Raw genomic sequence first — 72,089 nt, 5'->3', positions numbered from 1 at the left:
ACTTTTCCCAACTACCTTGGAATTCAATAGCATAACATCTGAGCATATCTTCTCATATCTGAATTACTCTCTCGGATTTTCTATCAGTCTGTGGATGAAAAGCGGTACTAAAATTCAGTTTTGTACCCAAAGCTTCTTGTAACTTCTGCCAAAACTACAAAGTGAACCTCGGATCTCTATCCAAAATAAAAGATAAAGGTACTCCATGAAGTCTCACAATCTCAGAAATATACAATGCGGCTAACTTATCAAGTGAATAATCAATGCATACCGGTATAAAATGAGTCGATTTAGTCAATCTATCAACCACAACCCATACGGCGTCTTTCTTTCTTGGTGTCAACGACAAGCCTGTTACAAAGTCCATGGTAATTAGGTCCCATTTCCATACAGAAACTAAAATAGGCTGAAGTAAACTTGAAGGTACCTGGTGTTCGGCCTTTACTTGCTAAAAAATCAAGCACCTCGAGACAAACTCGGATATATCTCTTTTCATACCATTCACCAATACATTTTCTTTAAATCATTGTATATTTTCATGCTACCCGGGTGAACTGACATACCTTCGTTATGAGTCTCATGCAAAATATTCCGAATCAACTTAGCATTCTTTGGGACACAAATACTTCTACGAAACCTCAAACAACCATCAGAATCTCTCTGAAAATCCGATTCACTGCTCGACTCACACTGAGCTTTCTTAGCTTGCAACTCTTTATCAGCTTTCTGAGCATCACAAGTCTATTGAAGAAAAGTCGGTCTAGCTCTTAACTCTACTAGAATTACACCATCATGAGATAGGGTTAGTCGTGCATTCATTGCTCTCAAAGCAAATAAAGACTTTCTACTTAGGGCGTCGGTGACCACATTTGCCTTACCGGGGTGATAATCAATCACTAGCTCATAGTCTTTTAACAATTCAAGCCATCTTCGTTACCTAAAATTCAAGTCCTTTTGGGTCATCAGAAACTTAAGACTTTTATGGCTTGTATAGACATGGCATTTCTCCCCGAATAGGTAATGTCGCCAAATCTTCAAAGCAAATACAATGGCGGCTAATTCTAGATCATACGTAGGATAGTTTTTCTCATGGGGCTTCAGTTGCCTCAAAGCATAAGCTACTACCTTGCCTTCTTGCATAAGCACACAACTTAGTCCAGTCAAGAACGCATCACCATAAATCACAAATTCTTTCCCTGATTCTGGTTGTACTAACACTGGTGCTTTGGTCAATAATACTTTCAACTTCTCGAAGCTCTACTGACATTTTTCTGACCATTCGAACTTGACATCTATTTGAAGTAGTCTCATTATAGGAGTGGCTATCATAGAGAACCCTTTCACAAACCATCTGTAATAATCAACTAAACCCAAAAAGCTCCTAACTTTAGTTACATTCCTTGGTGGTTTCCATTTGACAATAGCAGAAATCTTACTAGGATCAACTCGTATACCATCTCCTAAAACAATATGGCCTAAGACCCCGACCTCTCGAAGCCAAAACTCGTTTTTACTAAACTTAGCATACAACTATTGGCCCCTCAAAATCTGTAAAATAGTTCTCAAGTGTTCGGCATGCTCTGCCTCATCTCTAGAATAAATCAGAATATCATCGATAAACACCACAACAAACTTATCCAAAAATGGCCGAAAAATTTGGTTTATTAAATCCATAAACCTGGTAGGAGCATTCGTTAATCCAAATGGCATAACAACAAACTCGTAGTGGCCATACCTCGTTCTAAAGGCAGTCTTAGGCACATCAGACTCTTTAACTCGTAACTGGTAATATCCGAACCTCAAGTCTATCTTAGAAAACCATGTCGCTCCTTTCAGCCGGTCAAACAAGTCATCAATCATTGGAAGAGGGTACTTATTTTTTATTGTCACCTTATTGAGTTGCCGATAGTTAATGCATAATCTCATGGAACTGTCTTTTTTTTTCATGAATAATACAGGAGCACCTCACGGCGAAAAGCTTGGTCTCGCAAAACCGTTGTCAATCAACTCTTGCAACTATAACTTCAATTCTTTCAGCTCAGTTAGGGCCATCCTATACGGAGCAATGGAGATAGGTGCTGGCCCTGGTATTAGCTCAATATTGAATTCAACTTCTCTATTTGGAGGCAAACCTGGCAATTCCTCCAGGAATACATTCGCATATTCACATACAACCAGGATTGATTCGATTTTCAACTCAGATTCCTTTGTATTCAATTTGTATGCCAAATAAGCTTCATACCCTTTCCTCATACATCTCTGAGCAGTCATTGAAGAAATTACCATTGGCGGCTTATTAGCATCATCTGATTCAACCCGAAGAATCTCACCGTTTTCACATTTCAATTCCATAACTTTCTATCTACAATTCACCATAGCATCATGGAGTGTCAACCAATTCATACCCAATATGACATCAAATTCATCAAAAGGCAACAACATCAAGTTGGCTGAAAAACAATGACCTTTAACCATCAAAGGGCATTTCTTACATACTTTATCAACTATCACATGCTTTCCTAACGGGTTTGACACCTTAATCATAAATTCTATAGAAGCGACAGGTATATTCATACTAGATGCCAATTTCATACACATATACGAATGAGTAAATCCAGGGTCTATCAAAGCAATAACATTAGTATCATAGAGAGAGAAATTACCAGTGATCACATCAGGAGAAGTTGCGTCTTCGTGTGCGCGTATGGAATAGGCCTTGGCCGGAGCCTTAGCTTCAGATCTCACTACTATATCTTGTGTTACATTCTTACTATTGGACCCATTCCTGGCATTTCTCGAGGGTCTTCCCCTAGAAGCTGTGCCACTCGGCCTCTAGTTCTGAAATCTTTCTTTCTCTACCATTTTGGGGCAATCCTTAATATAATGGTCTTGAGAACCACACTTGAAACAAGATCCCTCACTCACCCTATAGGTGCCAAAATGACATATACCACATTGTTGGCGCTCGGGCTTGAAAGGTTTAGCGTTACCCACACTTACCACAGATGTAGCCTGAGATCTAAAACCCAAATTCTACTTTCTACGGTTCCCGTATGAATGTCTAGCTGATATATGTGAACGAGAGTACATCTTTCTAAATTTCTTATACTGAGATGGCAATGACTTACTCATATATCTCTTTCTTGTATCTTTTGCCTCAGACATAGCTTTCCTCTTTTCTTTGATCAACTCCTCGGCTTTACAAGCCCGTTCAACGAGTACCACAAATTCTTTAAGCTCAAGAATACCCACTAATGTCTTAATATCCTCATTAAGTCCATCTTCAAATCTTCTGCACATCTTAGCTTCAGAGGATAAACACTCCCGAGCATATTTGTTAAGTCTGATGAATTCTCTCTCATACTCACTAACTGTCATACGACCCTGTTTCAAACCAAAAATTCCTTATGCTTCTGATCGATGAACCTTTCACTAATGTATTTCTTTTGAAATTCCTTTTGAAATAATTCCCAAGTAACCCTCTTCGGTGGTACCATAGATATCAGCGTTCTCCACTAGTGATACGCCATATCTCTCAATAAAGATATGGCACATTTTAGGCACTCATCGGATGTACAGAATAATTCATCAAATACCTGTATCGAGTTCTCTAACCAGAACTCTGCTTTCTCAGGGTCATCATTGGCATTTGCCTTAAATTCCTCAACACATATGGGTAGGCCGTGTCTCTCACACGGCCAAGACACACGCCTGTGTCTTAGCCCGTGTGTTTACTACTGAGCATACTGACTTGTAAAAGTAGGGTGCAGGGGACACACATCCATTCAACACGCCCGTGGGGCAGACCGTGTGTCACACACGGTCTAGACACATGCCCATGTGTCTACCCGTGTGAATCATTTAAAAGCTATTTTCCAACCCAATTATCACCCTCAATCAGTCATACCTTCAAACATATTTCATAGCATGCAACATGACATATTTAGACACTCTAATATTCAACACCATGGCACTCTCACATCTTCATAATGTCATCTTATTGCACATTCATTTTGTTATACCATTTAGAAGCATTCCACACCAATTTCATGCATTATTATGCTTGTCACCATAATTTCAAATTATGCATTCATAACTATAGTCATTTTAAGCCATTAAGTCATCCTTTATCTTTTAGCATCTAATCCATACTTTATCATTCATTCACCAAGAAATAACATATCACATCATCAAGGCACTAACACATGCATGCATGGGTAATTAGATTACAACCCAATGATAAAATATAAGCCAAATCACATGGCCATTACAAAATGAATCATCAAAATCATAGGCCATCATAATTTGGCCAAATAGCATGATATGTATCATAAAATAACCAAGTCCCCTATACATGCCAAACTTAAAATAACAATTTCACTATACCCAATATTACTTTGATAGGGTGATCGAATACCCTGACAGTTTTCGATCCTCGAGCTAGCTTGGCGAAACTACAAAGGATGGAAAGGGAAGGGGGTAAGCATTAAAGCTTAGTAAGTCCACATGCAAATAATATGCAATGATAGTAAGCAATCAACATGCAAAGACATAGTAACATATACATAAAGATTATTCATCACTTAAACCTTCTGACATACTTATCATATGTACACATATACTTTCTCATCACAAATCATTATTTACCAAGGCATTATTCATAGGTTTAACATACATACTTATACTCATCGTAGTATATCATATAACCATACCTCTTTAACATGCCCTCCTCGAGACTTTCATCACATCCATTGCATTACTCGTTAAACACTCAAAATACTATTGGATAAGTGAAAAGCTTGCACATAAGTGCCACATATACATACGTAGCCAAAGCTACCTCATAACATGCAATGCTCGCAATGGAGCTACTCACAAGCTGGCTCATAAAAGCTATTGATCAAGGTGTAGCTACATGGGCTGCTCACACAAGCTGTTAGGTATCTGACCAACTCAAGGATTACCTAGCCACCGGCAAGACACACAAGACCATGCCTGAAAGCCAATTACATGTATCGCATCCATAATGAACTAGGACCAACTCAACGAGCTTGGATGCTCGCATCCATAATGAACTTGGACCAACTCAACAAGCTCGGATGCCTCATACATATCACGAACCCAGACCAACTCAATGAGTTCAGATTTCTAAATTCCTAGTGACATGTCACTTGTATCCTAGACTATTCCTAAGGTTCAAACAGGATTTGCCTCACTTGCACAAGGCATACTTTGTCGTACTTACTCGTGATGTCGTATGTAACGGCCAATTATCATTTATGCTTTTATAACAACCAATATCAAAACATTAAGAACATCCTACAACACCACATTATTTGCATATGCACTTACCTCGGTACAAAATGATGCTAATCAAGCCTAATCATCGTATACTTTATTCCTTCCTCGATCAAGACCCGGTTCACATTTTTCTTGATCTATAATGCGAAATTTGACTTGTTTATCAATCACATTATTCAAATCAATCCATAACTCATGCTTTGGTAAATAACCTTTTTACCCCTAATTTTTCACTTATTTACGATTAGTCCCTAGGCTCGTAAAATGAAATGCTTGCATTTTCTTTGTTACCCAAGCCTAGCCGAATTTTCCTTGTACTCATAACAGCCCATATTTTCATCAAAAATCAAATTTTATCACTTATTTTACATCTTTTACAAAATGGTCCCTTTAAGGTATTTTCATGCAAAATCACCTAGTAAAAGATGTTGAACACTTATCAAACTATCATATTCTTCCATGAAACATCAAAACACAAACTTCTCATGCATGGGTCAAAATTCCAACATGAAACCTAGCTTAAAATATGGTTAGAAATGGGTACATCATGTTACGAGGATTTCAAAAATGTAAAGAACATTAAAAATGGGGCTAGAACAGACTTACTTCCAAGCTTGAAAAGTTTGAAAACCCTAGCTATGGTTCTCCACAAATTTCGGCAGCTAAGGAGGAAGATGGACAACATTTTCACTTGATTTTCCCTTTTTATTTCTTTTAATTACCAAATGACCAAAATGCCCTTAGGGTTTTTCTTTCAAAGTTTTCCTATGCATGTCCATTTTTTTCCAAAATTATAGAAATTGGTCAAATTGCTAATTAAGACCCTCTAATTCATAATCTAAAGAAATTTCAGGCTTAAAGCTTCTAGAATGCAAGTTTTCCATTTTATTCAATTTGGTCCTTAAAATTCAATTAGACATTTTATGCATAGAATTTCTTCATGAAACTTTCACATAAGCATGCATTCATATTATAGACCTCATAGAAATCATAAAATAATTATTTCTATCTCAGATTTGTGGTCTCAAAACCACTATTCTGACTAGGCCCTAATTTGGGATGTCACAAGTTCCCATACTGAGTTGGATTTCATGGAATCCATCTTAGCTTTCAAAGCTATTTCCCAATGCTTGGAATCAAAACTCTACATTTCTTTATCAAATATGATTGGGTCATCATTTTCCTATTCGTCTGGCTCAATATTTAAAGCAATTCTTCAAGACTCGAAGAACTCAGGGTAACAAGAGGCCCTCCCACTATGACGAAGCTCCTTAGGAAACTAATTTTTTATAGATCTACTATTAGGAGTTGGTTCTAGAATCATTATCATGGGGTTTTGTGTATCCTATTACTTCAAGGTTTAAAATAACTCATATAACTCTCCTTAAGGAAGGTAGCATGAGTCAACACTATAATTGTTTGCTCTTTCGGGTTATGAAACAAACCAATTCATTCCTTTAGTATATCCCTCAAACATGTATAATTTTGTCTGTAAATCCAACTTCCTCACATCTTTGTCCAATACGTGGGTTGGGTATCCCCAAATTCTAAAATGCTTTAGGCTTGGCTTCTTGTCGTGTCAAAACTTGTATAGAGTTTTAGGTGCAACCTTAGTTGGTACATCATTCAAAATATAACAAGTCATTTGTAAAGTGTATCCCCAAAAGGAAATTGGCAATTGCGAATAACTTAACATCGATTGAACCATGTCTAAAAAAGTTTAAATCCTTCTCTCTACCATGCCATTCAATTGTTGAGTGTCTAACATGGTTGGAATCCTATGAACTTATATAATAATATCCAATACCTTTGCCCTTATTGGTACATAATCCTTCCACTCTTTGAAGTTGTCCTTGATGTGCCTTTTCCTATTGCAGAAGAAACACTTAGAATTAGATAAGTCTTTAGGCTTCTTAGTTATCTTCCCTTCCACTTTAGGTGGCTTAAAGGACTTAGTCGTACTCCTATTAGCATGTTTTCCCTTCCCTTTACAGGAAAAAACAGCCATTAAGTTTGCTTCTACTTTTTGGATTAGTTGACCGCCATTGAACATCAACTCATAAGGTTGTAGCTCTTTCTTGAGTTGTGTAAGTATCAGTTTCTTATTTCCATGGTTATATGCGGCTCTAAAGCTTGAAAAGTCCTTGGACAAGCTTTTGAACACCATTTTAAGTTTTTTGTTCTGATCCAAATTTGCCTCATTATTTGCAACCTCGGCAAAGTATCCCATAAAATTAATCATATGGTCTTTTATCAGAGTATTAGGTTTTTGTTGGGCCTTCATCAAACTAGTTATAGTTGACTGTCGAACCAAGGTAGCTTGGCCTCTAAACATGTATTCTAGTTTGTCCAATATCACTTTGACAGAATCACAACTCTCTAGTTGTTTATAAAGAGTATTGGTTACGTTTTCCAACATATAACAATGAGTTATCTCATCAAATTCTTTCTAGAGATTTCTAGGCTCAAGTTCGTTTGCTGGAGGGCATTCATTATTAAGAACTGTCTTGAGTTTCTCACATCTTAAGATAATCATGAGGTTTTTTTCATACCATTACGAAAGCTATTTAATCAATGCTTGTCCAATGACCTTATCATAAATGTGTTACCATCATAGATACCTTCAATATCCTTGGGGTAAATTTATCCTCCCAAAATGATCCTATTTTATCTCATGGTAACCATTATATCTTTCTCCATAAAAAAGTTAATTACTATCAAATAGTAATCAAGTTCTTTACTACAAAGACAAACAACACATGACCACGTTTACTTTTCATCTACCATGTAATATCGATGAGAGGATATCATTTACCCATTAGTTAGGCTATGAGTTCCACTATTTTGAATGATGCTACATACTACAAAAGTCGTATACACAACGCACCAACTTTTGATTCCTTATCTATTTGAAATCAGTCTTTTACTTAGATCAAAGTATACGAGTCACATATTCATAGTCCATCATCCACTTGGGATTTACATATGTCACACTACAAATGTCACAAATGAAAAAATCCATAAATGAATCCAGAATCTATTTTACTTAGGTTATGTTCGATGCATTGTCAATCCAATTAGTCACATCTATGTCTCTATCTTCTGGGAGTCATCCACTCTGATATTCAAGACAAAGCATCTCCCCAATTGGACTTGATATATGTCATATTTTCTTTCAATCAACTTGTTCATTTCATATTAAACTAAGGACATGTTTAGATTATCTAATAATTAAAGTTTTTTTCCGTATTACGATTCGACCATGTAATATCGCTTAGCATTAATTAAATGTTAGTTAACCAGTAAGCCAATATTTGTTTCTATTTACTTTGCATGCAAAAATTAGTAAAGACATTATACAAAGAAGTTTAATGTTAACATGGATTATTAACCAATTTTTTTAAAAAATACAAGTATCCAAAATAAATATACAACACTTAGGGCACAAATCCAACAATTACATATCTAGTTGCCATCATTTTTGCAATTTCCTTCCAAAGAATGCACCAAAGTATATTCAACTGATAGTAAATCACTTCAACTTCTTCCATAATGGGCAAATGACATGTAGAATTTATAACCCCACTTATACACTCCACAAGGTTGGTTGTTATATGCTTGTAGCATCAAACTTTATTGTACGATTGTAGCCATTGTTATGACCGAAGGCTTTTAAAAAAAACTCATCCTTTTTCATCCATTACTTTAATAAAGTTCACATTTTCATAAAATCTAGGATGAAGTAACTTATACCATCCTAAACATAATGCATTTACAATCCCATAATAACGAAAAATATCACTCAACAAATTATAATTTATGAAACGAGTGGACATACTTGCATTTACATATTGTAGCTACAATTTTTTAATCTTGGTCTCCTTATAGAAATTTTGGGTAATATGTTAAATACAGAAGACATATAAACCCATGGTTTAGTCCAATCTTCGCGCCGCAACCACAATTCACAAGGCATGGTTAGATATCAAACATAATCTATCAATGTCTCGAGTCACATATATTGCAAACACTATAGAAAAAATGCTCATGCCTCTTTTGGCTTTTCCTCTACTATAGTGAAAGTAAGTGGAACAAATTTTAGTTTCTCATCCTAAGAAATAGTTACAAAAAGTTTCTCCTTATACTTCGCATACAAGAATGTGCTATCTATCTAGGCACTAGATTTGTAGTGCATGAACCCTTCAATAAGTGGCTTAAATGTCTAGAATAAAGTTTCTCCTTATACTTCATATACAAGAATGTGCTATCTATCTAGGCACTAGATTTGTAGTGCAAGAACCCTTCAATAAGTGGCTTAAATGTCTAGAATAGATGATGGAACAAGTGCCTCCTCTAAATTAAATTATTACCGATATATGTGAGAATTGTTTCCATTTTGAGAATCATATTGGGAGTGTGTTCTTGAGCCATAACTCACTAACTATGTAGTTGATTGTACGATTACTCATAATATTTATATAATCACTTTATTACATTTTGTTTTACCTACAATGCTTTCTTTTATGACAAATAATGATATTCGTTTCGAATCTCCCCATCAAAATTGAAAGTATGGTCGAATTTGTTTTTACCAATGTAATGATAAAAACACAGATTAAACCAAAGTCCAACTTTGGATGATCCTGTGATACCCTTGCCAAAATGCATATATGTAGGTTGTTATGTAACAATCTATTTTTAGTGGTGTCAAAAATAGTGGTTTCAAGACCACGACTCTAACAAGTGAGTTAATATTTTATTTTTAATTTAATGTTTTTATAGTTAAATTGAGGTAGTATTAAATTTGCGTTAAAAAATTTTGAAGTTTCAATGGTTAATTAGGTAGAAAGGACTAAATTGTAAAAGTTACAAAAGTAGGTTTCTATTAGTAAAAAGGGTTAAATGGCTATGGAAAGGTAAACTAATGGACATAATTGGAAATTATACCATGTTATAGGTTAATGGATGTGCATGGATAGGTTTTGTTGTAATTATGTGTTTTTAAAAGGGGTAAAATAGTAAAATAATAATTAAAACTAAATTGAACTAAGAAAATGGTGGTCATCTTCTTTATTTGGTCACCCAAAATCGATTAGCCATTAGAAAAAGAGGGAGAAGCTTTCGGTCATGGTATTTATCTTGCATGGTATGTATTCAAGTCTCGTTTTTATTTATTTTTATGTTTTTGAGTTTGTATTAGCCTAATCTAGCTAGCCCAGAATTAATTTGAAAATTTTTTAAAGTTTAAGGGACTTTTCATGGTTCAGTTTGAATATATTTTGATGTTAGTTGATATTTTATTAATCTTAGTTGTTAAACAAACTTGTTTTGTTAAGTGGTTTTTGATGAATTTTGAGATTAGGGATTAAATTGTTGAAAGCGTAAATCCATGGGTTTTAATGTGAAATGTTGGTAATTATGGGCTATTCCATGGTCCTTTGTAGAATTGGTTAACATGGATTTAGGTTTAAATGGTTAAAATTCAAGTTATGAGCTTAAGGACTAAATTGTGAAAGGTTAAAATAGGAGGGTAAATTCATAATTTTATGATAATGTGAATTATGGATTGAACTTAATGCATTAAATTAATTGAAGTACTTAATTGAATGTAATTATCTATTTAGATCAAGATAAACCACAATCGAATTTTAATCGAGGAAAGACAAAAGCTTTAGATTAGTCTTCCATTCTACTTCTACGACTATAATTATTGAGGTAAGTCTGTATGGATTATAATCGTATTTATGATAGGTAAATTGATTATTTTCTATATCGTATTTGTTACAAATGGACTTGAATATACATGTATCGATGCTTTAACCAATTGATGGATAAATAGTCCCATTTGAACCTTAAGAATTCTTAGGATACGAATGACATGTCATTAGGGATTTCATGTTTTAGGTGCTTGTCTTGAATCTCCTACCGATGGGTAAGGTCTTGCATTTGTTATAGATTCTCCATAGCTCATGTAAGCAGCATCATGTAGCTAACATTCCGACCTATAGCTTATGTGAGCAAACCCATTTCACAGCTCGTGTGAGCACTATTGAAAAGGAAAGGTTACAATTATATGGAAAGGCACACTATGTGTAAGTATTCCTGAGTACCCAATGTAATTTTAGATGGTTCAAAGGGTAAGCAAATGTTAATGGCAAGTTATGTATACATTTAGATATTGATTCATGATCTTATGAAAAGGTTAATGTGATAAGTGATGTGTACATGAAAATGTACTTATGGTATGGTTATTATATATGTATAGTTTATGAACTTACTAACTTGTGAGTTTGATGGTGCTTATTTAAGGTTTTACTAAGCATATGGTCTTGGTAATGATGTTATGTTTGTTATATAACTTGTGCTGAAGAAATGGTAAGTTATGTTTGAGTTTATACGAACTTACTAAGCATTAGTTGCTTACGTAGTTATTTCTTTTGTTTTGTAGATTATCAGAAGCTCGACCAATTGGAAGATTGTCAGAGATTTATCACACTATCCAGCAAACCTTTCAGTAGTTTTTGTGTTATTTAGGCTAAGGTTATAAATGTCATGTGTAGGATCTTTAATAATGATAATTCTTGAATATGTTAAAGGTTAATTTGGTATGTATATGCTTGTAACATCCCGAATTTGGGCTTAATTGGAACAATGGTTTCGAGACCACAAATCTGAAGTAGAAATAATTATTTTATGATTCTTATGGGGTCAATGATATGATTGCATGCTTGTGTGAAAATTTCATGAAGAAATTCTATTGATAAAGTGTTCAATTTGACATTTAGGACTAAATTGCAAAAGTTGAAAAATGTGAATTCTAGAAGCTTTAAGCATTAAATTGTGATGGATTATTAATTAGAGGTCCTTAAATAGCAATTTACCCAATTTTTATAATTATGGACAAAAATGGACTTGAATAGGAAAAATTTGAAAGGACGTCCTTAAGGGCATTTTTGCCATTTGGTTAATAAAAGAATAAAAAGGGAAAAATAAAGCAAATTTTGCTCATCTTCTTCAAGCTAGGGCCAAAACTTTGAAGCTCCCCATAGCAAGGGTTTCTTCACTTTCCAAGCATGATTGTAAGTCAATCCTAGCCCCGTTTTTAATGTTCTTTACATTTTTGAAGTTGTCATCAATCGATCTAGCTATTTCTACCATTATTTTGAGCTACGTTTCATGTTCAAAAAATTACCCATGGTATCATGCATGTATTTTGATGTTTAATGGATGAATATGAAAGTTTAATGTGTGTTTAATGTGTGTTTAACATCTGTTACTAAGTGATTTTTTTATGGAAATGCATGAAAAGGATCTATTTGTAAAAGATGCAAAATGAGTACTAAAATGCATGTTTTAATGAGAAATGTGGGCTGCTATGAACATTTTATAAGTTTGGCTAGGCTTGGGTAACAAAAAAATGAACACATTTCATTTTACGAGCTTAGGGGCTAATTTGTAATTATGTGAAAGTTTAAGGGCAAAATTATAATTTTTCCAAAGAATGATTTTTGGACTAATTTGAACAATGTGGTAATTAAATAAGTGAAATTTGCTATTATAGATCAAGAAAAACGGAGTCCAGACCTAAACCGAGTAAGAACAAGGTTGTGGACTAAATCGAATAGTTAACCATGTTTTGGTACCGAGGTAATTTCGTGTGTAAATAATGCAACATTACATTATTATGTTTTTAACACTTTAATATTGCATGAATTGTGTAATTGTCTTCGTGGATTTAATTAATGATGACTCGATGACGATTCGACAAAGTTTAATATCTCGAAACCCGATTGAACCTTAGGAATAGTTAGGATACAAATGTCATGACATTAGGGTTACGTGCGATCACATGTAAGACCATGTCTAGGACATGGCTTTGGCATCGATATGTAATTTCGTATAAGACCATAGATGGGCTATCAGCATCGATATGTGATCCCATGTAAGACCATGTCTAGAACATGGCATCGGCATCGATCTACAATCCCATATAAGACCATGTCTGGGACATGGCGTTGGCATCGATCTACGATCCCCTATAAGACCATGTCTGGGAAATGACATTGGCATCGATATGTGATCCCATGTAAGACCATATCTGGAATATGGTATTGACATCCTACCATGTGTATGAGAGTTTCTGAGTATCTTTTAGTATTCCAAGTGGTTCAACGGGAAATCCAACAATAATGCCAAAGAGATGACAAGGTATGATCATGTTGAAAGGGTACAAGTACGTACACAAACCTCATAAACATTGAGATTATGAATCGATGAGACCTCGAAAGAACTGAATGAATAAGTTATGATCATGAGTTTTATTGTACATTATGTAAATGGCATGACTTAAAATGTACCTATGACACTTGATGACATTGTGATAAATATTATTGTGTTATGTGTATAATAATGTGTGGTTCATGTTGTTAATTATTTACATATAAACTTACTAAGCTTTATGCTTACTCCCCTTTCTTTTCCATTTTCTTATAGTATTGCCAAGCTAGCTCGAGGATCAAAGGATGTTGGAGCTCGATTCACACTATCAAACTAATCTTTTGGGTATAGTGAATTCAAGTATTTTGAGTATGGCATGTATAGGGACTTGGTCTTTTTGTTATATGTCATATTAGTTTAGCCAAAATTATTGGTTTATAATGATTTGATGGTTCATTTTGTATATAGCCATGAGATATGGCCTATATTAATTATCGGGATGTAATCCTATTCATATATGCATGCATGTGCTAAGGCCACTCATGATGTGGTTAAATTCATTTAGCATGGATGAATTATGGATATGATCATGGATGTTTGATGATGGAAATGTGAGTAAATGGCATAATAACAACTAATGCATGAATGAATGGAATGGGAGTAAATTGATGTTTCATATTGCATGTGATTTGGTAAGCTTGGTCTAAATAAAATATGAAGTCTTAAGTAAGTATAAACTGATAAGAAGTTGATATGCATAAGCCGTGTTTATGAATGTGTAAGTGCTCACTTATGCCATGTAGGATGTCATTGAGATGTGTAAGTGTGCATGTGTTATTGAGGGTGATAAAAGGATTGGAAAATAGCCTCAAAATTGTCCACACGTGTAGGCACACTAGCGTGTGTCTAGACCGTGTGTGACACACAATCTGCCCCATGGACGTGTGATCCGGTCGTGTGTCCCCTGCACCCTAATTAGGTAAAACAGAATACCCAGTAGTAAACACACGGGCAGAGACACGACCGTGTGTCTCAGTCGTGTGAAGGACACGGCCTCAGGACATAGGTGTGTGCCCTGGCCTTGTGAAGTCTGCACCTGATTTTGGAATTTAATTCGCCACACGGGCGTGAGACTTGGCCATGTGACCCTAATTTTGACTTGGCTGTGTGACCCTAATTTTGTTGATGATGTCATAAACAGAGAGTTACACGGGCTAACGACACGGGCGTGTCCCAAGCCACACGGGCGTGTGTAATCACACGGCCTACCCACACGGGCGTGTGACCCTCCAAAGCAAGAAAATTTTCTAAGTGTCACAAAAGTTCCAAAAGTTTTCGGTTTAGTCCCGAACTACACCCAATGTACGTTTTGGTTGTAACACCCCTACCCGTATCCAAGGCCAGAATAGGGTACGAGGCATTACCAGACTTAACCATACACATAGACGAAAATCGGGCCATAAAATTTCATTTAATTCAAAACTTTTCAAACACATGCATAAACTCATATTTAAAGATATATAACGTGGCATAAATGAGCACTTACACATCCATAATCATGCAATAACAACAAAGCTAACTATATCATCACATCAAAACATAGGACATGGCATGATTAATTAAACTTACAAACCATAATGGATAAAGACCACATCTCATGTTCATATACAATAACTCAATGCAGACCGATACGTATGGTCAAAGTCATAATAATAATACGTGTCACAAACCAACTTCCTATACATGCCACTCACTTGATATTTCTAATATTTGAATTAATTCTCCCAAAAATGATAGCTTGATAGTGTGATTTTGCCTCCGACGATCTCCAACCCCAAGTTGACCTACCAAAACTGAAGAAGTAGAGAGGAGGGGTAAGCTTTATGCTTAGTAAGCCCATATGAAGTTAATAAGCAATTACCCACATGTTTTTTTTAAGGTAAAACATCATAATTGTCCAATTTACTCTTGTTCAGGTTAAGTTGTTTTACCGAGTTATAGTTACTATTTCATTTATATCTGGAGCTACGAGACTCCAAATTAAGTTTTTTTTAATTTTCTTTGAAACTAGACTCATATAAATTTCTCCCATAAAATTTCCAAAATTTTTGGTTTAGCCAGTTAGTACAGTTTATTCATTGAATTTTTCCCTATTTTGCTGTCCAACAATTCTGACCTCTCTTCACTAAAAATTATTTTTCTCATAGTAAAGAATTCAAATAATGCTCTCATCTATATTTCTAGAGAATATACTCATTAAGGATTTTAAGAATATAAATTACAACCAATAATTATTTTTATACAATTTTTAATGATTTTCTCAAATTGAAATAGGGGATCACGAAGTCATTCAGAATCTGTCTCACAACAATTTAAATATCTCATAATATAAATTTTGATTTCATATACCGTTTCTTCTATGTGAAACTAGACTCATTGGGATTTAACCTCATATTTTATTCAGCCCTAATTCAATTTTCACAATTTATGGTGAATTTCCAAAGTTGCACTACTGCAGTAACCCAAAACTGCCAAGGCTAAATTTACTCATTCATTACTATTATTCACCTAATCCATACAATATCATTTCATTCATAATGGTAAGAACACATAATTATGCTTTATAACCATAAATCCATAATATCAATGTCATCAAGTATCAAGGACTTATTCCAAATCATGTCATTTTCATAATATTCACCAAATACTATATACATCATAGATCATCACATGTCAAGGCATCACACATAAGTTTAGTGTACATACCTATACTACTTGTAACATAACTTAAAGACATACTCACTAATGGCTTACCTCATTGAAATCATCAATGAATACTTCGCCAAATTACATGTTGAACACTCAGAATATAATCGGATACACGGAATGCATGCACATAAGTACCATGCCCACAGCTAAACAAACTCAATAGCCTGCGGAATATACGTGTAGCCAAGCTACCATGTAACCCACCCATAAGTGAACTCAAACTCAACTCAACAAGCTTGAGTTTTCGCATCCATAAGTAAACTCGGACTCAACTCAACGAGTTCGGAACTCAAATATCCTAGTGACATGTCACTTGTACCCTAATCTATTCCCAAGGTTCAAACAGGATTTTCCTCAATCACAAATCATTGTCGTCTTCCACGGAATGTTGGAACCGATACTTGGTAGAATTTCATATTTATCAAATAGCTCACATAATTTGCATATTACTCAATAATAACCACAAAGCATAATATTTCATGATAATAATCATCATATCATATAAATATCATTAAATTACTTAAAACAACAATTATGTTACCACATTTACACATGAACTTACATCTCATTTAATATCAAGGCAATAACATTAAATTACACATTGCATTATTAAAAATCATATGAACTTGCCTCGTATGCGGAAATGGTCATTTTTACCATTTTGTCCACAACCTGATATTTTCTGATTTTAGCCCGAATTTTGATTTTTCCTTGCTAATCGAGCTTGGGAGTTTGAACAAACCTTAACCATGGCTACTGCTGGTAGAAACAGTTGAATGAAGAAGATGATAGCTAATTTGGCTTATTTCCCTTTTTAATTCTTTTAATTATTAGTTTACCAAAATACCCCTAACTTAAAAATATTTTATTACACCCATTTCATATCTATTTTTGTCCAGCAATTAACCAATGGTCTAATTACCATTTAAGGATCCTCAATTTAAAATTTCATAACAATTGGACACCTCTAGTATGTAGAACTCAACTTTTTCACTTTTTTACGATTTAGTCCTTTTGACTTAATTAAGTGCCCGAACATCAAAATTTTCGAACAAAATTTTCATGAAATTATTCCGTGAAATTTTAGACCATAAAAATATAATAAAAAATAAAATTTTCATCATCAGATTTGTGGTCCCAAAACCACTGTTCCGACTAGGCCCAAAATCAGGGTGCTACATTGGTCCTCGTGGGCCCGTAAAAAGGACGAGAGGCATGTTTATGAATGGTTTTAAAATTGAATGAAATTTTATGGCCCAGTTTTGTATGAATGTTTATGTTTGAGTTCGTAATGCCTCAGACCCTGTTCCGGTGTCGGATACGAGTAAGTGGTGTTACAATGCTTTTGAAGTTTATGTTTTGTTTGATGGACTTTAATCCCTAAACAAGTTAGGTCATTTTGGCCACTTTTAGATACTTGTAATGAATGATCATTTTGGGTATGTTAGGATGATATGTAAATGGCTTATATGTGATGCTATTTGGTAGTTAAAGGAATTAAAGTTTTGTACTTAGAATATGGCTATATTGATTTGTTTTGGTTAATGAAGTTTTTGGTACAATTATGGTGCCTTTGAATGGCATATTGGTTGGATGAAATAGGATGTTTGAAATGGTATGTTTATGCGTTTTTGAAATGTGTTTAGGTCTTTTGAATGCATGCACAATTGGAATGGTTGATTAGATGTGTTTTGGCCTTTAAATGGTTTTTTTTAGGGCCAAATTATGGAGCACACGGGTTATCACACGACTGTGTGTCACACACGATCTGGCTACACAGTTGTGTGTCACTTGTTAAGTTTGGTGCATCAAGTCATTATGTTACATGGCCTAGCACACGGCCGTGCGTCACAAGTCAGAGAGTTACACAGTCTGGCACACGGCCTGCTACTAAATCTTGTGACCCTATTTAATGAGTTACATAGTTTGAGACATGGTTTAGGACACAGTCGTGTGTCCCTTTGTTCGATTGTTACACGGCCTGGGCTATGTCACATGGCCGCATGACCCCTATTTTCAAATTTTTTAAATATTTCCTAAATTTTTTTATTTGTTTCAAATTAGTCCCGAATTGTTTTTAAATTGATTTTAGGGCTTCGAAAGCCCGATTTAAGGCCCAAATGTATATGTATGCTAGGGTTGTAATGAGTTTCAAGTAATTATTGTTAAATGACATTATTAATATGTTTTTATATTAAAGTAATCGAATTTGTATGGTAGTGCTTCCTAACCCTAATCCAGCGATGGAAACAGGTTAGGGTGTTACATTTAGTGGTTTCAGATTTACAGTTTAGTTGGTTCTCGAGCTCAACGTCACATGTATGAAATCTAGAAATACATGTCATTGTATAACCTATGATAGTGTGATACCTCTTAACTCAAAGTGAATTATGTTTTCATATAGATAAAAGATGTCGTCCAACCGAGCCGATTCCGATGAAGTTGAAAGTAATGTGCAAGCCTTCGTTCAAGGAACAGTTAGTACTGGGGTTGTAGCCAAGGACCAGGGAAGTGAGGTAAAAGAAGCCTTCTTCTAAATGATGTCTGAATGGTTTTTTGAGTTAGTTAGAAAAACCCTATGGCTAAATGACCTCCACCCACTCTCGTACCCCAACTTGTCCCCTCTATTTCTCAAGGTTCGAAATAAGTACGTGTAAGAAAGCCTTCGATTGATAAAATACGTAAGTATAGGGCAGAAGAATTTTGTGGAACAGCTGAAGACGACCCTGAAAAAGCTAAGTTTTGGTTAGAAAACACTGTATGGGTTTTTGATAAACTGTCTTGTTCTCCAGCTGATTGTTTAAAATGTGTGGTATCTCTGTTAAAAGACTCAGTGTATTAGTGGTAGAATACTTTGATTGTTGTGGTACCAAGGGATCATGTGAATTGGGATTTCTTTCAGACAGAATTCAAAAGAAATATGTTAGTCAACAGTATCTTAATAATAAAAAAAGGAAAGATTTTTTAGAACTGAAGCAAAAAAGAATTTGTGCAACTCAGTAAGTATGCTTGGGAATGTATACCAACAGAGGTTGTTATGTGCACTCAATTTGAAAATGGGTTAAACGAATATATCAAATTGTTAGTGAGGAGTCTGGAATTGAAATAATTTGTAATATTGGTGGATCGAGTGCATAAGATAGAAGAACTTAGTAAAGCTAAAAGAAAGGAAAATTTTAAGGCTCGTGACACTGGTAAACGACTTATGGGAAAATCATTTTCATCTCCATCGAAAAAATCGATAGAATTTCATAGTCATACGTCAACTTTGATTGGACTTTTGGAAAGAGATAAAGGAAAGCAACATTCAAATTGGAGACCTCAGGCTACTTTTGTACCGCGTGTGAAGAATGTTCATATTAATAAACCTGAATGACAATAGTGCAATAGACGACATTTTGGTGAGTGCAGATTGAGAGATGAATCGTGCTTTAAATGCAGTTCTTATGATCATTTTCTTCGAGACTGGCCTGAAAAGTCTGATAGAGAGAAAGCTCAGAACACTCGGTCGAGTAACACGACTGCGAGAGGGAGGCCACCCAGAAATAGTGGTAATGCGAGAAACAGTCATAGTGGAACTAAAGATTCAGCAATTAGATCTGAGGCTCGAGCACCAGTTAAGGCTTATGCAATTTGAGCTCGTGAAGAAGCTTCATCACCTAATGTGATTATCAGTACATTTTCTATCTTTGATACTGATAAACCGTAATTTATACATATTTTTATCCCATGCTTAGCACATTTATGGATTATTTCTCCTTAGATTTGGTGAATTCGATGCTCCTAATCCTTTAATTTCATGCTTTATACTTAGGTGAGCATAGGAGAGTAAAAAGAGAGAGAAACGGACCAAAAACGGAGAAAACAGGCCAACATGAGAAATTAACACGGCCTGCACTTCCTCACACGGGTAGGCCACACGGCCGTGTCCATTTGGTAGAATCAAAGCAGGACTCACACGGGTAGACCACACGCCCGTGCCTATTTAACAGCCTTCACCACAGTCTAAAGCAATCGCACACAGGCGTGTCCTTGTCGAGCCCAAGTATAGTCCTATTCGGAAAAGGCCACTTTTGAGGGCTCTTAGGCATTCTAAAGCCTATTTAAACACCGGATGAGGCACTTAGAGGGGACAACGGAGTAGGAGGCAGGAATTACTCAAGGGAAGTCGATTGATCCATCTCAAAAGCCGAATTCATCGTCAAGACTGAAGATCTCCCTTCAATTTCCTTTAGGAGTTTTGGGTTTTCTTTATGTTTTGTTATCTTTATTCTTTTGATACATTTTCTTTCATAATTATGAACTAAACCCCCTAAATACCTAAGGGGAATGAAACCTAAGACGGATCTTGTTATTATTATCTGAATTGTATGATAAATATTTGACTTGTTCTTAATTATGTGTTCTTAATTCTTGTTTTAATATTCCAGGATATTGATTCAAGTTAATGCGCTTATTCAGAGGAGCAAAAGTCCCTGTCTAAGAGTAAATTTGTCGTAATTAAGCGGAGTTGATTGCACGCCTAGAGATAGGGTGACAAGATTTTGCTGGATTAGGGTGAAACCTAATAAGGGAATCCATAGATCGAGTTAATGCAACATTAGGGTGTTAATTAGAAAGAGATTTCAATTAATCAACCTAGAGTTAGATGTTATTAGTCTCGAGAGAGATAATAATATAACTTAGGGATTTCTACGGATCAGGTCAAATGAATAAATCATCTGATTCAGAGTCAAATAACAAGTGAAGTCTAGGTGGATTTTTCCTTGGGTATTGTCTTAATCAATCAAGTTTTCCCAAAAGCTTTTCCCAATTTTCTCTCTGTGCACCCTTAATTTAGTCAATTAGTTTAGATAAACAAAATCCCTTAATTTTTAGGCTAGATAATAAAAAGAAAGTAATTACTAGTACTCTTGGTTCCTTTGGGTTCGACAATCCGGTCTTGCTAAAGCTATACTACTGTTCGATAGGTACACTTGTCTTCATCATGATAATAGTTAGTTTCAAGAACGATTAATTATAGATTTTTTAAAACCTGTTGTGAATATCACGTATCAAGTTTTTGGCGCCGTTGCCGGGGAAACTAAGATATTAGGAACACTCAATTTTTATTACTTTAGTCGTTTTACTTTATTTGCAATTTAAATTTTTATTTTCTTTTCTAATTTTCTTTTTTATTTGCTTTTGACAGGTTTTTCTAGTTTATGACCAGAAGAAACCCATCAGGACCATTACTTTTTGATACTGAGATCGATCGCACAGCTCACAAAAACCCAAAAAAAAATAAGGCGAAGCTTAAGATACACAGAGGAAGAGCAAGAGGATGATATTCAAACCACAACCGAGGAGATGGCTAAAAATCCAAAAAAATTCTCTACCTCTTGCGATTGCTGTTGATCTAGTAAATTAGAATCATGCTCCACGTACTATGTATGATTATGCTAAACCAAAATTAACAGGAACTGAATCAAGTATAGTTAGGGTTGCTATTGCTGCAATTAATTTTGAACTAAAACCTAACACGATTCAAATGATATAGCAATTTGTTCAGTTTGATGGTTTGCAAGATGAGGATCCAAACAATCACTTGGCGAATTTTCTGGAGTTTTACGACATATTTAAAATTAATGGCGTTTCTGACGACGCCATACGCCTTCGGTTATTTCCCTTTTCATTAAGGAATAAGGCTAAACAGTGGTTGAACTCGTTACCACGAGGGTCAATCACTACTTGGGAACAAATGACTGAAAAGTTTTTACTAAAATATTTTCCGTCGACTAAAATGGCTAAATTAAGGAATGATATCTCTTCTTTTGTGCAGATGGATCTAGAAACACTCTACGATGCATGGGAGAGATACAAGGATCTGTTGAGAAGGTGCCCTCACCATAGGTTACCACTCTGGCTACAGGTTCAAACTTTTCACAATGGCCTGAATCCTTCAACTAGATAGATGGTTGAAGCAGCCGTTGGTGGGACTATCAATAATAAGACACCTGAGGATACTTATGAATTTATAGAAGAGATGTCACTGAATAATTATCAGTGGCAAGTCATAAGGACAAAGCCAACGAAAGCAGCCGGCGTTTTTAACATCGATTCGGTCACCATGCTCTCAAATTAGGTAGAACTTTTGAATAGAAAATTTGACGATTTTCTTGGTTCTTCACAGGTTCACCCAGTAATGCAATGCAATGCAAGTGGAGGAGGGACAAGCAATTTAGAATACCCACCTTATGGCCACATCATGGAAAATGAGCAATTAAATTATATGGGTAATAATTCTCGACCTAAAAATAATCCTTATAGTAACACTTACAATGTAGGATGGAGAAACCACCCAAATTTCTCATGGGGAGGCCAAGGGAATCAGAGACCACCACCACCTTCAGGCTTCCAACAACCACCTTACCAACAAGAAAAGAAGCCGAACCTTGAGAAGATGCTAACAAAGTTTATCTCAGTGTCCGAAACTCCCTTCTAAAATATTGGAACAGCACTTAAGAATCAACAGGCATCGATCTAAGGGCTCGAAACTCAGATAGGCTAACTCGCCAAATTGATTTCTGAACGACCACAAGGTAGCCTGCCGAGTAACACTGAATCTAACCCAAGGGAACAACTCAACGTAATTACCATTTAAGACGAGGAAGGGTTAGTTAAACCTAAACCAGAACCGAGGCAAGGAATTGTGGCAAGTAAAGGTAAAGGCGTGGTAGACCACAGTGAGCAGAAATCGATAAGTAAAGAGTACAAATCACGAGTGTCATACCCCAATGTGACAAGGAAAGACCGCATAGATGAACAATTTTTCAAATTCTTAAAGGAGTTTTTAACAAATAAACGGAAGTTGGATGAGGCATCGCATGTAGAGTTAAATGCAGTTAGCTCAGCCATTCTATAGAATAATCTGGCCAACAAATTGAAAGATCCAGAGAGTTTTACGATTCCTTATTTAATTGGTAGCTTAAATGTTAAAAATGCTTTGGCTGATTTAGGGGCTAGTATTAATGTCATGCCCTACAAAATGTTTAAACAACTAGGTTTTGGGAAACCCAAACAAACTAGGATGAGTATTCAGTTAGCCGATAAAACTATCAGATTTCCTAGAGGTATCGTTGAAGATGTACTTGTAAAAATTGATGAATTTATCTTCCCAATCAATTTTGTTGTTCTAGACATATAAGAGGGTAGTGACGCACCTCTAATTTTAGGAAGGCCCTTTTTAGCAACTGCTAGAACCATTATTGATGTTGGTACAGGTGAACTCACACTTCGTGTGGGTGATGACTCAGTTACTCTTCAAGCTCGTAATCCTATTAATACTGACCATGTGGTGCAACCTTCTTTACAGGAAACACGTTCGAAGAGCATACATGAGCCTTGTTCAAGTAACAACTAAGAACCCATCTATGAATAATGAAGGCTGCAAATTGAGGAACTAGATGAATGGTGAACACATAAACCAAGGACACACGATAAAACAAAACCACACCATGACGAGCTCAATATTTCACCAAATCAACTTAAGGTTGAAGACAAAGTACTACCAGATGCTGCAGACCCTCGTATTGCCACTCCTAAAGCTAACAGAGCAATCCCTCTTACGGTATTCAGCATTTTTTCATACGGTATAGTTGAGGTAATTCATCCCAAATTTGACACTTTTAAGGTAAATAGTACCCACCTAAAACCTTATTTTGATGAAATTGATAGCAGGAACGAGGAGTGTAAACTCCTCGCACCACCATGACCACGCAAAAGGGAGATAAGTCAAGCTTAGACTCTAAGTAAGCGCTTATCGGGAGGCAACTCGAGCACTAACAGTATTGATTTCTTTAAAATTTTAATTTTTAACACCTAATCACTACCTAAGTCCTTGAAACATAGTTTTTCTAATCCACAAGGGCGTGCCTTAGGTCGTGCTCCCACCACAGGCGGAGACACGGTCGTATGATACGGTCGTGTGAAAACAGGGCAAAATTTTTTCCCCAACACGAGATGCGATAAGTTGCCACGGCCGTGCGATGTGGTCGTGGGCGAGTCTGTCAAAACAACACGGGCATATGACACACCCATGTCTAGAAACCATGGTTGAAACTAAGAATTTAACACGGGCGTGTCCCACCACCCGTACTTAAGACTGATAAAACAATACGGGCGTGCGCCTATAGAAGCAAACGAAATAGGACACGGCCATGTGCACCAACACGCCAAAAGGACACGGGCGTGGGATGAATTTCAGACGTGCCCAAATTTGAAAATAACAATAAACACAGGCTAAAATAAGGGCACACCCCAAAATCTATATAAACCCCTCACTATTCATCATCTCCTTCCCCAAAATCCCTAACCTTAGCCACCGCAACTCTTGCCTACGCCTTCCTGCCACGCCTATGCGCCAACCACAACATCACCATCGATGACCCAAGCTCCTCTCTCTACCAAGCTCTCGTGTTTGTTCGTTCTTTTCTATCTATTTCGTTTACTAATTTGATTTTTCTTGTTTTATTTGACTATTTTCATAGTTCTAATGATAGTTCTTTGCCATTTTTTATGATACATTCATTCAATATCATTCCCATATGCATTCATCCACTAGTTATTTCCTTTAGCATCATTCTCGTCTTTGTATTCATAATAATAATTTGATATATCTATTAAGATTTGGATTGTTTTTCAGTAGATTTTTCATTTAGTCAGAAAACCCCTATGAAATAGTGTTATTTAGTTTTAACATTCTTGCATGCCTTTCCATTCATAGGGATTATTCTTATAACTTCATGTTTTCATTACAGATATCATCTCAAAACCACGGGGTAAGAAAATCGTTGTCCCTACCTTAAAGAAGAGGGAAGGAGCAGCGTCATCCTCGGGTCCTACAACGAAGATCAGGCACCCATTTATTGAGTTTCCCTTAGGACCCCAGGAAAAACTCTTTCAAATACTTCGAGCCTGACCCCTAGGTGTGAGCCGCTGTATTGACTAGATCACACTTGAACAAGTCCAGCTGGCTGACCCGGTCAGAGCCCTTCTGTCGACTGATCCATGAGAGCTCTTCTTTGGGATCATCAAGCCGACATACCTCGAGCTCACACTGGAACTCTATTTGACCTTTCACTTCCAAACCGTTATGATAGAGTTTGAAGATCCAGGAATGGTCCAGTTCCGCCTCGGTGGTTTGGTTCGCCAGTTAAGCGTACCTGAGTTCGAAATTGCACTAGGGCTGTATACGGAGGAGTTCATGGATGACAACGAACTCGACACCCTCCATTGCCATATCCACTATTCTCCTTCGAAGTGTTGGAGAGCTTTAGTCCCTGACTCGGCCACCTATGACCCTAGCTGCTCCAAGGCATCGGCTCTCGCCCCGTCCCTGAGATACCTGCACGCTATCCTTGCTCACACCCTGATAGGACGATGAGAGAGCACTGGCGTTGTTAACACTCACAACGCCTATTTCTTGTGGAGCATAGTGAACGGGCACATCTTCGACCTTGCCTATTTCATTTCCCTCGCCATTCGCCATCAGATGGAGCAGCATAGGAAAGGAGTCATCTCCATTGGCCCCTATGTGACTAGATTGGCACTGTACTTCGGGCTCCTCAACACAGCAGAACAATCATCCTCCCTCACCCTCATCAGCCAGATGGCCCCACAGGGCATCTCCAGTATGCTACATATGAGGATGCTCAAGAAACGACGTGGAACCTACCTTCCTCAATACCGCCTCGTCCAGTCCGTCGAGGAGGGAGACCCATAGGACATTACTGATGATGTCCTTCCATAGCACAAAGACCCACCGTCTCAGCCACCACCCATCCATCGTCCAGTTCATGTGGCGGCTTCATACTTTGACATCTCTGAGTACCTTACTCGATTTGAACAACAGTGTTTTCAGTGCTTTGATCATATTGATGCTACTCTTCATCAGATTTGTCAGCACCTTCACATCTCATCACCACCACCACCTCGCGAACCATCTAGTGATGACGATGTTTAAAGACTTTTTTATTTTTTATTTTTATTTTCACTTTTATCTTTATTTATCTTCTTTAAGTACTTTTTTATTTAATTTTCATTTAATACTATTTCATTTTTAGGTTTTATAATTTTTATTGAATAATTTATAGTTTCGGCTATTTCATTAGGAGTAATTATGTTTCTCTATATTTCCTAAAGAGTTCTTGATGTTATCACAGTTATAAAGAGCTCCAAAGCTCATCATCACTTAGGAACTTGAAACTCCACTGGAAAAGGTTCTCCACGACTGTCATGTCCTGCCCGACCACTATGATAACCTCTTCGCTGGATACTGTGGTTATAGAACCCAACCTCTACCACCACCGGAGTATCCTCCTTCAATCTTATCATTACCTTAGTCGATTGATCTCCATACCTCCAATTCAAAGATTCCATTCAACATTCAGGAAGTTTCACTCTTTTCCCTATCTTATGATTATATATCTATATAATACAATACATTTAACTTTGTATATTGAAGGCAATGTACATCTTACGTGTGGGGGGCCTTTTATATCATTATCAGAAAAATCCCAGAATTTTGTCTTGTTCTCAAATAATTTTCTCATATCATCATTAGAATGAATTTTGATTAATTTATGATTTTTATCAATATGTTTTGAATTAAAACATAGGCATTTATGCATTGATTGTTTAAACTTTAAGGAATTAAAGAATCAAGCATGATAAGTTGATTTTTAAGAATTAAAAAAATTTTAGGTTGTTTCCCCAAGTTTAGGTATTATCTTGAGTTAAAATTCACAGGTTTAAACATCAAAAAGCCATAATTTTTGTGAGATCTTGAGCCTTTAGAGCATCTATTATTTCTTTCATGCTTTGAGTGCGTCAATATTGAATTGTCATTCTAGAACTTGCTTGATTATGCATGTTAAGACCACACCATTTGATTTGATATGTCGAGATGGTAAAGGCACTTAGGTTTAACTCACTCACTCTATAAAAGCCTACCTTCACAATTAACCCTTAGTGAACCCCCTTGAGCCTAACAACCCATTCATTGATTTACCCTCAACATTAACCCTTAACCCATTATTGTTGAAATCCCCTAAATTAACTTGATCCCTATTTTTGTCGAGATTTGATTTAAATAAATTGCTTAGCTATGTTTTATTTTTGATAGATAGCCTATGTTATTTGACTTGTTTCTTAAAAAAATACAATACATACATATATATTAGTAGTAATTCGTTGTTTTTTGAGCTTAAGTGTTAATTCCATATTCTGAGAAGAAGCTCACTTGTATTCAATTAATGATTAGTTATTTTTCTAGTTAGGTAATTTTTTAATTCAATCTTGATTCTAACCTTTTTTTCAGCTTGTGACCACACCCCCTAACCAAAGCCACGTTACAACCCTTTAAAGACCTTTTGATTGACGTATCATCTCAATATATAGTGGCGGAGATTTGATTTTCATGCAAGCCTATGGTAATAACTTTTCATATTGACTAATGAGTGCTTCATTTATTGTCTTTAAACACCTCGAGTGATTTGAGTGAATCTTTAGTGAGAATGTTAAACTTTATGATATTTTGAATCAAAGGTAATCACTTAAATAAGGGGAGACACCTATGTTTCCGTGATAAAATACTCAACTTAGAATGTTTGAAACTTTGATGTTCTTCTAGTTGAATTCTCAATGTATGATTACTTATGGTTTATTTTGAGATATTATCGATAGGGTTTATAAGTTGAGAAGAATTTATTTTGATTGTGAGTTGAGGATTTTGCTTGAGGACAAGCAAACGCTTAAGTGTGGGGTATTTGATAAATCGTAATTTATACATATTTTTATCCCATGCTTAGCACATTTATGGATGATTTCTCCTTAGATTTGGTGAATTCGATGCTCCTAATCCTTTAATTTCATGCTTTATACTTAGGTGAGCATAGCAGAGTAAAAAGAGTGAGAAATGGCCCAAAAACGGAGAAAACGGGCAAACATGGAAATCAACACGGCCTGGGCTTCCTCACACGGGTAGGGCACACGGCCGTTTCCATTTGGCAGAATCGAAGCACGACTCACACGGGTAGACCACACACCCGTGCCTATTTAACAGCCTTTACCACGGTCTGAAGCAATCGCACACGGGCGTGTCCCACGGACGTGTCCCTGTCGAGCCCAAGTATAGTCCTATTCATAAAAGGCCACTTTTGAGGGCTCTTAGGCATTCTAAAGCCTATTTAAACACCTGATGAGGCATTTAGAGGAGACACACGGAGTAGGAGGTAGGAATTACTCAAGGAAAGTCGATTGATCCATCTCAGAAGCCAGATTCATCGTCAAGACTGAAGATCTCCCTTCAATTTTCTTTAGGAGTTTTGGGTTTTCTTTATGTTTTGTTATCTTTATTCTTTTGATATGTTTTTTCTCATAATTATGAACTAAACCCCCTAAATACCTAAGAGGAATGAAACCTAAGACGGATCTTGTTATTATTATCTGAATTGTATGATAAATATTTGACTTGTTCTTAATTATGTGTTCTTAATTCTTGTTTTAATATTCCAGGATATTGATTCAAGTTAATGCGCTTATTCAGAGGAGTAAAAGTCTCTGTCTAAAAGTAAATTTGTCATAATTAAGCGGAGTTGATTGCACGCCTAGAGATAGGGTGACAAGATTTTGCCGGATTAGGGTGAAACCTAATAAGGGAATCCATAGATCGAGTTAATGCAACACTAGGGTGTTAATTAGAAAGAGATTTCAATTAATCAACCTAGGGTTAGATGTTATTAGTCTCGAGAGAGATAATAATATAACTTAGGGATTTCTACAGATCAGGTCAAATGAATAAATCGTCTGATTCAGAGTCAAATAACAAGTGAAGTCTAGGTGGATTTTTCCTTGGGTATTGTCTTAATCAATCGAGTTTTCCCAAAAGCATTTCCTAATTTTCTCTCTGTGCACCCTTAGTTTAGTTAATTAGTTTAGATAAACAAAATCCCTTAATTTTTAGGCTAGATAATAAAAAGAAAGTAATAACTAGTACTCTTGGTTCCTTTGGGTTCGACAATCCGGTCTTGCTAAAGCTATACTACTATTCGATAGGTACACTTGCCTTCATTGTGATAATAGTTAGTTTCAAGAATGATTAATTATAGATTTTTAAAACCTGTCACGAATATCACGTATCAGATACTAATGTTAATGCTTTGATTGACCTTGGGTCAACTCACTCATATATATGCACAGCTGTCATGTCGGATAAAAAAATACCTTATGAGTCAACTGAATTTGTGATCAAAGTAACGAATCTTGTAGGTCAGTATGTGTTAGTTGATAAAGTTTGTAGAAACTGTCTCTTGATGATTTAAGATTGCAACTTTCCATTTGATCTGATCCTATTACCATTTGATGAGTTTGATGTGATTCTCGGAATGGATTGGTTGACTTTACATGATGCTGTTGTAAATTTTAGACGAAAGTAAATTCTACTGAAATGTTAAGATAGTGAGATAGTTAGAGTTGAATCAAATAGTATAATAGTTCATCTAATATCATTTCAACTAGGTCAGTTCAGAAATATGCCAGGGAAGGTTGTGAAGCGTATTTACCTTATATATTTGATTCATGGGCTTCAAAAGTGAAATTAGAATTAGTTTGGATTGTTTGTGAGTTCTTAGATGTATTTCCATAAGAGTTACCAGGGTTACCGCCAGTCAAAGAGGTTGAAATTGCTGTAAGTTAGTATCGAGAATTTCTCCGATATTGATAGCTCCGTATAGAATAGCACCTACAGAATTAAAAGCGCAGTTACAGGAATTAACAGATAGAGTGTTTGTGCGGCCTAGTTTTTCTCTCTAGGGTGCTCCTGTACTATTTGTTAAGAAAAAGGACGGATCAATGCGATTATGTATCGACTATCGACGGCTTAATAAAGTCACAATAAAAATATATATCCTTTGCCACATATCGATGATTTGTTTGATCAACTGAAATGTGCGACAGTGTTTTCAAAGATTGAGCTCTGTTCTGGATATTATCGGTTATGGGTTAACCGGATGTGCCGAAAACTGCTTTTAGAACCATGTATGGACATTATGAATTTTTAGTTATGTCATTTGGTTTAACCAATGCACCTATTGCATTTATAGATTTGATGAATAGAATATTTCGGTCGTATTTAGACAGATTAGTAGTGGTATTCATTGATGATATTTTTATCTATTCCCAAGATGAAATCGAGCATGCACAGCATTTGAGAGTAATATTGCAGACATTGCGAGAGAAATAGTTATTTGCTAAATTTAGTAAGTGTGAGTTTTGGCTTCAAGAAGTTGGATTTTTGGGACATATTGTATCGGCAGAGGATATTAAAGTGAATCAGAGTAAAATATCAACTATTGTAGACTAGAAGCCTTTGAAAAATGTTTCAGAGATCAGAAGTTTCTTGGGTTAGCCAGATATTATCGAAGATTTGTAAAAGGGTTTTCGATGATTTCTGCTCCAATAATGAAGCTACTTCAAAAAGATATTAAGTTTGAATGGTCTAAAAAGTGTTAGCAAAATTTTGATCAGTTGAAAGTATTATTTATAGTGATGCTTCACTGAATGGTTTAGGTTGCATTTTGATGGAATAAGGCAAAGTGGTAGCTTATGCTTCCTGTCAATTGAAACCGCAGGGGAAAAATTACATGATCATGATTTAGAACTGGCAGCTATTGTGTTTGCATTAAAAATCTGGCAACTCTATTTGTATAGAGAAAAATGTCATATCTTCACGGATCACAAAGCTTGAAGTATTTGATGTCATAAAGAGAATTAAATTTGAGACAACGTAGATAGTTGGAGCTACTAAAAGACTATGATTTGATTGTCGATTATCATCTAGGAAAAGCTAATGCTGTCGCTGATGCTTTAAGTAGAAAATCCTTATTTTCTTTGTGAATGTTGAATACTCGATTGATGTTGATTGATGATGGTTCTATTATAGTGGAATTAAAAGCTAGACCGATATTTCTACAGTAGATTTGTGAAGCCTGAAAAAGAGATTCTGAGTTGATTGCTAAACAGGAGAAGATTGAAAAGACACTTGATTCAGTATTTCATGTTAGTTTTGATGGTAGTTTATACTTTCGAAATAGAATTTGTGTTCGAAAAATTCTGATATCATACTGAATATTTTACAGAAAGCTCACAGTAATAATTATTTGATACACTCTGGTAGTAACAAAGGTACTAGTGGCCAGGTATGAAATGAATAATTTCAGAGATTGTATTGAAATGTTTGATTTTGTCAGGAAGCCAAAGCCAAGCATCGAGTACCTTCTGGACTGCTACATCCTGTTATGGTTCCAGAGTGATGAGAATGAGTTACGATGGATTTTGTATCAGGGTTACCTTTATCTCTATAGAAGAAAGATGCTAAATGGGTTATTGTTGATTGTTTGACTAAATCCGCACATTTAATTCCAGTACGTACAGATTATTCACTTGAGAAGTTGGCAGAGTTATACGTTTCTAAGATTGTTAGACTACATAGTGTGCCAGTGTCTATTATTTCTGACAGAGATCCACGATTTACTTCTTGATTTTAGAGTAAATTACATGAAGCTTTGGGTACTCGACTACATTTAAGTACAGCGTTCCATCCACAGACCAATGGTTAGTCTGAACGAGTGATTCAGGTACTTGAGGATATGCTTCGTTATTGTATTTTAGAGTTTGAGGGTAGCTGGGAGAAATTTCTTCCATTGATTAAGTTTTTCTATAATAATAGTTATCAGGTAAGTATTAAAACGGTGCCATATGAAGCTCTGGATAGTAGAAAATGTAGAACTCCATTATACTGGACTGAATTGAATGAGAAAAAGCTATTCGGTGTTACTTTGATTTGAGAAACCGAAGAAAAAGTCAAAGTAATTCGTGATTGTTTGAAAGTTGCTTCTGATCATCAAAAATCATATGCGAATTTAAAAAGAAAAGACATTGAATTTCAAGTTGGCGACAGAGTGTTCTTAAAAGTATCGCCTTGGATAAAAGTTCTCCGTTTTGGCCAAAAAGGAAAGCTTAGTCCACGATTCATCGAGTCGTATGAAATCATGGAGAGAATTGGGCTAGTAGCTTATCGTTTAGTTTTATCATCTGAGTTGAAGAAAATACATGATGTATTTCATATGTCAATGTTACGGAGTTATCGATCTAACCCTTCACATGTAATTTGCCTATTGATGTTGAAATCCAGCCAGATATGTCATACAGGGAAGAACCAATCAGAATTATAGCTTGGGAAGTTAAAGAATTAAGGAATAAACATATAGCTTTTGTCAAAGTTCTCTGGAAACGCCATGGAGTTGAGGAAGCTACCTAAGAACCGAAAGAAGATATGAAAGTGCAATACCCGAACCTATTTTCTCGTAAGATTTTTGGGGACGAAAATTTCTTTAGGTGAAAATTTGTAACGACCCATTTTTAGCGATGTCAAAATAATGGTTTCAGGACCACAACTCCAATAAGTGAGTTAATATTTTATTATTAATTCAATGTTTATATGGTTAAATTAAGGTAGTATTAAATTTTCGTTAAGAAATTTTGAAGTTTAAATGGTTAATTAGGTAAAAAGGACTAAATTGTAAAAGTTGAAAAAGTAGGTTTTTATTAGTAAAAATGGTTAAATGGCTATGGAAAGGTAAATTAATGGACTTAATTTGCAATTATACGATGTTATAGGTTAATGGATGTGCATGGATAGGTTTTATTGTAATTATGTGTTTTAAAAAGGGTAAAATAGTAAAATAATAATTAAAACTAAATTAAAAAAATGGTGGTCATTTTCTTCATTTGATCATCCAAAACCCATTAACCATTAGAAAAGGGGGAGAAGCTTTCGTTCATGGTATTTTACCTTGCATGGTATGTATTCAAGTCCCGTTTTTATTAATTTTTTTTTATTTTTGAGTTGGTATTAACTTAATCTAGCTAGCCCGGGGGTTAATTTGTAAAACTGTTAAAGGTTGAAGGACTTTCCATGGTTGAGTTTGAATTTTTTTTATGTTAGTTGATAGATTATCAATATTAGTTGTTAAATAAACTTGTTTTGTTAAGTGATTTTTGATGAATTTTGAGGTTAGGGGTTAAATTGTTAAAAGTATAAATCCATGGGTTTTAATGTGAAATGTTGGTAATTATGGGTTGTTCCAAGGTCCTTTGTAGAATTTGTTAACATGGATTTAGGTTAAAATGGTTAAAATTTAAGTTATGAGCTTAAGGACTAAATTGTGAAAAGTTAAAATATGAGGGGTATATTCATAATTTTATGATCATGTGAATTATGGATTGAATTGAATGCTTGAATTTAATTGATGTACTTAATTGAATGTAATTATCTATTTAGATCAAGATAAATCACAATCGGATTTAAACAGAGGAAAGGCGAAAGCTTTAGATTAGTCTCCCATTCTACTTCTACGACTATAATTATTGAGGTAAGTTCGTATGGATTATAATCGTATTTATGATAGTTAAATTGATTATTTACTATATCATATTTGTTACAAATGGACTTAAATAACATGTATCAATACTTTGAGTAATTGACGAATAAATAGTCTCGTTTGAATCCTAAAAATTCTTAGGATACGAATGACATGTCATTAGGGATTTCATGTTTCAGGTGCTGGTCTTGAATGTCCTACCATGGCTGAGGTCCTACATTTGTTACAAATTTCCACAGCTTGTCTGAGTAGCATCGTGTAGCTAACATTCTGACCTACAGCTCGTGTGAGTGGGCCAATTTCACAGCTTTTGTGAGCATTATTGAAAAGGAAAGGTTACAGTTATATAGAAAGGCACACTATGTATGAGTATTCCAAAGTATCCAATGTAATTCTAGATGGTTCAATGGGTAAGCAAAGGTTAATGGCAAGTTATGTATACATTTAGATATTGATTCATGATCTTATGAAAAGGTTAATGTGATAAGTGATGTGTACATGAAAATGTACTTATGGTATGGTTGATTATATATGTATCATTTATGAACTTACTAACTTGTGTGTTTGATGATGCTTATATAGTATTTTACTAAGCATATGGTCTTGGTAATGATGCTATGTTTATTATATAACTTGTGCTTAAGAAATGGTAAGTTATGTTTGAGTTTATACGAACTTACTAAGCATTAGTTACTTACGTAGTTATTTCTTTTATTTTGTAGATTACCAGAAGCTCGATTGGTTGAAAGCTTGTCGAAGATTTATCACACTATCCAACAAACCTTTCAATAGTTTCTATGTTATTTTGGCCAAGGTTATAAATGGCATGTATAGGATATTTTATAATGATAATTCTTGAATGTGATAATGGTTAATTTGGTATGTATATGCTTTTGAAGTTTATGTTTTGTTTGATGGACTTTAATGCCTTGACAAGTTAGGTTATTTTGGCCACTTTTAGATACTTGTAATGAATGATCCTTTTTCGTATGTTGGGATGATATGTAAATGGCTATATGTGATGTTATTTGGTAGTTAAAGGAATTAGGTTTTGTGCTTGGAATATGGCTATATAAATTTGTTTAGGTTAATGATGTTTTTAGTATAATTGCGGTGCATTTGAATGGAATATTGGTTAGATGAAATAGGATGTTTGAAATGGTATGTTTATAAGTGGTTGAAAAGTGTTTAGGTCTTTTGAATGCATGCACAAATGGAATGGTTGATTAGGTGTGTTTTGGCCTTGAAATGGCTTGTTTTTAGGGACAAATTATAGAGCATGCGGCCTAGGACAAAGGTTGTCACACAGCCGTGTGTCACTTGTTAAGTTTAATGTATCAAGTCAATGTGTTACACGGCCTAGCACTCGACCTGCGACACGGCCGTATGTCACAAGTCAAAGAGTTACATAGCCTGCGACACGACTTGACCTTACACAATGAGTTACATAGTTTGAGACACGGGCTAGGACACGACCGTGTGTCTCTTTGTTCGATTGTTACATGGATTGGGCTATGTCATACGGCCGTGTGACCCCTGTTCTCAAATTTTTTAACTTTTTCTCAAATTTTCTAATTTGTTTTAAATTAGTCCCGAATTGTTTCTAAACTGATTTTAGGGCTTCGAAAGCCAGATTTAAGGCCTAAATGTATATGTATGTTAGGGTTGTAATGAGTTTCAAGTAATTATTGTTAAATGACATTATTAATATGTTTTGATATTAAAGTGATCGGATTTATATGGTAATGCTCTGTAACCCTAATTCGGCGATAAAGACGGGTTAAGGGTGTTATATGTTATATTTATGAATTTTCCACATAGGTTTCCTCTATATATAGGACACTCGAATCACCCACATGAAATCCTAGCTATACTTAATATATTTACATCTGTAAATGTTGGCACATGATTTCGAGACCTTGAAGTCCTCGACCCATTGATGTTGTAGTCCTTGATTCTTTATTAAAAAAAAATCTTTCAATGAAAAAGTTGGTTGAGTGCATGCTCACCATTATCGTAAAATGAAAGGTAATTCAAATCGAACACTTTATAGCCATATTTGGGAAATTCGTGCTCATGAATGTTGAAATGGAACATTTGGTAACAACTTGATGGCTTGTATGTATGATTACTACAACTCGTTTGGACATAAATTGGTTTATCTATCGATCGAGATAATTAGCACCAACGAGTTCAACATCTACTTCTTCCTGAGCTTAGGCTTTGGCTTCAATGAAGTCACCAACGTCATCATCATGATGTTTTGAGAATGCATTGAATGGGGTAGGTTGGGGTTTTCTCGGACTATATTTATCAAATATTTGTTCATATTATAACTTGTAGGCATATTCAAATAATACGTTTGACCACTGGAAGTTGTTTGAACAGTGACATGCCAGTATCCTATAATGCAACTCATGAATATCCAACATCATAGGCTCTTAAGTATAGTACTTGAGATAGGTACTAAGTTTATTCAGCATTGAAAGATTCTTTTTCATCATAAATCCCTAAATATAGTAATCGAGAAAGAGATCTGAACTATCCAGCATTGATGGAAACTTCGAACAATATATAGGCACTAGGATAGCCAATGCGCTTTATAATTCAAAATCTCGTACCTAACATCAAAAATATCTTCATCCTCCACTAACAAATCCACTACAACATCTATGCTTTCTTATTGCCCAAACACTATCATCTCAAAATCTTTATTATCGTTGAAGTCAACTATAATGTATTTAAACCCTTTTCTGCTAGACCATAGAAATATATACTTTATACTAGATATCCACTTAGTACTTCTAGCTTGCATTTTCCTTAGGAACATTCTTTTCATGTTCTCAAAGGAAGCATCACTGATACGGGATAGCAGACCACAATTGTATTCAAGTTGTTCAACTAAAAAAAATCAAATCTAACCTGAAAGAAAAAAAAACAAATTTAGAAACAAAGAAAACAAAAACAACTAAAAGAAGAAATTTAGAAATAAAAAATAAAAATTCAAATCATAGATAAATAAAGAAAACAAAAATTAAAAGGTGGAAGATGGATCAAATAAACTGATGGATATGGATAGAAGATAGTTGTCCAACTAAACATTCTAAGATATAAACCTCAACAAATTTAATTAATGACTCTAATTAACCCTCCAAGAAATAATCCTTCGAATAAAATTGAGTCAATCTTATTTTTTCCCCCTTTAACGAACAATAAAGAGGCCTTTATATAGGCTAACTAATTACATCCAAATAAAACTCTCAATTATAATGAACTTCAATTAATCTAAATAAGTAGTGTTAGTATAACTAAATATTCTTGTTAACTAAGAAATATAAAACTCCTAAACAACTTTAAATACCTTAAATATCCTAAAACTCGGAATAAATAAATAAATAATAAAATAATAAAACCTAATAGATACAATAGCGGGCTCATATATAATAAAAATTTGGCCTTAAACTCAAACTCAATATGATTTAAACTCGAATTAGAGCCCGAAACTCACAATTTCCTGTAATAATCTCATCCAAAAATTCTGGTCGTGCAGTCGTCACTAAAACTGTCATAACTTAAGTTCCCAAACTCAAAATCGAGTTATTCAAAATGCATTTTGAAGCTAAGAGATGGTTCCACAAACACTATGCAAACATCTCAACTCATAAATGTCTGGATCTCATCCAAAAAATCATTGCAAGTTGACTAATCTTTTAAGTTTAAAAATTTATAGCTTGGTTAATAAATTTCACTCTATCCGTTTATGTATCAATCACTCTAAATAGTCATGTTAAAAGTCATATCTGATTAGAATAAGACTTCATCATTAGATGAAATCAAATTTCCCTTTAAATGGATTTATTTCTAAAATCAATATGCCATCTTTGCAAATAAAGACTAATAAATATTAACTTTCGAAAATAATTCTAACCGTTTATGTATCAATCACTCTAAATAGTCATGTTAAAAGTCATATCTGATTAGAATAAGACTTCATCATTAGATGAAATCAAATTTCCCTTTAAATGGATTTATTTCTAAAATCAATATGCCATCTTTGCAAATAAAGACTAATAAATATTAACTTTCGAAAATAATTCTAATAGCAAAGAATCCAATAAAATTAACTTCTTTATACCATTTATAAAATATATTCAATAAATATAACAACAATAATAACGTAACAATTCTAATGGTTTCTATAATTTTTAATAGCAAATAATCCAACAAAATTCACTATAATTGCAACCATATACTATAACATAATTTTCTTATATCATAAGGTGAACATATTTAATAATTTGTAAGAACAAAATATTCACTCCAAAAACAGTTAAATAATATAATATTGGTTAAAAAACTAATGATAACTAATTCATGAAAAGAAAAAGGCGCTTAAAATAATTAACTAAGTTGTAGAAATTTTGCAAGTAGTTGGAATGATTTTTTTTTTATAAGGTGTCTAGTTCTTAATCCATCAAGTCAAATAACTATTCATAACAGTAAAATACAATAAAGTAGTCGTCTCGACATCGACACCCATATCAAATCAATTACTTATTTGTAACAACAAAATATAAGATTCTTAAGGAAAATATTGAAAAATACGCCCATGCTCCTACTAATGTTTTTTCATAGTTATGAAATAATTAGACAATAAATTTTAATTGTAGCATTCAACAGTAGGGGTGTTCATTCGGTTAACCGACCGGTTAACCGACTCGAAATTACTATAACTGAATTAATCGACCTTCCAAAAATTTTAACCGTTAACCGAACCGATTTTTTTTAAAAAAAATTTAACCGAACTGAAATTTTTTCGGTTAATAAAGTCGGTTAACCGAATTAACCGAAAATTATGTATTTTTTATTTTTGGTTAAAAATTACCCGAATTACCCGAATTACCCGAATTACCCGAATTAACCGAATTAACCGAATTAACCGAATTACCGAAAAATACCCGAATTTTTTTATTTTTTATTTTTAAAATTTAAAAAATTTATAAATTATTAAAGTAAATTGGATTTTAGACTTTAGTAAATTGGGTTGTCTTTTAGTTTTAGTTTTATTGGATTGGGTAATTGGGTAAACTTTAGTTTTAGTTTTATTGGGTTGGGTAATTGAGTTTGGGTTGGGTTGGATAATTTTATTTATTAATTTTTTCGGTTTCGGTTAACCGACCGGTTTCGAACCGAATTAACCGTTAACCGAAAAATCATAAAAAAATTAACCGACCCCCGACCGAAAAAATTCGGTTAACCGGCCGAATTCGGTTAATCGGTCAGTTAACCGAATTTTTTCGGTTTTACCCGAATTATGCACACCCCTATTCAACAGGGGCGTAGCCGGGGCTAACATCGCCCCGGCCCTCCTTAAAATAAAAAATTTTATTTTAGATTCTTGAAATTTTTTAAAAATTTTAAATTAATAAAAGTAAAATTATACTTTAACCTCCTTAAAATTATAAAAATTCAATTTAATCTTTTACAAATCATAAAAATATAAACTATAAAAAACTAAAATTTCATTCAACACCTTTAAAAAAAACTTACACCCATCAATATACTCATAAAAAAATATTTTGAATAATAATTTTTAAAAAAAGTGTAATTAGATAATAAATTAAATTTTTGAGATATCAAAATAAATAAAAAATAAAAAACAAGCAAAGTAATTTGTTGAGTAAACTACAAAAAATAGTCATTAAATTTTAGTTATTTTTTTATAACTAAATCATTCGTCCATCAATTGTCGTTACAGTATTAACGAAAGAATGATATGATACATTAACTAATTTAATCTTGGACTATTGTTAAAATATCTTATTTAATCTTTTTTACAATTTTTTAATAATATTTTTAAAAAATTATAAAAATATCATAAAGTTCTTAAAATTCATAAAATTAATTAATTATTTTTAAATTATAAAAATATTTTTAAATTTATAATTATGTAAAAGTTAAAAAATCATAAAATCCTTAAAAAAATTAACCTGTTAATTTAAATTTCAAAAATTATAAAAACGTCAAAAATTCTTCGAAAAGAATTCTGAATTTTTGTTATTTTAAATTTTGAAATTTATTTTTTTAACTATAATTAGATAAAAAAATAAAATTTCATAAAATTCTAAAAAAACAAACAAGAAAAGCAATTTTTTTAGGTATTGAATTAAATAAAGAGGAAATTATAATAGAGTTAAAAGTAATAAATAAATATAAAAATAAAGAGAAAAAGGGACGTAACGTATCACTGACATCTGAGAGGTGCTTCTGAGCGGAGCAGAAGGTCGAGTCTACATCATACTCGTCTCCTTGTGCCGCGAAACGCGGACTATAGTCCCCCCCTCCCCCTTCTTTCTTTTCTTTTTTTTTTCTCATTTTATTATCTTTCTCCCCCCATCCATCCCCCTTTGCTTGAGAGAGTTTGTGTGTTTTGGTTGTTTGGACTGTCGGCTTTGATTTTATGTTCTCCTTAATCCTTTGCTGTTCTTGTCGGAGATTGTAAGCTTGAAGATGCAACCAACACAAAGTTTAAATTTGGGCACTTGAACTCAAAGAAAATATGGTGAGCTCTTTTATCCTGTTTTTTCCATTAGTTTTTAAGTATTTATTTCACATTTTCTCTATCTGTTTAATCCTTGTTCTGGACTTCTCTTTGTGCTTCCAAGAAGCTATTTTTAAGGCTCTGTTTTGCTTCAATTTTATTAAAAATTTTATCTTTCTTTTTTTATCTTTCTTAGTTTTCGCGGCAGCCAAACGTTTACTCAGTTGAAGATTTTGGTGGCAGCTCCCACACATAATTTCTAATTATTCCCAGCAATACTTGTTTGATGATAATCTTAAACATAGTAAACTGTTTTTTCCCCAGTTCTTGAAACTGGGTTTTTCAGTAATGTCCCGGTCCTTATCCTGGGAATATTTACAGTCTAACAAATCAGCTGATGAACCCTATTATTTTGCCCTGCAGCTGTAATTTTCTGAAGATTTTGTGTCATAAATATGGGAGATGAGTTGAATAAATATATTGTGGGCTGGTACAAGTCATAACATCCCTGTTTGATTGATTATCGATATACCATCTCTACTAGACTCTTATTTGGTTTGCTTGTCTATATCTTTAACACATTTTTATGGGATGTTTTAGTAGATTAGTTTTAACTAATGACTTAAATAATTTGGTTTATAGTTGTGTAAAGATGAAAGTCTCTGTATTGCCAGCTGTTGCGGTACAATTAGGTTGTAATCCGGTGTCAGGGGCCGCTAGCAAGTTTTATATGACACAAACTTGGGCATTTTATCAATTATTGTATATATATATATATATATATTATCTTTTTCCGCATTGTTTTGCTGACTCCACTACAGATTGTTGTCACTGGCTGTATGATAGCTTTTGCTATGGCAGAATTGAGTTTTGCATTCAGTCATTGTTTAAGATCACTCCTCTTGTGATACTTGATCTTGTTTTTGGTATTGTAGTACATCTTGTCTTGTTTCTCCACCCCCCCCCCTTTCCCCTTGTCTTTCTGTGCAGTGATTGGTAGTATTATGTTACTTGTACTTTGTACTTGACTTTATAATCAATGCCTAGTTGTACCAACAATTGTCAGCATTTATCCACACATCTTATTTAACAGCATGATTGTGCATCCTCATTTTGATGATTGGCTAGCCATCTCTTTTCTTGGCCAACCCGAAAGTTTGTCAACTCTTAGTTGAAACTAGTGGAGTTTTAGGTGTTATTATATTTAGCTTTGCCTTTGTATTTTATTTTTATGCAAGGAACAAATTCTGACATTGTTATTCAATTGGTTTCCGCATGCATATTTGCTATCAGACTTCATATGTTGTAAACTGTTAACTATCTGAGTGAGGCTAATTTGGAAGGTGTTTGGAGTTCTTGATTCCCGCTTTTAGATCTGGAATTTTATTCTTCAATCACTTCTGATCTCGGTGTGTGTTGTGTGCAAGGCATGGTGTTCTCTTAACTTCCATTTTTTACACCCTTGGTGTCATGATACTTGTTTAAGGTCTAGAAAGTGCAGTGGAGGAATTGTTGTATAGCCTATGGCATTGTTATAAGTTCATCTTTGATTACTCATGTCATTCCGTCTATCTTATTTGTGAGTTTGTTGCTGTTGGATCCAGTTGTTATCAGTTGGCTATAAGCAAAGCGATGGCTAAACTTACTGATCATCTATCAGATACATTATGAGGATCACAGAGCAATGGGAAGTGGTGTTTTCCCCTGGAAATGAAGGAGAGACAGCGGTGGAGAGCTGAAGAAGACGCTTTGTTGTGTGCATACGTAAAACAATATGGTCCGAGGGAGTGGAACCTTGTGTCACACCGCATGAACACACCCCTGAACAGGGATGCAAAATCTTGCTTAGAAAGGTGGAATAACTATCTCAAACCTGGTATCAAGAAGGGATCCCTTACGGAAGAAGAGCAACGTCTTGTAATCCGTCTTCAAGCTAAACACGGCAACAAATGGAAGAAAATTGCAGCTGAAGTCCCTGGTAGAACAGCTAAAAGACTGGGCAAGTGGTGGGAGGTATTCAAGGAGAAGCAACAAAGGGAACATAAAGAGAAGCATAAGACGGTTGAGCCAGTCGAGGAGGGAAAGTACGATAGGATATTAGAAACTTTTGCCGAAAAAATAGTAAAACAGGGCCATAGCTCAGCCTTTCCCATGGCTGCTTCTAACGGGGGTTTTCTTCATACTGACCCACCTTCACCTGCACCACCAACTTTACTTCCACCTTGGCTTTCTAATTCCAGCAATGCATCCGTTGTCACACCACCTTCCCCTTCCGTGACTTTAAGCTTATCTCCCTCAACGGTGGCAGCTGCTCCCCCAATCCCATGGCTGCAACCTGAGAGGATGTCCGAAACTAGCCCTGTATTGGGAAACATGCTGCCCCATGGATCGTTTCCTCGTAGTGAGAACCTGCTAATATCTGAACTGATGGACTGCTGCAGGCAGCTAGAAGATGGGCGACGTGCTTGGGTTGCACATAGAAAGGAAGCGGCCTGGAGGTTAAGAAGGGTAGAGTTACAACTCGAATCAGAAAAGGCTTCCCGTAAAAGGAAGAAGATGGAAGAAATAGAGTCAAAGATCGAGGCTCTAAGGGAAGAGCAGAAGAGTACACTTGATAGAATTGAAGCTGAATATAGGGAACAACTGGAGGGGCTAAGAAGAGATGCGGAAGCGAAGGAGCAAAAATTAGCGGAGCAATGGGCTGCAAAGCATTTGCATCTGACCAAGTTTCTTGAACAAACGGGGTGCAGACCCAGGGTTGTGGAGCCTAATGGGCAGTGAGCAAAGATCATTTATCAAGCATCTCCTTTCAACAGACTGCATTGTTTTTGATGATATTCTCTACTATAGAAGTCTATTTATAGTTGGTTTTTCTAGGATGGGACACTCTGAATGGGAAAGGTAGCATTAGCTCTATCTTTTGTGTTCACCTCTTAAAAAGTATATTAAATTTAGATTCCAATTTCTGGATATTAAGGAGTCTGATTTGGCATGTGAAATAAGATGCCTGATTTGGTATGTGAATTTGAAGTTGTTGGTGAATTGATTTCTCCAAATCTATATAACCATAAAACTAAACTGATCAATAGGTTGATTTGAGTGCTAAATTTTTACGTTCATCATTTGTTTTATTTATTGTTATAGATATTAACATATATCATAAGCATTAATTTAAGGGTAAACTCTACAAATGGTCACTCAACTATGCTTATGTTCTTATTTTAATCAATGTATTTGTTTTAATTATTTTAATCAATTTTATCCGTCTAATTAAAAATATTTTTTAAATATTTTTTTTAACTTTGAAATACTTTTTATCAACTTATTAATTATTAATTATTACATTATTTATTACGATTATTTTAATTTTATATTAACTTTAAGAGTTAATTGATTGGCGATGCAATCAATTTTTTTAAATTATTATAATTATAATTTATAAATTTGTTTCAACATTATATTTATTTATTAATATATTGTAATAAAAGCAAGAATTATCATAATTTATCATTATATGAAAATTGAGACTAGAAAAACATTAAACTAAACTTGTTAACTCTGATTATGAATCAGATCGGGCTTAAAGGCTCATCTAATAAATGAGTTTAGATAAAAATTAAGTCTGTTTTTTAAATAGATCAAGTCTTGGATGAGCAGTTTTCAGCCCAACCCGGCGTTAGCCAAATAAATTAATTACTTTTAATAACAAATTTATATTCACCAAGGCCCTACCCTAGCCGTTATGAGTGTTTTACAATACAACAGCCCTATCCCTTTGCCTTTACCCTTATTCCCAAATCTCCCAAATCAATTCCTATTTTCACCAAAAATCCCTAACTGTCTTAGTGCCGCTCACTAGCCGGTGAAGTTGCTGCTTCCTCTATCACCGACATTCACCACTGTCATCGCCTTCTCCGCTCCAGTTTTCAGTCGTCATCGTCCCCTTGTGCCACCAATCAATCCCATTCAAATTAAGATTAAGGTATAGGTTATTTCTAAATCTCCATTATGTGGGATAATTTTGAACTAGAGTTTTGGTTTCTTGCATTTACAAACCCAGAAAAAAAAATAAAACTAAAAAATTATCAATGTATTACCACCTATTTATTTAACTCTTCTAAAATCTTAGAAAAGTTTTTGTAAAAAAAATAACCAAAGAGGAAGATGGAGAACCAGAGGAGAAGCACAAATTCAATTTTTATTTTGTAATATAGCGATGAGTCTGAATTTATTATATCATTAACAATGCAAGTAGGCTTCTTGAAAAGTCAAACAATTACCGTTTTAAGTTGAATCGGTCGGTTGGAAGTAAAGACTCGAATGGTTGGAGTTTTTATCTTGTTTTTAAAACACTGATATATACCTTTGTTGTACTTAAATTTCTTGTATATAATAAAATAATCTAAAAAATTTAATGTAGGTCAGAGGTTTTAGTTTAGTTTTTATAATTCGGGTTGAAATTGAACAAAATTTTTAGGGCTCATTTTTTAAGCCGAGTTGAATCTAATGTAGAAACACAATAGGTCACCTCTAAAATAAAGTAAATAAATTTAAAAAAACTAAATTCGATAATTTAACAAAATATGTTTATGCTAATATTTTATTATATTATATTATATTAATTAAACATCAAAATTTGAAAAATGAGAATAGGATAATATTAAGTTTTATAATTTTATTATAGGAATAAGTATACGTTTCTTTTAACCAAACCCATCCTTATAACAATGTATGGAATAGTCATACTTTTAATTTACTAAGAATAAATTAATTAAGTGGTGAATTTTTAAAGTGAAAAGATATTAAGAAAAGGGTAAAGAACGACAAAATTAGAAAATTAAATCAGATTTTGAAGTGTAAAATCATTTTTATTATACTTTTAGATTATAATAAAATTGTAAACAACGAAATAATTTTATTATATAGATAATGAAGAATGGCATGTTATTGTATATGTCCTTTTCACACTTTCTTTTGGCGAAAGATGTGTTATTTCTTTTCAAAAAATCACATATTGGACCATGTTTATCAACATGATTATTCGAAAATTATTTTTTAAAAATAAAATATTTATTATTATAAAATATAAAATAATTGCAACACCAAATTTAAGCTCAAGTTAATGTACATTTTTCATGTCTTTTAAGAATGAGATTATAGGCTGTTTGATTAGGGATGATGTTTGTACTATTTGTATTTATATGATATACATAATAAGAGTGTCAAACCCAATGTTATTCGAATAGGATTGATTAGACAAATTGAAAATTGATTGAGATATCGATTTAGAGAGTGATTTTGAGCTGATTAAATCGGGAATCAGTACGAATTGATTGAATTAGCTAGAAAAACCTATTGAGCTGACGGTTAAATTAATTGAATTGAGACTTTTTAAATTTTTAGTAATTTTTTAATTTGACCAGTGAACTAGTAACTTAATTGATTTCACCACCGATTTGATTCAAGAAAAACATTCATCCAAACCATTTTTCACACCTCTCTAAATAAACAAATAAAGCCTTTTCTTTTTGAGATTTTAAAACAATGGTATAATGTCAATTTTAATCCTTAGAATATTCTCAAAATTAAATCTATATACATATATATAAAAGGGGAAATTATTTTATGAACCCTCCTTACCACATCATCGATGATCCTTACCAATTAAAAATAAATACATCATCTTTTTTTATTCACATCATATATATAGTTGGGCTAACAAAAGATTGATTTGTTTATTTTCAATTGGTGGGGACCATGGATGATATGATAAGAAATGTTCATTAAATAATTTCTCATATAAAAGGGATGTCAAACACATCCTCTAGTTTATATGTGTCCTCAACTTCGCATAAATTTTTTTTATGGATAAACTACACTTGTAGTCACTCCATTATTAGGAAGCTTTTTTTTTTTTGGTCAACAAATTACAAAATGGTCATTAATTATTCAAGTTTTTAATTTTTTGGTTACCAACTATTAAATGGATAACATAAAGAAAGCGATAACTTTTAAAATTAGCATAAAAACAACTTTAACCCTTAACATCAGTGGCGAATCCAGGAGGGGCTGGTAGGGTCTTGGCTCCTCCCTAAAATGGAAAATTTTCTATTTAGACTCCCTTTTGAAGTTTATAAAATTTTAAAATATTAATAGTAAAATTGTACTTTGGCCCCAAAAATGATAAAAATTTGATTTAATCTTTTAAAATTATAAAAATATAGGCTATTAAAATGGTAAAATTACATTTTTTTCTATCATAAAAATATACAATTTATTTCTGCCCCCCCAATTTTTTTTTTTGCTTTGCCCCTGTTCAACATTATAAATTGTGTCAATTTAGTCTTGATTCTAAAAAATTCAACCCTCAACATTTACGCATTGTGTACTTTGGTCTCTTTTTTCAATTTTTCTTTTCTTTGTGACCCTTTCACCTAAATTTTTTTTTAAAAAATCTATCAACTAATTTTGGTTGGAAATATACCAAAAACAAAAAACCTAAAAATTCAAGACAATAATTTTCATCTTTTCCCATTATTTTAAAATTAACCCTCAATGTCACAAAAAAAAAAGTAAAATTGTAAAAAGAGATCAAATTACACGATGGGTAAATGTTGAAGGTTAATTTTTTTAGAATCAAGGCTAAATTGACACAATTTATAAATGTTGAGAGTTAAAGTTGTTATTTTGCCAATTCTAAAATCTACTAAGTTATCTTTCCGTTAACAATTTAACGGTTGGTGACTAAAAAGAAAAATTTGAAATAGTTGGGTGACCAAAAAAGAAAAAGTCGAATAGTTAGGTAACAATTTTGTAACTTTTCTTAGTTGGATGAAAAAAAACAAATCCTAATAGTTAGGTGACTATTAGTGTTATTTACTCTTTTTATATTACATGAAAATGGTCAATTTATGATTTTGGTCCCTATACTATGCTCAATATAACTATGCATAAAAAGAAGGCTACACCATTGGTGCTTTTTTATTTTACTTCATACAAAAAAATAGTTAAATTTCAATTTTGGTCTTTTTATTATGCCTAAATTTAATATTTAAACATTATATATTTTTATAATGTTAATTACTAGTCTAAATAGTTAATATCGTTAAATTTTCAACTAAAACATTAGATGGTCATGTATAATTTAAATGCCTTTAGGGTTTTGGAGAGTGACATGTGGCTCCATTTTTTTTGGGTTTGTCCTGTATTTTTTTATCTTATAAGACAACAGTCAAATTTTAATATTGGATCCTATAGTGGGTTGAAACTTGAGATTTAACCTATATATTTTAATTTTTGATATAATTTGGTCTATTTATTTTTATAATGTCAATAGTTAGTCTAAAGAGTTAATATTGTAAACTATTTCAATCAAAGTATTGACACCAATTATTCTTAAGAACAAGATTCCAACAAAAAAAAATTACTTTATCACAACGAGTTCGAACGAGTATTTTAGGAAAAAAAATCACATAAATAATTTCAATGTTATTTTTATTGTTACATGACTTAATATTTTTTTAATTTTAAAATATCACAACAGTAGACTTAATAGAAGCATTTTAATGGTGATAAAAACTAAACCTAAATTTTTAAATCTGAAATGTAGATAGATTAAATTCTTAAGAATAAAAGTTGGGACATTAAATTCCAAATATACAAACTGTATAGCAACTTAAAGCATATTTTACCCGTCGAATTTTAACATGTTTTCTTTATTCTTTACCTTATAGAAAAATGATTAGATTTCATTTTTGGTGCCTCTATTATGTTTACATTTGAAATCTAATCCTTTTACTTTAATTTCTAACATAATTTGGTCTCTATATTTTTATAATGTTATTAATTAATCCAAATAGTTAATATCGTTAACTTTTCAATTAATATGTTTTGTGGATATATATACATATATATAAATAATTTGAAAAACAAATTTTAGATCCAAAAAGTAGAAGGTTAAATTTTTAAAAATAAAAGTAAGGGATTAAAATCTAAATATATGAAATATATAAGACTTAGAGTATATTTTAATATTTAAATTCCAAATGATTTGACACAGACAAAAAATTAACCCAACTCAAATCACAGGATGAATCATGCTAATAGAAGGTTAAGGGCGTTCCTTCATTCACAGTTGGATGCACCACGATGGTGTTTTTTTTTCTTTTTTCACTATAAAAATGGTTAATTTTAATTTTTGTGCCTTTTATACTTAAATTTGAAATTTAATTATTATATTTAAATTTTTAATATAAATTGATTTCTATATTTTTATAGTATTATTAATTAGCTCAAATTATTGATATCATTAAATTTTCAATTAAAATGTTACGTGATTATATATAATTTGAAAGTAAATTTTTAAATTCAAAAGTTGAAGGGTTAAATTCTTAGGATGTGTTTGGTTCGTTGAATTTTAGATTATATTTTGTAATAGGATTATGAGAATGTAAGATTACAGGTGGAATGTAGTATTACCTTATTTGGTTTATTTGGTTGAAATGTAATATTCAGATGTTCGGTTGGCATAATGTAATATTACCTCCAAGTAATTTTTACGTTATTGTCCTTATTATAGAATTTTGTCTTTACAAATTCACTTCCTTTACATTATTTAGTCTCAAACTTTTGGTAAAATTATAATAACTTAAGGGTAAAGTATACATATAATCATCCAATTATAAAAAATTTTCATTGTAAGCACTCAAAATAAAAAGTTTGCAATTTAAACACCCATGTTATGTCGTTCGGTCATTTTATCCACTCCCGTTAAAATCACAAATGACAAGTTGACTTGACAGTTAAAAAATTTGGTATAATAAAAATTTTAACCTTCGAATTTTACATATTAAATTGATTTGGTCATAAATTTAAAAAGTAACCCTTAAAATTTACAAATGTTCTCACTTTGATCCTAATTCTAAAAAAATTTAAAGAAATATATAAAAATACATAAGTATCTTTAAAAATATAATAATAAATTTAAATTTTATATTAATATTAAATCATTGTTATTATATTAATATTAAATAATTATAATTATAATTATATTAAATAATTCCACCGTCCCCATCCTCATCCCCACCTCGTCCCTCTTCCCTTCTGCTGCTGTAAAATTAGCAAGAGAAAAATCCGTTTGAGGAAGAAAAATCTTATACATAAATTATTGATTTGATCTGGAAGGATAGGGAAGGGGAGGGGAAGACTTTTATTTTATTTAAGATTAATATAAAATTTAAATTTATTATTATATTTTAAAATATTCATGTATTTTTATATGTTTCTTTGAAAATTTTAGAATTAGGACCAAATTGAGAATATTTTTAATTTTTAAAGGTTAATTTTTTAAAATTATGGTCAAATTGATATAATATATAAAAGTCAAGGGTTAAATTTGTTATTATATTAATTTTTTAACTGTTACGTTAGCTTGCCATTTGTGATTTTAACAGGAATGACTGAAATGATCGAATTATATAACGTAAGTGCTTAAATTGTAAACTTTTTATTTAATTCCTAAATAAATTTTTTTTATAATTGAGTGAAAATTAAACAATGGCATATTGATTTTATTATATGAAATCAATTCAACAATCACCTATCCTAATTCACAACACTGAACCCAAAATTCTCATGTAAAATTCTAACATTTAATGGAGTACACAAAATTGCATCAAATTATGTGATGTAAGAATCCTAACCATGTTAATAGGGAAAATATTTCAGTAAATATATTCTTGGAATGATAAATTAATTTCAAAATTCAAAAGTCAATTTATTCACTAACTTTTACTTCTAAAAATTTCTTCATTTAATGTAATTCTTGAAAATATGAATGGTATTTTCTTTTTGGGTAGGAAAATGTAATCATATAAACAAACGAAAATAATAAAATACATAAGCCATTGCTATTTTAACTATTAAAATTATATTGGTTAATATTATAAAATAAAAGATTATTTTTGCGTTAAATGTTAGATTTTACCTGTAATCTTAGATAATTTAAGGGGTTGTGATAAAATCACACCTTATATTATGACATCTTCACACTATTCTGTACTGTAAGTTTACAGAATGATTGGAATGTTGATAATCCAAACACTATAATCTCATTTATGAATATGACATTACGAACCGTAATGTTATATTTAACCAACCAAACGTTCTCTTAAAACTAAAAATAAGATTAAATTTTAAAAGTATAAAATATTTAAAATATTTTTTGCTTTTACTCTATAATTTAATATAAACAAAAAAAAACCCAATATCAAACATGGTAAACTACACTAGTTATTTTACTCCACTTAACTAATGCTGTATACTTTTCTTGGAAAAATAAACTTCCCTAGTATTTTCTTTTTATTTGTAAAATACTAAAATTTCCAAATGTCCTGAATTTTACCTCAAAAGAATAGCCTGCAAGAGAAAAATAAAGTTAACGATCCTTTTAGTTATAGGCAATTTGAAAAACAAACTATATAGGTTTCGATCTTTGCATTCAAGCCCTCTCATTTTCCTCCAATTTGATTGTAGGGTGAATAAAACTTTATTTGACTAAAAATATATTTTTTTTGAATTTCAAGTTAATCGAATTTAAATATTCAATTTTTTAGTCAATTCGAATAAATTTATTCGGTTGTTTTCCTACAACATTTTTGAATCAATTTGAGTTCGAGTCAAGTTAAAATTTACAATTAGAATAACTCAAATAATAGATTAGTGTAATTACTCCTTTGGTCCCTGACAATTTTGAAAATGAGCAAATTAGACTCTCAACCAAAATTAAAAGAAAATTCAAAATATTTATATTTTAATATATATAAATTAAAAAATAAAAATTATAGAAAAATTATAAAGAATATATAAAAAAGTTAAAAAAATAAAAAAAAATTCTACATCAATAATTTTAGAACCTAAATAAATAAATTAACGATTCAAGTTTGTCATACTGAAATATTTTAATTTTTTCTCTTATTTATTTAAAAGAGTTTTTAAATATGCATGGTTTCAAATTTATGTGCAAACATAGAATTAGTTATATTATATTATAATAAGATTTTAATTTGACATGTTTAATTTTTTTTAAATTTAACTCGACCACTTCACTTGAATCGATTTGAAAAAATTTCAAATTAAATTAATATGATAGAACAAGACTCATCAACTTAATTATCTTGAAATTTTTTCACTAGATTTAATCAAACACTCACCCTACCTACCAAGTAATTTTATATTTTTAAACTTGGTGGGTCCCGCAAAACCCAACGGACGAGACAAATTCAAATGGCCTGACCCTTCCTTGCATTTCCCAACGGTCACATAGTTTAAAATCCAGAATCCCCATATCTAAACAACGTTGGTTTTTCCCTCTATCAACTGCTTCTATCCACTTTCTTTCTCTTTAACATTTTCTCATCGAATTTTCCCAAACTTTTCTGTTTTAATGGAAACCCAAAGCGTTAAATTAGGTACTCCCTCGAAACAAGCCACGGTTTCAAAGGTGAGGGTGGTGGTCAGAGTCCGTCCGTTTCTACCTCAAGAGATTACCGCAAGGAATGGCAACTCGAAGTCGTGCATTTTTCTTCTTGATCATCAAGATAATGAATCTTCTGATGAAGTTTCTGTTCATCTTAAAGATCCTAACACCAGGTAAGATATTGAATCTTTGGGTGGGGGGAGGGTTGATGTTTGAGCAAACAAAATACGTTTGGTTTTTTTTAATTATGGTTTTTCTTGTTGGTTCGTAGCCGAAATGAAAGCTACAAGTTGGATTCTTTCTTTGACCAAGAAGATGATAATGTCAGAAGGATATTCTACAGAGAAGTTAATTCTTTAATTCCAGGAATCTTTCATGGCTTCAACGCTACTGTATTTGCTTATGGGGCTACTGGTAGTGGAAAAACTTACACCATGCAGGTACGGACCTCTTATGTCTATCATTAACTACTGCTGTGGCGGATTCTGAGACTAAGATTTAGAGGCACGGTACAATTTTAAAAGTTGAACGAGAATCATTTAAAAATTATTTAAATTTTTTTGTGAAATTAATAAGATTTTCAAAAATTTGAAGTGAGATTTAAAATTTTCAAAAAATTTGAGAGGGCATAATTAAAATTTTCTGAACAGTTCAAGGAATAAATCAAAATTTTAGAAGCACCAAAACCGTTCGCCTCTAGGCCTTGACTTGTTGGTTACGGTAGAGACCTTAGGTCTTTGAGTACCCAACATGTGTCGAATGCCATGTGTGGACGACATATATTTGTAATTGAACCAGTGGAAGTTTCGAGAAACTACTGCTTTAGGTATTTCAATACAAGCCATGATTTTTCCAAATTAAATTTCATCACAAAGTCCAATCTTTTGAAACCCCTTAATCCATGCAATTAAAATTGCATTTAAGGTGATAATATGTTAACTGTGAAGAGATGAAGCACATGTTTTGTTGTTCCTTTTAATTACTTGCATTTAAGGTGATATTATGTTAGCTGTGAAGAGATGAAGCACGTATTTGATGTTGCAAATGCAGGGTACGGAAAAGCATCCTGGTCTAATGCCTTTGGCCATGTCTACAATTTTGTCAATATGCCGAAGCACAGGGTGCATAGCAGAGATTTCATACTATGAGGTCTACATGGATAGGTGCTACGATCTTTTAGAAGTCAAAACCAAAGAAATTTCAATTTTGGATGACAAAGATGGGCAGATTCATCTAAGGGGCCTTTCTCGGGTGCCTATTAATACCATGTCTGAATTCCATCAAGTCTTCTCTTGTGGAATTCAGAGAAGGAAAGTTGCACATACTGGTCTCAATGATGTTTCCAGTAGAAGCCATGGTGTCCTAGTGATTGCTGTTTCCACTCCTTGTGATGATGGTTCTAGGCCTTTTTTGATGGGGAAGCTGAACCTCATAGACTTAGCAGGCAATGAGGATAATAGGAGGACCTGCAATGAAGGCATTCGCCTCCAAGAGAGTGCTAAGATCAACCAGTCCTTATTTGCTTTGTCAAATGTGATTTATGCATTGAACAACAAGCTGCCCCGAGTGCCCTATCGAGAAAGCAAATTGACTAGAATATTGCAGGACTCTCTTGGTGGGACTAGCCGTGCCTTGATGGTTGCTTGCCTGGTACAGATTTCTCAGTTTTTAGCATTTTGACTGCTTGTTTTATTCACAATTTTTCTAAAATTTGATTAATCTTCTCCTTGTTTCATCAACAGAATCCTGGAGAGTATCAAGAATCTCTTCACACCGTTAGCTTGGCTGCTAGGTCTCGTCATATTTCAAATGTCGTTTCTTCAGCTCAAAAGCTACAGACACCAAAGGAAAAAGTTGATATGGAAGCAAAACTGCAAGCTTGGCTTGAATCAAAAGGCAAGACAAAGAGTGCACAAAGAATGGGACCATTCGCTTCTCGATTAGTAGGCAAAACACCCAGTTCCATACGCTCTATGAAGAAGCTTGATTCCAACAGCTCTTGCAAAGTAAAAAATTCTACCAAAGATGATCCTTCTAATACCAAAGACAGGTATAGAATAACTTGACTACTACTTGAATACCCCATCAGAACAGCCTGACTTCATACACTCACTGCTTGATTTGTTAAACATATACATGCAGGGGCTTATCCGTGACTTCCAGAAATTTATTCAACAATGAAGATGTTGTTGATATTGAGCAGATCATGTTGAAACCAACTATGAACTTAGCTGGTATGTTATTTAAGTACGAAATCTGTTGACAACTTAGCCTAGTACTGTATGAGAACTGAGACGTAAAGACGTTCTTATTTAATGTATCGGATTTGTAGAAGAATCATCCGGCAAGGAAGAGACTACAACAGTCGAAAACTCTGTCGATACCATCGGATTATCTCCAAGTAATGAGAGGAAAACTGCAATGCAAAGCCCTTTAAGAAAGGTCCTCTCCCCCATCAGTTCCAATATAATTCCAGAAGCGATCAAGGCTCAATTTTCCTTATCATATGAGCCAAAAACTCCCCAAAATGTTGGCACTCCACGGGATAAATTTAATGCGTGGAGTTCTAACGTGAAGGTATATACGTTTCATGCTACTTAAGTTTTTATTGACCTAATCTCAGCCATTTCTTCTGACTTGACAAATCTTTTCTGTAGAGCTCTCTCGTTCAAGAATATATCGAGTTCTTAAATACGGCTAGCAGGTCAGTTATATCATGTCAGAATCTCTTCATTTCTTAATATATTCTCTTTTTTTTTTTAAAAAAAACTAATTTTCTTCATTGGTTATATTGTATTTGCAGAGAAGAGTTACTAGGCCTAAAGGTACTGTTTATCTGAGTAATACAATGTAGTTCTTTGTCTAATCTTCTTATCTATATATCTTCAACTATTGTATGTATATGTTATAGGGTATTGGATCGAAGATGACAGAATACATAATTGAACTTAGAGAAACAAGCCCTTTAAAATGGGTAAGGAAAGCTTTTCTATGCTACTTTAAACAAGTTTTTTTGAATTATGAGTGAAGGTAGCTAAGCTGTCTGTTTTTTGCAGCTAAGTGACTTGGAAAAGATTGGTCTTTCATCAAAGCAGGTTTACAACTTGTTCAGCAGAGCAGCAAAAGGAATTATTGAGTGAGCAGAAATTGCAATTTAACCAAGATACATGCTGTTTTTCATTGCAATGTTGTGAGATTAATGTAATCAGTATGTTGTGGTCTGTCACTACAGAATTGCCTTAATAGTATCATGCAGTACATTAATTATTGTACTGCTAAGTTAAGTTTTCTTAAAATCGTTTCAGAATTGTTGTCCTAGTATCGTGCTAGTACATTAATTATTGTATAGTTGAATTTTTAGAAAGAGTGAAGTAGAATATCTCAATTTTCAACAAAAGTTACCTGATCAAATCAATTCTGTTGTCCAGAGATCCAAAATTTAGAGTAAAAAGTTTCTTTCTAATGTTGAGCAAAGGATGACGGTCAGAAATGAACTCTGAATTGCAGTTTCATCCTTCTGAATTTCTTTAAATGGAGTAAAATAATCTTTTTGTTATGTTAAAAATATGCTTATTTTGGTTACACATTTGATAATTATAATAAAAATGGGAATTGAGAAGATATGCCCTATTATACAATCTACAAGAAAAAAATATAAGGAAATAAAATCTATATATCTCTAAATAGTCAAATTTGTTATAAATATAATTAATTCCAGTTCTAATAAAAAAAAACCGAAAAACTAGCCTCTCATTTAGATTTTTCTTTTTGAAATGAACTGGACTAAACTTTATAATAAAACAAATTAAAGTACAAGCTAACTCATTAAAAAAAAGCCTACGAGGAGAAAAAAAAATAAACAGAACTAAAAATAAAACAAAATTAAAAAAATTAAAAACCAACCCAGATTTAACTTCTTTTTTTTTCTAAACTTTCATTCTATTAATATTGGCTCCTATTAAAAAAGACTCAAAACTAATAATATTATGACACATGTATTTATTTTCTAATTTATTTACTTTTATTTTCATTTTTTCACGTTCTTCCCAATTTCCTCCCCCCACACACTTTTCATTTTTTTCTTTCTTTAAAAATTTAATAAAATATTTTTACGCTTTCAAATGAAAATAGCATTGTTGAAATGAAAATAGCATTGTTGAAATTAATAACTACGAACCTTAAATATAACATTTCTTTAAATCCATAAAAAGGACTTGCGAAATTCATCATCAAAGAATTACAACCTTAATATTGAAGCTGTTCGCTTCAACGAAGCAAAAAAAAACCTAAGTTAGAAGTTTTAAAACATTTCATACTTAAATCTCAAGAATAAAATATAAAAAATTGAATTCAGTTTGAACAGTAATTTCCCAAATTTGTTGCATATCATTTATAATATTTTCTTAAATTAGTAGAAGAAAAAGATGAAAGAGAAACAGAGAGTTTTAGGCAAGAGGGTGAGTTGCGTGGGAATGAAAGACAACTTGGATGAAAGATATGGTAATGAACGAGAGAGATAGAGGTGAACAAGGATGACAGGGGAGGGAGAGAGAGGAATATTTTATATTAAATTTATTTTTAATTTAATTAAAATGTCACATGTCACAACTTAATTGGCTTACTTAATAGTTAGACCAAAAGTGATAACAAAATCAAAATTTAACTATCACTTCTCACAAAAAAAAATATTTAAATACTTAAATGAGAAAAATACTATAATTTAAAGGCCAATTTTTCATTTAAACCTAAATAAAATTTATACGGAAAATATCTAAATATATCTCTAACTAATATCCTATTTACAAAATTCCCGCTCAAACTGAAACATAGATATAAATAATTTTAACTTGATACAAATATAACTTCAACACAAAAAAAAAAAAATTCAAGTTGTCTTAAATCTTTTGATTGAATTTGATTGTTAATAAATGACTTCTAAGCCAAAATATATATACTATCACCATTAGTAATAATAATATCAACAACATAAACCACTGATAAAAGAGTGTTTATAAAACATGGTGCGATCACAATTACTTTTCTTCAACTTGAATTCTTAGGCTATCACAAAATCTATCAAATCAAGTATGAGGATTTTGTTTCAATCCATAGAAAGATTTTCGAAATTGACCTATCTTTTCACACTCTTTTTTAGCAATGAACTTAGGTGGTTGCTCCATATATATACCTCCTCTTGAATATCACAAAGTAAGAAATAAATTTTAATATCAAGTTAATGCAAAAATCATTTGTAGGTGCATTCAATAGATATGAATAATCGAACATAAGCTACTAGAGAGAAGGTGTCTGAGCAGTCAACTCTATACATTTGAGCATACCTTTACCAACAAGTTGGGCGCTAAGGCAAGCTACTAATTCATCAAGTTTTACCTTAATTGTAAATATCCACTCACATTCAATAACCATTTTTCCTGTAAACAAATTCACCAAATCTCAAATACCATTTTCATTTAAAACCACCTTCTCTTTCATCATTGCGTCAGCTACTAAGATGAGACAAAATTGTTGGAAAATCAGGTTTGAAAAATGTAGCACCTTGTACCCGACCTGGTCGCTAGGTCTAGGTACCAGATGATACAATAAACCAAATAACTTAACGGTATTTTTTATTTTGCTTTAATTACATGCTTAAACAACTTAAATTTCAAAATCTAACTATTATTAAAACTCGTTCAGAACCAGGGATGAGTTCTTACAATTTCGATTCCAACAATTGATTACAAATTTTAAATTAAGAGTCGAATATAGACACAATCAACTAAAACCTTGAGGCGTGTTCTCTAGGGATGCCCTTCTATATACACGAAAACTACCCCGCCCATCACTAGTCTCTGGCAATGTCTGCCTTGATCCCTCTACTCGATTCCCGAGTCAACTTCTACCCTGCATATAAGCAGTAAAATTTTGTAAGTTTAAGAGAACTTAGTGATATCCTTAACCATGGTATTCGTAGAAATTTTTTTAAATTTAAGAGGAGTGAGATTCTATGTTTAAAATTAAAACCCTTTGAATTCTGTAGGAAAAATTTCAAAGATCTCACTGGTGTAACCCATGCCTTGCTTACTTGAGCCAACTTTCTGTAGACATGACCATCGAGCTGATCATAACCAAGATCCATCTAGAATTAATATCTTATGGGTCTTAACCTGGTTTACCATTGTTTTAGACCTTTCTTATACTTTTCGTGATAGGCCTCAACATAGATACCCATTTTCTTCATTTCGGACTGGCGACAACTTTGGGCAAATACCTAAGTAGCCGCTATAACTGTGGATCCCTTACTTGATTCTTTTAAACCATACTAAACTCCATAGATAGTTGGTATACTAATTCAGCAGTAACCTACTTTTTATCTTAACCTATGTTAGAGCTCATTCCTGAATAAGGTCTCTTTCTATTATCCTCATTCACGGACTCAAACATGATACTTAGTTGGCTAAATTAACACTCCCCTTTTCCCAGAAAGACTCGTACCAATAATGTAACCCAGTGTGCTTACTCACTTGAATCCAATCCTTTTAAGATACTCCAATTAATGGATAGTTTCCAACGGACTATCTGTAACACCCCGTACCCGAGACCGTTGCCGGAGTCGGACACGAGGGGTTCACAGACTAAATTCGCTTACTATCGCAGTCCATTTTAAATTTTTCCAGACAGCTGGCTAACTGTGTCGTTGTCACCTTAAAAATCATATCTTGAGTTTCACAACTCGAAAATCAGTTTCGTGATTTTTCCCTGAAACTAGACTCCTATGTCCATCTACATATTTTTTTCTAGAATTTTTGGTCCGGCCAATTAGTACAGTTTATTAGTTAAAGTCTCCCCTGTTACAGGGTGCGACTACACTGACCTTCATGCATTACAATTCGGATATCTCCCTGTACAGGGCTTCAATACTGATGCCGTTTGTTTCTATAGAAACTAGACTCAGAGAGGAATCTATAAATATATGGCATGACTCCTAATTATCTCTGGTTAATTTATAATTAATTTCCAAAGTAGGAACAGGGAATCCAGAAACCGTTCTGGCCCTGTCTCACGAAAACCTAATTATCTCTTAACATACCACTCATATGACCGTTTCGTTTCTTCCATATGAAAGTGGATTCATCAAGGTTCATTTAAATAATTTATTCACTATTTAATTCTATTCCTACTATTTTTAGTGATTTTCCAAATCTACATCACTGCTGCTGTCAGCATCTGCCTTTAAGGTAGACTTTACCTATTTCATAGTTTCCATGATTCAACTAGCCCTTTTAGCATAAATAGCACAAATTATGATAGTGATTAACCATTCCCATGGCCAATCCTTGTTAAGCATATCCACACCTCTCAATAACCATATCCATACCAAATGATTATAACATTATGCTCAAACATATATAAGCCATTTTCGCATGGCTATCCAAAATTATACAAATCCAAAGGGTCCATGACCCACTACAAAAGGGTAGTCCTATACATGCCATTTTCAGAGTTCAACCAAAAGTGTACCAAAAGGGCTTTGATAGTGTGGGCGACTTCGACTTCAATAATCCCGAGTCCGATAGCTGACGAACCAAAATCTATAAAACAGAGATTCAAAGAACGGAGTAAGCATTTAATGCTTAGTAAGTTTTAAGCAAGACAAAGTGTTCTCAATCACTATTATTGGTCATTCATTTCAACTGTTCGATGAAGTTAATCTAGAGCTTCATCTCGATCTATAATATCATTAAACGCAACACTTGGCTGCCACATATATACTTTCGAATAATAATGACCTAGATGGTCAAATATTTCCAAAGCATATTCTCACATTTGGAGTTATAATATTAATCACATTTACCTACCTCTTTGATACTGATAATTCACCTCGAAATCACTCCACCGATGAGTAAGTAATACGTACCTGAACATCTTGAATACATAATACTTATTTGATGGTAACTTAATGCAGATACTCAATATCAAAGTCTTACTTGAATCCTAGCATTTAGCCGTCGGGTCTTTAAAGCTCGGATATAGTACGAGCACGAAGCCTACGGACATTAATCAGGATAATACTCTCGCATAAAGCCTGCGGGGTTTTAACCCGGATATAGTACTGACACAATTGCCCTTCGGGACTTATCACATTTATACACTTTCACATCCATCACGTTGGACACTCGGCCCTGTCACATATATACACTTTCACATTCATCACATCGGCCATTAGGCCTCATCACATATATACACTTTCACATTCATCACATCGGCTATTAGGCCTTATCACATATATATACACTTTCACATTCATCACATCGGCCATTAGGCCTTATCACATATATATACACTTTCACATTCATCACATTGGCCATTCGGCCTTATCACATATATACACTTTCACATTCATCACATAGGCCATTAGGCCTTATCACATATATACATCACATATATACACTTTCACATCATCACATCGGCTATTAGGCCTTATCACATATATACACTTTCACATTCATCACATCGGCCATTAGGCCTTATCACATATATATACACTTTCACATTCATCACATTGGCCATTCGGCCTTATCACATATATACACTTTCACATTCATCACATCGGCCATTAGGCCTTATCACATATATATACATTCACATCACAATTATCCAAATATACTTCACATATCACATATACTATCATGTATACACTTTGTCTTGGCCGAATCTAAATTAATCATTTCCCAATGAATAATTCAATTTCACACCATACTATCATTTCATATTCGAATACTCATAAACTTACAATTTCACAAATTTTAATATCAAAGATCCATCTAACACTCATGTATCGTTTTACAATATCACGATTTAGAATTCACGTATGGGTTTAATCAATAGCTTATGAGTAACTAAAACAAGTTTTATCCATGTTTACAACAAAATCACATATTCACTACGAGCTGTTTTCCTGAGCAGTAGTCACTAAATTATTTATAACTGGAGCTAAAAAACTCCAAATCACTTGCCGTTAATTTTCCCTGAATATAGACTCGTATATCTTCCATCCATAAAATTTTCAGAATATTAGGTTTGGCCAATAAATACCAGATTTTTCTTAAAGTTTCCCCTGTTTCACTGTTTGACTAATCTGACCACTCTTCACTACGAATCAAATTTCTCATTTTACAGAATTCAAAATGTGTTGTATTTGATTTCATTTGAAACTAGACTCATTAAGGAGTCTAAGCATATAAATTTTATCTTATAACCATTTTTGTACAATTTATAATGATTTTCTAAAAACAGAACAGGGGATTTCGGAGTCATTCTGACACCGTCTCACACAACTTTAAATATCTCTTTATAGGAAATTTGTTTGCTCAGAAGGTCTCTTTTATAAGAAACTAGACTAATTAAGCCTTGATTACATATTTTATTCAGCCTATAATTCCACACCAACAATTTATAGTGATTTTCTAAAATCACGTTACTGCTGCTGTCCAAAGCAAATTATTACAATTTGCTCTTAACTTTCCAAGTCCAAACACATATGAACTTACCATTTGAGTTTAAGACATATCATGGCCACATCATATCTTATTAAATCAACTCATTATGTCCTATTATGATTGAATTTACTCAACGTTTAATCACTTAAAACTTACCTCGGAAGCGGTTGACGACTAGATATCCACGGCTATTCGTCTACTTTCTCTTTTCCCCTATCCGACTTTGATCCTCTTTGCTCTTGGGCTTAATTTAAACGAATGAATTTGTTTAATCATTTCGAACATTAAAAGCTCTTTTAAAGCACTTAACCCTTATACTCAATAATGAACCAAACCATATAGCTAATTATTTTATCACATCACCTCAAGCACATATATTAACTATCATACACCCAATTCACATGCCAAGTTGCAAATAAAAAAAATGCATACACACCAATAATTTAATTACTCATTTCAACCTTATAGGGTAACTTCAATGCATTATGTATATACCATTTGCCATACACGTACCACATTTTTAACAAGCCGAAATTACTCCTACATATTATCCATTATAATTATTTCATAGATATAAAACATAGCTGAAAAATCTTTAGCCTAAATGCGTATAATAACACCCAAATCATCAACTATTTTAACGAACATGACACATAAGATTAACTAAAACTCCATTCAATTTTTAAGGTATTAACCCTACTAAACTCATACCATGACCATATCTAATCGAATTCAAGTAGAGGATTAATTACAACCATGTACACCAATATATAATTATAACATGTTTTGATATCTTATATATCCCATTCGCCCCTAACCACACAACTTAGCTTTTATAATAAACCTTATCTTAACCGAATGTACATATATATATACTCAAAATATCATTCGATTTCAAAGGCATATTAACACCATATAACCGAATGTTCATAGACTAATATACATATACTCATAAATCCAACTTTAAAAACTCATACTTATACATAGCATATAACCGAAAATACTTCATGAATCCACCTACATTTACATTATTATCATATATAGAATTTGCATTTACTATCAAATAACAACTTAACTTACTTTCAATTAGGTAATCAAATACCTCATACCCAATCATTTAACAACTAAAATAATAAACCACAACATTTAAATTCATCTTATTCTTCTCCCATTTGACCGAATGAACATTTGTCTATTGATGCATGAAATTAAACCATGGGTTAAATAAGCTATGCACTTATCAATCTAATCTCATAGTCAATTAAAAAGAAAATCACAATGCATACCTTAAACTAGGATAGCCATGGCCGAATACCTTGGTTTTTCCTCTTCAATATTCCCTTTCCCAAATTCGGCAACCAAGAAGAAAGATGAGCATGTAAATTTTTTTCTTTTGTTATCTTTCTTCAACTCACGGCAATGGAGGGGGGGGCAACCACACACATTTTTTTTTGTCATCATTTACCTTCCCATTATTATTTTATCCTTTCTCCCATAAACCATTAGCACAACATGTTTTATGACATGTTTTGCCCATCACCCTTTGTCATGGCTGGCCACTAGTAATTAAATGGGGGAAATTGACATGTAAGTCCACCCTTTTGATTACATGCACTAATAGATCCTTATGGATTAACCTATCACATTTCAAAAGTGTCACACATAAGTCCTATTACTAAATTCACATGCAATCGACTAAATCGAAGCTCAAAACTTTCACACATTCATATTCACATATTTTAGACAATAAATATCATATTCAAATAATTTGGTGACTCGGTTTAGCGGTCCCGAAACCGCTTTCCGACTAGGGTCATTTTAGGGCTGTCACACTATCCCATGCTAACAAGTCTTAACCGAACATCCTTTTTCTCTAAAGATCTCTGACGGACTTACCGATTAGACTATTTAGCTTAGATTTTGCCTTGATGACTCACTTATTATACCTAATGTTATATTACTCGTCAACCACTGATGTACTAATAATAATGAAAAATACTCTAAGCCTCGAAGAAGGTATCCCTTCTATCGCCTCTTCCTTGCTAAGATCACATATACCTATTTCCTCATTTCGTCACAACTTAACGGTTTCCCCTTTTTTATAGCTTAATTGCATCTTGGCCACTTCTAACAACTTTTGTCCTTTTCTTAGTTTGGAGGATGCTCTTACTTGCTTGTTAATCCATGTTCTCAACATATCCCATCCATCTTGTTATACTACCTATTGTGCAAGTAATCCAACGATGTCCCCCTTTTTTTTATGCCCTGTCAGCTTACTGGTTCACCATCTCGATGGACTTCACATGCTACCATAATCGAGCTATGGTCTTACACAACATAAAGCTATGTTTAATGTCCTGGCAGACTCCATATGTTTTCATAATCGAGCTATGGTCTTACATATTAAGAAACCATGTTTAATGTCCTGGCAGACTCTACATGTTGCAATAGCCGAGCTATGGTCTTACACATTATGAATTAATGTTTATGTCCTGGCAGTCTTTCGATTTCGAGGAATCAATAAACCTCTTTCGAGGTGTCGCCCTGTAAGACCTATTAATGACCGTCGTAGTGTCGCTCCACAGAGTTGATAGATCGTCATCACGGTGTTGCTCTAATGAGCTAGTCGATAACATTCCATGCTGCAACCAAAATACCTTGTATTCTCTTAACAATCCACCTATTCCTTCATTCTGCTGCTTTTTCCTAACTTCATCTACCCCATCAAGGTACAATACCTCTGTACTTTGCATACAATATTAACACGTATTTTCATACATTTCATTTCATTAGTTATTATCACATACAATACACGATTCATTTATTTGTCAAGTTACAACTAGAAATCATTCAGTAACTAAACTTCCAAGAATACACACTCACAATATTATGCATACATCGATTACTCATTATCCATATTCATACATAACTATGGTCTTAGTCATGACTTAGAATAGACATGAATGTAGTTCAAGGAAATGACACATCATCAATCACCCAAAAGTAGAGTACATAAACTCACCTTACTTCTTTCATCCCTGATAACTTAGTTGGTCCAAATGCCAGAGCCTCACCCATCCTGGAAGCTAAGCATTACAACCACTTATCTCAGTTAAAGTAAAGTCATTTAAACCTTAAAACCCCATAACCCACTTTATAGAACCTTATTAGGAGTTTTTACCCTCATTCTTTCTTTAATTCTTGAGTATAGAAAGTTAATAAACTTACCCAGTTTCCCAATTTCTTTACTTCTAGACTTCAATTGTCACTACTTCTACTCTATGCAGAGCTCTCATAGGTTCTCCTTTTCTTTAGACCAAAGAAGACAATGCAAGTAAGAAGAAATTTTGTAGGTAGAATTAAAGAAAATTTTTCCTTTCGTAGAACGTTCACTTTCACACACACACATATATATAACTCATATACTCGGTCTTCCAATTTCTCTTAGCCAATAACTGGTAAGTATTATGTTTCCCATTTTCGAACTAGCCAATTCCATCCAGACCAAACCAGAATTGAAATCTAATTATTTGCTCGATAATCACAAAACTTTCCAAAATTCCTAGTAAAGTTCGCTAGCTATCTATTTTGCTCAATTAAATCCCGAAGCTCCTTTAAATTTGAGTCCGTAAAGAAATCTAGGTGTGACAACCCCTTAACCCTTAAAGAAAATTTTGTCATTGAAATTTCCTCTTATGCCTAATCTTGGAGGCGAACTTCGAACAATTTTGCTCTACATAACATAGAGGTAGGAGCCTCTAGTTCTCCCAATTCCCTTGACATTGACCTATCACTTTCAAATTTACTCTAAACCTAGTCTGCTCAAACGGTGGATCTATCTTTACTCTATATAAGGTGTCTTGTACCTGTTGGATCTGGTGCCCTAAGTGTAATTTTTTTGTCAATATACACTTGTAATTTTTTCGAACAAATTGGTTAATAAAAAAAATTCATTGATTACATTAATATACTTTGTATAATTGTCCTCACATGGTTTTTGCAAACAAAGCAAAGCAAAATAAAAGCAAATGTTACTCATTGGTTGTCTAAATGTTTAAGTAATACTAAACGTTATTACATGTTCGGATCATAGTATAGAAAGAAAACTTGTATTAGTAGAAAAACCTAAACATGTCCTTAGTCTAATCGAAAATGAACGAATCGATTGAAAGAATAATATGTTGTTAATCAAGTCCAATTTGAGAGATTTCTTGCCTTGGGCATCGGAGCAGATAACTCCCAAAAGATAGAGACATAGATGTGACTGACTGGACTAACAATACATTGGACATGACCCAAGCAGAATAGATCTTGAATTTGTTTATGGATTTATTCACTTGTGATGTTCATAGTGTGACATACCTAAATCCTGAGTGGATGGTGGACTATGTATGTGTGATTTGTATACTTTGATGTAAGTAAAAGCCTGAGTTCAAATAGATAAGGAACCGAAAGTTGGTGCATTGGGTGTAAGACTTCTGTAGTATGTAGCGGCATTCACAATAGTGGAATTCATAAGCTAAAACATGAATAAATGATATCCTCTTATTGGCATTACATGGTTGATGAAAAGTAAACGTGACCACAGGTCATCTATCTTTGTGATGGATGACTTGATCACTATTTGATAGTTGTAAGGCCCAATTTTGGCCCGGGCCCATACAAAGACAAAAACAAAATGAAAATACAAAAAATAAATCACAAAAAATTAACAGTCCATTAAAATGTCCCAATTACATGACCCAATAACTAATACCCTAGCCCAAACTTATTATAAGCCCAAACCTAGACCCAAATACCCTATAGCCCAAAAACAAAAAAATCAAGGCAGAACCCTAGCAGTTTTTGCTTGCGCAGCAGTAGCCCCAGCCTCCGTACCCTCCAGCAGCCACGCCCGCGCCAGAACAGCTTCCGTACAATGCCAACGCACCCCGTACTTGTGAAGAAAAGACAAACCACAGCAGCAGCAAATAGGAAAAGAAGAAAAAAATTGTATTTATTTTATTTTGATTTTTTGGGATTTCGGTTATAAAACCGAAAGCAATGTATTGCTTTTTTTTTACAAACGCACATACAACAAAGAAATAGAAAAGGCAGAAATCACAAATTAAGAGGTGATTTTTCAAGTCTGTTTATTCTTTTGTTTCTCTCCTCATTTGCTTGTGTTTTTTTTTAGCATAAAAGAAAGAAACACCTGAAACAACACCAATGAACACCTAAGTATCTCGAAAATAAGGAGATTCGGGCGAGGGTCGAATGTTCCACTTTGAAGTTTTGCTCTTTTTTTTTTGAAAGAGTGAATTACGATTTGAATTTTTTTTTTAAAAAAAGAAAGGGAAAGAAGCAACTTACCAGATCTCCGTAGTTGCGACCCCCGTCGACATAGTCTAGTATTTAGCGTCGTCGGCCATCGAACTGATGGTGGTTTGGCGGCAGTGTGCTGAACCAACCCTAACAGAGCAGATTAAGGGTTCTTTTTTTAAAATAAAAAGGGGAGCTTAAAGATTAATAGCTTTTTTGAAAGGTAAATAAATGGAAATAGGGGTTTTAATATCAGGTTTAGAAAACTGTGCCGTTCCAAGGGGTAAAGGCCTGCATGTTGACCGTTTAGCAGGCCAAATTCATGTGTGTTTGCTTAAATTGGGAGATTTGCACGCTGACCCCTCTTGTTCACCCTGATGTTGAATTAGGCCCTATTTGTACTTTAGTTGTTTTTTTAAATGGTATCTAGATTAAGAAATCATATCAGTTTAGCCCACGCTTCTATGCAGCATTTTGGGATCTGGAATATTTCCAGATTTGGTCCCTGAGCATTTGCGTTCGTGGCGTGCTAGTCCTTTTTTATATTTTAATACTCTATTTTATTTACAAATTATACCTTTAAATTTTATTCAGTTATAATTGAGTTTTTATTGATATAAATTACTACTTTAAATCCGTTTAATATTTTTTACGTGTTGATTTATTTTAATAATTTTGTTTTGTTTTTAATTGGATAGTTATTTTAGAGTTCTTTTTATTATATTATTTATGCATTTAGTATAACATCTCATTTAAATATTTTGCGTATATTTGTACATGCACCGTTTTAATAACTAAGCTCTTATTTTAAAATTCATTTTTGTGATTATAAAATTATCGTTTGAATTTCCTCTTTATATCATATAATTCTAATTTTTTAAATACTTTTATATATATTTATACACATGTAGTAAAAATAATTTAACCTTGTGTGCATTTCCATGTTTTTACAAATAATTACTTCTAAAGTTATTTATGTATATATATATGATTTGTAAATTTATTATATTTCTAAGATTATATTTTATTATACATTTTTTTAATCTTTTCATATTTGGTACATAATTTAAATTTTTTTTATGAAAATTGTCAAATTTAAGCTAATATTCTTCAATATTTTGTTGTTATTCGATTAAAAAATATTTATTCCATAACATATATTTTAATAATTATGTATATATGAAACAATTTTAGAAACTTCATCTTTGTAATTATAAAATTATTATTTTTGAATATTTCTTTATATTATATTACTTTTGTGTTTTATATAGCCTCTTATTTAAATATTTTGATATAAGGGCATGTATATAATTTTTAGACTAACTTAAAATTTATATATATTATTATTAATCTCAAGATTTTTTTTACAGTAAATTTACATGTACATATGTTTTATAAATCTATTTTGTGTATTATGTCTTATCATGTATCTTTATTATTCTTTTGTATTATATATTATTTAAATTAGCATGTACTTTGTCAACTTTTAAATGAATTTGTGTCTAAAATATTTTGCACGCAATTTGATTCAAACTTTTATTCTATAATATCTATTTCAATAGTTATATATCCCTAGTTTTTATTCAAACCTGTCAACTTATTAGCCTTATACCACTTTCACTTCTAAATTCCATTTTATTTTGCATATATTTTGTTGATTGTTTTATATTATAGCATATACATTATCATTGCATGGTATTCATCTTATTGATATGCTAATTATTCTTCATACGTGATTGAAATTAGGTTATAATTTTTAGATTAATTATATTTAATTGTTTATTCTGCTAGTTGATTAATATTCTCATTCATCAAGTATTGTATCTCATATGTGCCTATTACCCCATATCATTGTCTTCCACTTGGTTTATAAAATTTGGTTTTATAAGGTCCAAATCTCTAAGATTGATTTCGTTTTAATTCAAGTCGCATTAACGCGTTTTAAGCTATTTTCGCAATTGTTCATTTAAAAATTCTTTAAAACGAAGGCGATGTTCGATATTTGGCAATTCGCGGAATCGTGCCCTAACGTGTTGAGTTGCAATTTCTCGTTTGCTCAAAATAATCGAATGTCCCTTTGGAATTTCATTCATGTTTTCTAAAAACTCTTTAAAGCGAAGGTAGTACTCGATGTTTGGCAATTTGGGAATCGTGCCCTATCGTGCTGGGTTGCGATTTCCCGTTCGTTCAAAATAATCGAATATTCCTTTGGAATTTCACCCATGTCTTTAAAAATTCTTTAAGCGAAGGCGATGTTCGATATCTAGAAATTCGAGGAGTCGTGCCCTACTGTGCTGGGTTTCGATTTTCTCGTTAGACTAAATAATTGGGCATCGTTTGCGGTTTTCGACATACAAATTTTTGGAAGTCAAAATTTATCATGTTTTCGAGGGCATAAAGGATCATGTCCTATCGTGCTGGATGTGGTGCTATATTCCTCTTAAGCAAGAGAATTTTGATGACCAACTCGGGTTATTCAAATGTTATCAAAAGGGAACCACATTTCAAAAACATTTTTTAAATCTTAGACATGAGGACAGTATTTAATCGATTTGGTACCAATTTTGGGCGTAGTGAGGGTGCTAATATTCCTCATGCGTAACCGACTCCCGAACCCATTTTCTCAAAAGTTCGTAGACCAAAACCTTTGTTTTAGTAAACTAAAAAATATTTTATTAAAATAACCAAATTCCTGGGTGATCCGGTCACACCTGAACAAAAAGATCGGTGGCGACTCCATGTTTTATTTTCAAAAGGTCGATTCCCCTTTTTATTATTAATTTAAAATTTTTAAAAAAAGATGGTTTCTACAGCTTGGCGACTCAACTGGGGACCGATCGAGAGAGTCAAGCCATAAAATTGATTGTTTGCTGTCTTTTTATCAAAAACTGATTTTTTTTTTTGAAAATCATGATTGCATTTGTTGTATGACTGTTATGGATCGGGCTTTTAGAGTAATATTGCATTGCATTGCATGACCGCTGTGGTCACACCTTCTAAGTGGGAGTAAGAAACTATGCTTTCGTGAGGTTTTCACCTCCGCATGGGCTAGTGGATTACTTCCGGGGTACATCCGTACCTATGATTTCGTGAGATTTTCATCTCCGCATGGTCATAGGGAAATGTATTCCCCTGAACCGAACTCAATCTATATGAGCCTATAATGGGTGAGGATTGAGGAATCTGCTGGTTCGTGTACCTTATCTCTAGAACCGAACCACATATAGTGAACCATAGGAGCTATACTTGGGTGGAGCCGTGTCAAGCCTTAGTATTTACCCGTATATGCATTGTAATTATCGTTTATGTGCTTGAATTTTATCACTATTATTTGATACTAACCTGTGTCTTGTTTTGATTTTGTTTTGCATGACATTGCATACTAAAGGAGGTGTTGATTCGTATTCAATTACTAAGTTAGAAAGTTTGACATGGAGAATGAATTTCTTAGTAAAGTCGAGGATAATGCGGCCGCTCGTGCATGGTCAAAGAAGCTACAATCAGAGAAAGGGGATAGCTTGGCAGAAGGATATATATCAGAGTTGCAAAAATTTACTCGCGTCAATGTAGCACAGAATGAGCTGCAAGAGTTGAGAGATATATGGGCTCGTTGGGATGGAGGGACCAAGCAGTTGTTCTATCAAAGCTAAGGTGATATATCCTACTTGCTAGGCATTAGAGTGGATAAACATCTGTTCCAAGTTATAGTGCAGTTTTGGAATTCTGCTTACAAGTGTTTCACTTTTGGAGAAGTGGATTTGGTACCTACCATGGAGGAATACACTACTCTGCTTAGGTGTCCAAAAATTCAGGTCAGAAAGACTTATGCCCGGGTTTTTAGTGGTCAGACTTTCCTGAAGAAATTGATGAGCATTTCAGGGATGAGTGAGCTTTAAGTCACTACTCAGACTCAACAAAAGGGAGATAGTAAATGTATCCCTTAGAAGAACTTGCGAGATTTGATTTTAATGCATCCAGATAAAAGAAAGAGGGTTGATATCTTCGCCTTAAGCATCTACGGCTTGATAATTTTTCCTAAGGCTTTGAGGCACGTGGACGAGGCAGTTATTGACTTATTCGATCATCTTGAGAAGGGAATCACACCTGTACCGGCGATATTGGCTGAGACGTTCAGATCCTTGAGCACATGTCGGAAGACAGACGAGGGGCGGTTTATTGGATGTGCACAACTGTTGATGGTGTGGTTTCATAGGCACTTTTGGAAGGTAGACAATGTTTCTTATCGGGTCTTTTTCGAAGGTTATTCTCCGCTAAAAGAGGAGGCAGCCATACAAAGGAGAGAGGATATCTCGGAGGAGAAGTGGATGAAAATTCTTCAAAATCTCAAAGAGGGGGATATCGAGTGGAGAGCTTATTGGATGGTTCCTGATGAGATCATGTATCGATGCGGTAACTTTGATTGGGTGTCATTGTTAGGAATTTGGGGAGCTACTGGGTATACTCCATTGCTTGCGTTGAGGTAATATAAATCGAGGCAGTTTGTACCCACGACCTACGGACTTGCTCAGTGTGAATTCTCCTTTAAAGGTGCCCACTATAAGAAGAAAGTTCGGGAGCTATCGGATGCTTGGAAGCAAACTCGTTGGATAAAGATGTTAGCCGTCGGTTCTATGGTGATGCCCGAATATGATAGATGGTTTAAGAATAGGGTTAATGATAATGTTTCTAGGCCAAGCTTGGAAAATAGTTGACCTATGGTGGAACAATTGCAAGTCGCCCTGTCAGAGTTGGAAATTATAAAGCAAGACTTTGAGAAGAAGAGTTCAGAGCTTGGAAAAAGATTGAACAATTGGAGAAAGAGAAGATGCACCTAATATTAGACGTTGATGTCCAGAGGTTAGAGGCTGAAAAGTGGAGAAAGGGGAAAACTAAGGCCGAAGAAGATCTAGACAGCTTGAAGACTAACTATAAGAAGCTGCGCCTATCTATGAGGACTGCGAGGTTAGGTAAGACTTTCGAACAATGGCGCCATGAAATTCGAGAAGAAAAGACCAAGGCCGACCGATGGGAGAGAAAATTCTGAGAAGCTCAGGCACGAAATGAAGATTTAGAGAAGAGCCTGTCAGAGAGCAGAAATGAATGAGGCGAATTAAAGGCTAGAGTGGCAGAACTCAAGAAGTATCTTCACCAGTACCGAAACCTCAACACCACAATGGAATTAAGGGCAAGCTTGAGCAAGATAGAGGAGATGAAAGGAATAATAGAAAAGTTAGAGGCGTCACTGCAAAACTGTGAGATGCGGATTTAGTTTTTCGAGGCAGAGGACCGTTGGAAAGAGCAGCTTCACCATATGCAAGACCAAGTCAGAAATAGGGATTACCTTATGGGGGAAGCCAAAACCCAGATCTGGGAGGTAGCTGACTACTTGCAAACTTTAGCGGTATAGGCGGACACACTGAGCGTGAAGTACGAGTTGGAGTCAGATCGCGGGCAGGAGCTAGCCTTGTTACTTAGGAAAATTAAGACTTTAAGCATTAGAGCGA

General features: G+C 33.5%; 2 protein-coding genes, 1 long non-coding RNA gene and 1 other non-coding gene across 7 annotated transcripts; 2 read left to right on the top strand and 2 right to left on the bottom strand.

The window, feature by feature from the left end:
• Positions 1-22,075: 22,075 nt before the first annotated feature.
• On the bottom strand, positions 22,076-22,182 carry LOC121228342 (small nucleolar RNA R71). Its single transcript, XR_005925918.1, has one exon. It is a non-coding gene; the product is annotated as a small nucleolar RNA R71 (small nucleolar RNA).
• Positions 22,183-39,990: 17,808 nt separating this feature from the next.
• On the top strand, positions 39,991-43,394 carry LOC107948901 (transcription factor AS1). Of its 3 annotated transcripts, none has more exons than XM_016883559.2 (2): positions 39,991-40,329; positions 41,913-43,394. In XM_016883559.2, exon 2 carries the CDS (start codon positions 42,019-42,021, stop codon positions 43,087-43,089), a length of 1,071 nt encoding a protein of 356 aa, XP_016739048.1. In that variant the 5' UTR covers positions 39,991-40,329; positions 41,913-42,018; the 3' UTR covers positions 43,090-43,394. The 3 variants fall into 3 exon arrangements, with proteins under 3 accessions (XP_016739048.1, XP_016739049.1, XP_040967305.1); XM_016883560.2 differs by having other exon boundaries at positions 40,014-40,329; positions 41,969-43,394; XM_041111371.1 differs by having other exon boundaries at positions 40,014-40,329; positions 40,505-43,394.
• Positions 43,395-51,642: 8,248 nt separating this feature from the next.
• Positions 51,643-55,340, top strand: LOC107948900 (kinesin-like protein KIN-10B). The gene is made up of 10 exons (XM_016883558.2): positions 51,643-51,957; positions 52,056-52,224; positions 52,835-53,434; positions 53,527-53,834; positions 53,927-54,018; positions 54,117-54,361; positions 54,442-54,488; positions 54,588-54,609; positions 54,696-54,758; positions 54,841-55,340. Exons 1-10 carry the CDS (start codon positions 51,752-51,754, stop codon positions 54,922-54,924), a joined length of 1,836 nt encoding a protein of 611 aa, XP_016739047.1. The 5' UTR covers positions 51,643-51,751; the 3' UTR covers positions 54,925-55,340.
• Positions 55,341-65,978: 10,638 nt separating this feature from the next.
• Positions 65,979-66,952, bottom strand: LOC107948899 (uncharacterized). 2 transcript variants are annotated; one of them, XR_005925674.1, is made up of 2 exons: positions 66,637-66,952; positions 65,979-66,478 (listed from the first exon to the last, which is right to left on the bottom strand). It is a non-coding gene; the product is annotated as an uncharacterized lncRNA (long non-coding RNA). The 2 variants fall into 2 exon arrangements; XR_001697591.2 differs by having other exon boundaries at positions 65,979-66,220.
• Positions 66,953-72,089: the final 5,137 nt, after the last annotated feature.

This window comes from Gossypium hirsutum, chromosome A04, assembly GCF_007990345.1.
Source record: "Gossypium hirsutum isolate 1008001.06 chromosome A04, Gossypium_hirsutum_v2.1, whole genome shotgun sequence".
Lineage (NCBI taxonomy): Eukaryota > Viridiplantae > Streptophyta > Magnoliopsida > Malvales > Malvaceae > Gossypium > Gossypium hirsutum.
Note: the sequence above shows the minus strand (reverse complement) of the source record. Positions and strands in the feature narration are given on the sequence as shown.

Bases quoted from the DNA above. Each gene is read 5' to 3' on its own strand.
- LOC107948900 (XM_016883558.2), top strand. From the start codon at position 51,752: ATGGAAACCCAAAGCGTTAAATTAGGTACTCCCTCGAAACAAGCCACG. The intron at 51,958-52,055 runs GTAAGATATTGA...GTTGGTTCGTAG, and splicing joins CTTAAAGATCCTAACACCAG to CCGAAATGAAAGCTACAAGT. The intron at 54,362-54,441 runs GTATATACGTTT...TCTTTTCTGTAG, and splicing joins CGTGGAGTTCTAACGTGAAG to AGCTCTCTCGTTCAAGAATA.
- LOC107948901 (XM_016883559.2), top strand. From the start codon at position 42,019: ATGAAGGAGAGACAGCGGTGGAGAGCTGAAGAAGACGCTTTGTTGTGT.